This window comes from Nansenia antarctica, assembly GCF_963989245.1.
Source record: "Nansenia antarctica genome assembly, contig: SCAFFOLD_277, whole genome shotgun sequence".
Classification (NCBI taxonomy): Eukaryota; Metazoa; Chordata; class Actinopteri; order Argentiniformes; family Microstomatidae; genus Nansenia; species Nansenia antarctica.
This window is the reverse complement of record NW_027663221.1, coordinates 16-72,104: the sequence shown is the minus strand read 5'-3', so window position 1 is coordinate 72,104 and position 72,089 is coordinate 16. Positions and strand designations below refer to the sequence as shown.

Here is a 72,089-nt window from a genome sequence, read left to right as displayed (position 1 = left end):
CCACTTTGATTTAAGCTCCTCCCACTTTGATTTAAGCTCCGCCCACTTTGATTTAAGCTCCTCCCACTTTGATTTAAGCTCCTCCCACTTTGATTTAAGCTCCGCCCACTTTGATTTAAGCTCCGCCCACTTTGATTTAAGCTCCTCCCACTTTGATTTAAGCTCCGCCCACTTTGATTTAAGCTCCGCCCACTTTGATTTAAGCTCCTCCCACTTTGAATTAAGCTCCGCCCACTTTGATTTAAGCTCCTCCCACTTTGATTTAAGCTCCGTCCACTTTGATTTAAGCTCCTCCCACTTTGAATTAAGCTCCTCCCACTTTGATTTAAGCTCCGCCCACTTTGATTTAAGCTCCGCCCACTTTGATTTAAGCTCCTCCCACTTTGATTTAAGCTCCGCCCACTTTGATTTAAGCTCCGCCCACTTTGATTTAAGCTCCTCCCACTTTGAATTAAGCTCCGCCCACTTTGATTTAAGCTCCTCCCACTTTGATTTAAGCTCCTCTCACTTTGATTTAAGCTCCTCCCACTTTGATTTAAGCTCCTCCCACTTTGATTTAAGCTCCTCCCACTTTGATTTAAGCTCCGCCCACTTTGATTTAAGCTCCGCCCACTTTGATTTAAGCTCCGCCCACTTTGATTTAAGCTCCTCCCACTTTGATTTAAGCTCCGCCCACTTTGATTTAAGCTCCGCCCACTTTGATTTAAGCTCCTCCCACTTTGAATTAAGCTCCGCCCACTTTGATTTAAGCTCCTCCCACTTTGATTTAAGCTCCGCCCACTTTGATTTAAGCTCCTCCCACTTTGATTTAAGCTCCGCCCACTTTGATTTAAGCTCCTCCCACTTTGATTTAAGCTCCTCCCACTTTGATTTAAGCTCCGCCCACTTTGATTTAAGCTCCGCCCACTTTGATTTAAGCTCCTCCCACTTTGATTTAAGCTCCGCCCACTTTGATTTAAGCTCCGCCCACTTTGATTTAAGCTCCTCCCACTTTGAATTAAGCTCCGCCCACTTTGATTTAAGCTCCGCCCACTTTGATTTAAGCTCCTCCCACTTTGATTTAAGCTCCTCCCACTTTGATTTAAGCTCCGCCCACTTTGATTTAAGCTCCGCCCACTTTGATTTAAGCTCCTCCCACTTTGATTTAAGCTCCGCCCACTTTGATTTTAGCTCCTCCCACTTTGATTTAAGCTCCTCCCACTTTGATTTAAGCTCCTCCCACTTTGATTTAAGCTCCGCCCACTTTGACTTAAGCTCCGCCCACTTTGATTTAAGCTCCTCCCACTTTGATTTAAGCTCCGCCCACTTTGACTTAAGCTCCGCCCACTTTGATTTAAGCTCCTCCCACTTTGATTTAAGCTCCGCCCACTTTGATTTTAGCTCCTCCCACTTTGATTTAAGCTCCTCCCACTTTGAATTAAGCTCCGCCCACTTTGATTTAAGCTCCTCCCACTTTGATTTAAGCTCCGCCCACTTTGATTTAAGCTCCTCCCACTTTGATTTAAGCTCCGCCCACTTTGATTTAAGCTCCTCCCACTTTGATTTAAGCTCCGCCCACTTTGATTTAAGCTCCGCCCACTTTGATTTAAGCTCCTCCCACTTTGATTTAAGCTCCGCCCACTTTGATTTTAGCTCCTCCCACTTTGATTTAAGCTCCTCCCACTTTGATTTAAGCTCCTCCCACTTTGATTTAAGCTCCGCCCACTTTGACTTAAGCTCCGCCCACTTTGATTTAAGCTCCTCCCACTTTGATTTAAGCTCCGCCCACTTTGACTTAAGCTCCGCCCACTTTGATTTAAGCTCCTCCCACTTTGATTTAAGCTCCGCCCACTTTGATTTAAGCTCCTCCCACTTTGATTTAAGCTCCGCCCACTTTGATTTAAGCTCCTCCCACTTTGATTTAAGCTCCGCCCACTTTGATTTAAGCTCCGCCCACTTTGAATTAAGCTCCGCCCACTTTGATTTAAGCTCCTCCCACTTTGATTTAAGCTCCTCCCACTTTGATTTAAGCTCCGCCCACTTTGATTTAAGCTCCGCCCACTTTGATTTAAGCTCCGCCCACTTTGATTTAAGCTCCGCCCACTTTGATTTAAGCTCCTCCCACTTTGATTTAAGCTCCTCCCACTTTGATTTAAGCTCCGCCCACTTTGATTTAAGCTCCGCCCACTTTGATTTAAGCTCCGCCCACTTTGATTTAAGCTCCGCCCACTTTTACACAGCTCATTAACATACAGCTCATTAGCATGAATCTCATTAGCATGAAGCTCATTAACATACAGCTCATTAACATACACACACAGCTTATTAACATACAGCTCATTAACATACAGCTCATTAGCATGAATCTCATTAGCATGAATCTCATTAGCATGAAGCTCATTAACATACACACACAGCTCATTAACATACAGCTCATTAACATGACCATTCACATTCACATATGCCCAGGAAGTCAGATGTCACTGCTGGTTATTCCACACCACTATCTTCACCCAGGTCATAGAGAGAGATGTTAAATGCGTGCATCCACTATCTTCACCCTAACTTTTTTTTGTTTTTTTGACACATCTGTCGTCTTTAACTTCAGTTTAACATGACTTCCCGGGGTCGTAGAGACCCGGGGTTAGGCTTAAAATGACCGTGTAGACCTAATGAACTTAAATATGAAAACCGCGTGTTTCTAACACATTCATAGCCAGAGTTATACGCCCCGTAGTGTGACACTATTTCATATATATATTTTGGACTTTCTTCTTCTTCTTCTTCTTCTTCTTCTTCTTCTTCTTCTTCTTCTTCTTCTTCCAGGGCATAGAGATGTTTTTTTGGCCATTAACGAAAATGCTCATCAGTACCATTTCTCTCCGCGCGCACTCGGGGGGCCATCCGCCAGACCTGGGATTCGAACCCTGTACCTATGAATGAGTCGCGCGCGAACGAACGAGCTGCGCCACGGAGGAACTGATAAATTCGACTGTTTAAAACTTCTACTGGCCAGTGTGGAATCGCGGACATTGGCTGTCAGAGAATAGAATCCTATTATCCCATTTCTCTCTTCCTCTAGAATGACCTGTCGTTGTCTGTGTGTGTCTGTGTGTGTCTGTCTTTATTGAAATTGACAAGAAATGATGGACAATGACTCCACGCGGGGCTCGATCCTGGGTGGCTGCACGTCTCTCTCTCTGTCTGTCTTCTGAGACACAGGAGGGACTTCCGCATTAGCGGTGTTAGCTTAGCAATCTCGTTGTGTTTTAACTTCAGTTTAACATGACTTCCCGGGGTCGTAGAGGGCTGGGGTTAGGCTTTAAATGACCGTGTAGACCTAATGAACTTAAATATGTTCACCTTGTGTTTATACCCCATTCATAGCCAGCGTTATACGCGTAGGTATTTCGCTATGCGTTAGCTATGCGCTACGCTATGAATGGCCTTCACCTGTGAACTTCCTATTGGATTTGTACCAAGTCATCATCATCATCATCATCATCATCATCATCATCCTCACTCTGACACCAGCCCAGTGATGTCCTTGAGTAAGAGTCACTGAACATCCAATGAGCACAGAGACAGTCATATATTTGTATCTTTGACCACAATGATAGTAGAATATATTTTGTGGAGATGAGCATTTAATCAAAGGGTTAAATGCTGAGGGTATAGTATGTTGTATTGTGCTTGTACCAAAAGCCTGCTGGAGCATTACCACAAATTGAGTTTGGGATTGCATGTACAGGAGAAGGTAATAAGTGCATGTGTGTTTCAATATACACTTATGTGAATATGGTGTGAGATTAAAAAAAGAAACAATCCTATCTGCTCTATTGTGTTTGCTAATTCAGGCCTCCCCTGATATACAGATGCTGTAACTTCACACCAGCTGACAGGGCACATTCCACCCTGTGGGTGTAACATTAAGATAGATGGTATGTAAGCTGACTGAACTTTGAGAGCTTGCCAGCAGACAGTCCATAGACCGTTATGTCTCCAAGCTTAAATGCAACTATTAAACTCCTTGTCCTTGAAAGATGCTGTATGACCCTTAGCTCTCTACCTTTTGCCCTTGCCATGTCCGTAACCACACATGCCAGCCAGGTGTGACCAACTCTGACTGAATCAAGCGTGCTAGTCCTGGGCTCAATCAAAAGCTTACTCTCCAGGAAAGGAGTTGACCATCCCTGATATAAAGCTATTTTTCTAATCACATATTCTCCACTTCAGAGAGAGAGAGAAAGAGAGAGAGCGAGAGAGTGCACATAGATACATACACACTGACCCCTGTCCTGTGTCTGTGTGTGTGTGTCTGTGTGTGTGTGTGTGTGTGTGTGTGTGTGTGTGTGTGTGTGTGTGTGTGTGTGTGTGTGTGTGTGTGTGCGTGCGTGTGTGTGTGTGGGTGCACAAAGAATGCTACCAAAGCATAGATTCTACATTATCGTCAGGCTCCCACTTTGATTTAAGCTCCGCCCACTTTGCCTTAAGCTCCTCCCACTTTGATTTAAGCTCCTCCCACTTTGATTTAAGCTCCTCCCACTTTGATTTAAGCTCCTCCCGCTTTGATTTAAGCTCCTCCCACTTTGATTTAAGCTCCTCCCACTTTGATTTAAGCTCCGCCCACTTTGCCTTAAACTCCTCCCACTTTGATTTAAGCTCCTCCCACTTTGATTTAAGCTCCGCCCACTTTGACTTAAACTCCTCCCACTTTGATTTAAGCTCCGCCCACTTTGACTTAAGCTCCTCCCACTTTGACTTAAGCTCCGCCCACTTTGACTTAAGCTCATTTACTTATAACTCCCCTCCTGAGTGAGCTAGAGGTCTGGTTTTCACATATGTGGAACATCTCGGTGAGACAAGTGTTCGCCCAGAGTTTCGGCTTGATCGGCCATTCGTAAGTGCAGAGAATTCATAACTCCCCTCCTAGCTGTGAGCTAGAGGTCTGGTTTTCACATATGTGGAACATCTCGGTGAGACGAGTGTTTACCCAGAGTTTCGGCTTGATCGGCCATTCGTGGCCCAAACGGGGAGCTTTGACGTGAGTGCGAAATGCGTAACTAAAGGGGGCGCCACGGAGCGACCGTTTGAGCTAGCGCCTCGAAACTCGGGGCACGCGACTGGACCCCTGTGACGCTTCACGGTGCCGATTTTTGGGTGACTGGGACTTTCTGGCACCGAGTTCTGGTTTTCATCCTAAGGCTTCAACCTAGGGTACAACTGCGTACACCCTAGGTAGGTCGTTTGTTGGCAAATGAAAGAAAATTGGAATTAATCAATTAAGCCACTCCCACTTTGACACAAGCTCCGCCCACTAAATGTCTAAGCCACTCCCACTCCCACTTAAGCTCCGCCCACTTTGACACAAGCTCCGCCCACTTTTGACACAAGCTCCGCCCACAATTTAAATTAATCAATTAAGCCACTCCCACTTAGACACAAGCTCCGCCCACTTTGATTTAAGCTCCTCCCACTTTGCTTTAAGCTCCTCCCACTTTGATTTAAGCTCCGCCCACTTTGACTTAAGCTCCGCCCACTTTGATTTAAGCTCCTCCCACTTTGATTTAAGCTCCTCCCACTTTGATTTAAGCTCCTCCCACTTTGATTTAAGCTCCGCCCACTTTGATTTAAGCTCCGCCCACTTTGATTTAAGCTCCTCCCACTTTGATTTAAGCTCCGCCCACTTTGATTTAAGCTCCTCCCACTTTGATTTAAGCTCCGCCCACTTTGATTTAAGCTCCGCCCACTTTGATTTAAGCTCCTCCCACTTTGATTTAAGCTCCGCCCACTTTGAATTAAGCTCCGCCCACTTTGATTTAAGCTCCTCCCACTTTGATTTAAGCTCCGCCCACTTTGATTTAAGCTCCTCCCACTTTGATTTAAGCTCCGCCCACTTTGATTTAAGCTCCTCCCACTTTGATTTAAGCTCCTCCCACTTTGATTTAAGCTCCGCCCACTTTGATTTAAGCTCCGCCCACTTTGATTTAAGCTCCTCCCACTTTGATTTAAGCTCCGCCCACTTTGATTTAAGCTCCGCCCACTTTGATTTAAGCTCCTCCCACTTTGAATTAAGCTCCGCCCACTTTGATTTAAGCTCCTCCCACTTTGATTTAAGCTCCGTCCACTTTGATTTAAGCTCCTCCCACTTTGAATTAAGCTCCTCCCACTTTGATTTAAGCTCCGCCCACTTTGATTTAAGCTCCGCCCACTTTGATTTAAGCTCCTCCCACTTTGATTTAAGCTCCGCCCACTTTGATTTAAGCTCCGCCCACTTTGATTTAAGCTCCTCCCACTTTGAATTAAGCTCCGCCCACTTTGATTTAAGCTCCTCCCACTTTGATTTAAGCTCCTCTCACTTTGATTTAAGCTCCTCCCACTTTGATTTAAGCTCCTCCCACTTTGATTTAAGCTCCTCCCACTTTGATTTAAGCTCCGCCCACTTTGATTTAAGCTCCGCCCACTTTGATTTAAGCTCCGCCCACTTTGATTTAAGCTCCTCCCACTTTGATTTAAGCTCCGCCCACTTTGATTTAAGCTCCGCCCACTTTGATTTAAGCTCCTCCCACTTTGAATTAAGCTCCGCCCACTTTGATTTAAGCTCCTCCCACTTTGATTTAAGCTCCGCCCACTTTGATTTAAGCTCCTCCCACTTTGATTTAAGCTCCGCCCACTTTGATTTAAGCTCCTCCCACTTTGATTTAAGCTCCTCCCACTTTGATTTAAGCTCCGCCCACTTTGATTTAAGCTCCGCCCACTTTGATTTAAGCTCCTCCCACTTTGATTTAAGCTCCGCCCACTTTGATTTAAGCTCCGCCCACTTTGATTTAAGCTCCTCCCACTTTGAATTAAGCTCCGCCCACTTTGATTTAAGCTCCTCCCACTTTGATTTAAGCTCCTCCCACTTTGATTTAAGCTCCGCCCACTTTGATTTAAGCTCCGCCCACTTTGATTTAAGCTCCTCCCACTTTGATTTAAGCTCCGCCCACTTTGATTTTAGCTCCTCCCACTTTGATTTAAGCTCCTCCCACTTTGATTTAAGCTCCTCCCACTTTGATTTAAGCTCCGCCCACTTTGACTTAAGCTCCGCCCACTTTGATTTAAGCTCCTCCCACTTTGATTTAAGCTCCGCCCACTTTGACTTAAGCTCCGCCCACTTTGATTTAAGCTCCTCCCACTTTGATTTAAGCTCCGCCCACTTTGATTTTAGCTCCTCCCACTTTGATTTAAGCTCCTCCCACTTTGAATTAAGCTCCGCCCACTTTGATTTAAGCTCCTCCCACTTTGATTTAAGCTCCGCCCACTTTGATTTAAGCTCCTCCCACTTTGATTTAAGCTCCGCCCACTTTGATTTAAGCTCCTCCCACTTTGATTTAAGCTCCGCCCACTTTGATTTAAGCTCCGCCCACTTTGATTTAAGCTCCTCCCACTTTGATTTAAGCTCCGCCCACTTTGATTTTAGCTCCTCCCACTTTGATTTAAGCTCCTCCCACTTTGATTTAAGCTCCTCCCACTTTGATTTAAGCTCCGCCCACTTTGACTTAAGCTCCGCCCACTTTGATTTAAGCTCCTCCCACTTTGATTTAAGCTCCGCCCACTTTGACTTAAGCTCCGCCCACTTTGATTTAAGCTCCTCCCACTTTGATTTAAGCTCCGCCCACTTTGATTTAAGCTCCTCCCACTTTGATTTAAGCTCCGCCCACTTTGATTTAAGCTCCTCCCACTTTGATTTAAGCTCCGCCCACTTTGATTTAAGCTCCGCCCACTTTGAATTAAGCTCCGCCCACTTTGATTTAAGCTCCTCCCACTTTGATTTAAGCTCCTCCCACTTTGATTTAAGCTCCGCCCACTTTGATTTAAGCTCCGCCCACTTTGATTTAAGCTCCGCCCACTTTGATTTAAGCTCCGCCCACTTTGATTTAAGCTCCTCCCACTTTGATTTAAGCTCCTCCCACTTTGATTTAAGCTCCGCCCACTTTGATTTAAGCTCCGCCCACTTTGATTTAAGCTCCGCCCACTTTGATTTAAGCTCCGCCCACTTTTACACAGCTCATTAACATACAGCTCATTAGCATGAATCTCATTAGCATGAAGCTCATTAACATACAGCTCATTAACATACACACACAGCTTATTAACATACAGCTCATTAACATACAGCTCATTAGCATGAATCTCATTAGCATGAATCTCATTAGCATGAAGCTCATTAACATACACACACAGCTCATTAACATACAGCTCATTAACATGACCATTCACATTCACATATGCCCAGGAAGTCAGATGTCACTGCTGGTTATTCCACACCACTATCTTCACCCAGGTCATAGAGAGAGATGTTAAATGCGTGCATCCACTATCTTCACCCTAACTTTTTTTTGTTTTTTTGACACATCTGTCGTCTTTAACTTCAGTTTAACATGACTTCCCGGGGTCGTAGAGACCCGGGGTTAGGCTTAAAATGACCGTGTAGACCTAATGAACTTAAATATGAAAACCGCGTGTTTCTAACACATTCATAGCCAGAGTTATACGCCCCGTAGTGTGACACTATTTCATATATATATTTTGGACTTTCTTCTTCTTCTTCTTCTTCTTCTTCTTCTTCTTCTTCTTCTTCTTCTTCTTCCAGGGCATAGAGATGTTTTTTTGGCCATTAACGAAAATGCTCATCAGTACCATTTCTCTCCGCGCGCACTCGGGGGGCCATCCGCCAGACCTGGGATTCGAACCCTGTACCTATGAATGAGTCGCGCGCGAACGAACGAGCTGCGCCACGGAGGAACTGATAAATTCGACTGTTTAAAACTTCTACTGGCCAGTGTGGAATCGCGGACATTGGCTGTCAGAGAATAGAATCCTATTATCCCATTTCTCTCTTCCTCTAGAATGACCTGTCGTTGTCTGTGTGTGTCTGTGTGTGTCTGTCTTTATTGAAATTGACAAGAAATGATGGACAATGACTCCACGCGGGGCTCGATCCTGGGTGGCTGCACGTCTCTCTCTCTGTCTGTCTTCTGAGACACAGGAGGGACTTCCGCATTAGCGGTGTTAGCTTAGCAATCTCGTTGTGTTTTAACTTCAGTTTAACATGACTTCCCGGGGTCGTAGAGGGCTGGGGTTAGGCTTTAAATGACCGTGTAGACCTAATGAACTTAAATATGTTCACCTTGTGTTTATACCCCATTCATAGCCAGCGTTATACGCGTAGGTATTTCGCTATGCGTTAGCTATGCGCTACGCTATGAATGGCCTTCACCTGTGAACTTCCTATTGGATTTGTACCAAGTCATCATCATCATCATCATCATCATCATCATCATCCTCACTCTGACACCAGCCCAGTGATGTCCTTGAGTAAGAGTCACTGAACATCCAATGAGCACAGAGACAGTCATATATTTGTATCTTTGACCACAATGATAGTAGAATATATTTTGTGGAGATGAGCATTTAATCAAAGGGTTAAATGCTGAGGGTATAGTATGTTGTATTGTGCTTGTACCAAAAGCCTGCTGGAGCATTACCACAAATTGAGTTTGGGATTGCATGTACAGGAGAAGGTAATAAGTGCATGTGTGTTTCAATATACACTTATGTGAATATGGTGTGAGATTAAAAAAAGAAACAATCCTATCTGCTCTATTGTGTTTGCTAATTCAGGCCTCCCCTGATATACAGATGCTGTAACTTCACACCAGCTGACAGGGCACATTCCACCCTGTGGGTGTAACATTAAGATAGATGGTATGTAAGCTGACTGAACTTTGAGAGCTTGCCAGCAGACAGTCCATAGACCGTTATGTCTCCAAGCTTAAATGCAACTATTAAACTCCTTGTCCTTGAAAGATGCTGTATGACCCTTAGCTCTCTACCTTTTGCCCTTGCCATGTCCGTAACCACACATGCCAGCCAGGTGTGACCAACTCTGACTGAATCAAGCGTGCTAGTCCTGGGCTCAATCAAAAGCTTACTCTCCAGGAAAGGAGTTGACCATCCCTGATATAAAGCTATTTTTCTAATCACATATTCTCCACTTCAGAGAGAGAGAGAAAGAGAGAGAGAGAGAGAGTGCACATAGATACATACACACTGACCCCTGTCCTGTGTCTGTGTGTGTGTGTGTGTCTGTGTGTGTGTGTGTGTGTGTGTGTGTGTGTGTGTGTGTGTGTGTGTGTGTGTGTGTGTGTGTGTGTGCGTGCGTGTGTGTGTGTGGGTGCACAAAGAATGCTACCAAAGCATAGATTCTACATTATCGTCAGGCTCCCACTTTGATTTAAGCTCCGCCCACTTTGCCTTAAGCTCCTCCCACTTTGATTTAAGCTCCTCCCACTTTGATTTAAGCTCCTCCCACTTTGATTTAAGCTCCTCCCGCTTTGATTTAAGCTCCTCCCACTTTGATTTAAGCTCCTCCCACTTTGATTTAAGCTCCGCCCACTTTGCCTTAAACTCCTCCCACTTTGATTTAAGCTCCTCCCACTTTGATTTAAGCTCCGCCCACTTTGACTTAAACTCCTCCCACTTTGATTTAAGCTCCGCCCACTTTGACTTAAGCTCCTCCCACTTTGACTTAAGCTCCGCCCACTTTGACTTAAGCTCATTTACTTATAACTCCCCTCCTGAGTGAGCTAGAGGTCTGGTTTTCACATATGTGGAACATCTCGGTGAGACAAGTGTTCGCCCAGAGTTTCGGCTTGATCGGCCATTCGTAAGTGCAGAGAATTCATAACTCCCCTCCTAGCTGTGAGCTAGAGGTCTGGTTTTCACATATGTGGAACATCTCGGTGAGACGAGTGTTTACCCAGAGTTTCGGCTTGATCGGCCATTCGTGGCCCAAACGGGGAGCTTTGACGTGAGTGCGAAATGCGTAACTAAAGGGGGCGCCACGGAGCGACCGTTTGAGCTAGCGCCTCGAAACTCGGGGCACGCGACTGGACCCCTGTGACGCTTCACGGTGCCGATTTTTGGGTGACTGGGACTTTCTGGCACCGAGTTCTGGTTTTCATCCTAAGGCTTCAACCTAGGGTACAACTGCGTACACCCTAGGTAGGTCGTTTGTTGGCAAATGAAAGAAAATTGGAATTAATCAATTAAGCCACTCCCACTTTGACACAAGCTCCGCCCACTAAATGTCTAAGCCACTCCCACTCCCACTTAAGCTCCGCCCACTTTGACACAAGCTCCGCCCACTTTTGACACAAGCTCCGCCCACAATTTAAATTAATCAATTAAGCCACTCCCACTTAGACACAAGCTCCGCCCACTTTGATTTAAGCTCCTCCCACTTTGCTTTAAGCTCCTCCCACTTTGATTTAAGCTCCGCCCACTTTGACTTAAGCTCCGCCCACTTTGATTTAAGCTCCTCCCACTTTGATTTAAGCTCCTCCCACTTTGATTTAAGCTCCTCCCACTTTGATTTAAGCTCCGCCCACTTTGATTTAAGCTCCGCCCACTTTGATTTAAGCTCCTCCCACTTTGATTTAAGCTCCGCCCACTTTGATTTAAGCTCCTCCCACTTTGATTTAAGCTCCGCCCACTTTGATTTAAGCTCCGCCCACTTTGATTTAAGCTCCTCCCACTTTGATTTAAGCTCCGCCCACTTTGAATTAAGCTCCGCCCACTTTGATTTAAGCTCCTCCCACTTTGATTTAAGCTCCGCCCACTTTGATTTAAGCTCCTCCCACTTTGATTTAAGCTCCGCCCACTTTGATTTAAGCTCCTCCCACTTTGATTTAAGCTCCTCCCACTTTGATTTAAGCTCCGCCCACTTTGATTTAAGCTCCGCCCACTTTGATTTAAGCTCCTCCCACTTTGATTTAAGCTCCGCCCACTTTGATTTAAGCTCCGCCCACTTTGATTTAAGCTCCTCCCACTTTGAATTAAGCTCCGCCCACTTTGATTTAAGCTCCTCCCACTTTGATTTAAGCTCCGTCCACTTTGATTTAAGCTCCTCCCACTTTGAATTAAGCTCCTCCCACTTTGATTTAAGCTCCGCCCACTTTGATTTAAGCTCCGCCCACTTTGATTTAAGCTCCTCCCACTTTGATTTAAGCTCCGCCCACTTTGATTTAAGCTCCGCCCACTTTGATTTAAGCTCCTCCCACTTTGAATTAAGCTCCGCCCACTTTGATTTAAGCTCCTCCCACTTTGATTTAAGCTCCTCCCACTTTGATTTAAGCTCCTCCCACTTTGATTTAAGCTCCTCCCACTTTGATTTAAGCTCCTCCCACTTTGATTTAAGCTCCGCCCACTTTGATTTAAGCTCCGCCCACTTTGATTTAAGCTCCGCCCACTTTGATTTAAGCTCCTCCCACTTTGATTTAAGCTCCGCCCACTTTGATTTAAGCTCCGCCCACTTTGATTTAAGCTCCTCCCACTTTGAATTAAGCTCCGCCCACTTTGATTTAAGCTCCTCCCACTTTGATTTAAGCTCCGCCCACTTTGATTTAAGCTCCTCCCACTTTGATTTAAGCTCCGCCCACTTTGATTTAAGCTCCTCCCACTTTGATTTAAGCTCCTCCCACTTTGATTTAAGCTCCGCCCACTTTGATTTAAGCTCCGCCCACTTTGATTTAAGCTCCTCCCACTTTGATTTAAGCTCCGCCCACTTTGATTTAAGCTCCGCCCACTTTGATTTAAGCTCCTCCCACTTTGAATTAAGCTCCGCCCACTTTGATTTAAGCTCCTCCCACTTTGATTTAAGCTCCTCCCACTTTGATTTAAGCTCCGCCCACTTTGATTTAAGCTCCGCCCACTTTGATTTAAGCTCCTCCCACTTTGATTTAAGCTCCGCCCACTTTGATTTTAGCTCCTCCCACTTTGATTTAAGCTCCTCCCACTTTGATTTAAGCTCCTCCCACTTTGATTTAAGCTCCGCCCACTTTGACTTAAGCTCCGCCCACTTTGATTTAAGCTCCTCCCACTTTGATTTAAGCTCCGCCCACTTTGACTTAAGCTCCGCCCACTTTGATTTAAGCTCCTCCCACTTTGATTTAAGCTCCGCCCACTTTGATTTTAGCTCCTCCCACTTTGATTTAAGCTCCTCCCACTTTGAATTAAGCTCCGCCCACTTTGATTTAAGCTCCTCCCACTTTGATTTAAGCTCCGCCCACTTTGATTTAAGCTCCTCCCACTTTGATTTAAGCTCCGCCCACTTTGATTTAAGCTCCTCCCACTTTGATTTAAGCTCCGCCCACTTTGATTTAAGCTCCGCCCACTTTGATTTAAGCTCCTCCCACTTTGATTTAAGCTCCGCCCACTTTGATTTTAGCTCCTCCCACTTTGATTTAAGCTCCTCCCACTTTGATTTAAGCTCCTCCCACTTTGATTTAAGCTCCGCCCACTTTGACTTAAGCTCCGCCCACTTTGATTTAAGCTCCTCCCACTTTGATTTAAGCTCCGCCCACTTTGACTTAAGCTCCGCCCACTTTGATTTAAGCTCCTCCCACTTTGATTTAAGCTCCGCCCACTTTGATTTAAGCTCCTCCCACTTTGATTTAAGCTCCGCCCACTTTGATTTAAGCTCCTCCCACTTTGATTTAAGCTCCGCCCACTTTGATTTAAGCTCCGCCCACTTTGAATTAAGCTCCGCCCACTTTGATTTAAGCTCCTCCCACTTTGATTTAAGCTCCTCCCACTTTGATTTAAGCTCCGCCCACTTTGATTTAAGCTCCGCCCACTTTGATTTAAGCTCCGCCCACTTTGATTTAAGCTCCGCCCACTTTGATTTAAGCTCCTCCCACTTTGATTTAAGCTCCTCCCACTTTGATTTAAGCTCCGCCCACTTTGATTTAAGCTCCGCCCACTTTGATTTAAGCTCCGCCCACTTTGATTTAAGCTCCGCCCACTTTTACACAGCTCATTAACATACAGCTCATTAGCATGAATCTCATTAGCATGAAGCTCATTAACATACAGCTCATTAACATACACACACAGCTTATTAACATACAGCTCATTAACATACAGCTCATTAGCATGAATCTCATTAGCATGAATCTCATTAGCATGAAGCTCATTAACATACACACACAGCTCATTAACATACAGCTCATTAACATGACCATTCACATTCACATATGCCCAGGAAGTCAGATGTCACTGCTGGTTATTCCACACCACTATCTTCACCCAGGTCATAGAGAGAGATGTTAAATGCGTGCATCCACTATCTTCACCCTAACTTTTTTTTGTTTTTTTGACACATCTGTCGTCTTTAACTTCAGTTTAACATGACTTCCCGGGGTCGTAGAGACCCGGGGTTAGGCTTAAAATGACCGTGTAGACCTAATGAACTTAAATATGAAAACCGCGTGTTTCTAACACATTCATAGCCAGAGTTATACGCCCCGTAGTGTGACACTATTTCATATATATATTTTGGACTTTCTTCTTCTTCTTCTTCTTCTTCTTCTTCTTCTTCTTCTTCTTCTTCTTCTTCCAGGGCATAGAGATGTTTTTTTGGCCATTAACGAAAATGCTCATCAGTACCATTTCTCTCCGCGCGCACTCGGGGGGCCATCCGCCAGACCTGGGATTCGAACCCTGTACCTATGAATGAGTCGCGCGCGAACGAACGAGCTGCGCCACGGAGGAACTGATAAATTCGACTGTTTAAAACTTCTACTGGCCAGTGTGGAATCGCGGACATTGGCTGTCAGAGAATAGAATCCTATTATCCCATTTCTCTCTTCCTCTAGAATGACCTGTCGTTGTCTGTGTGTGTCTGTGTGTGTCTGTCTTTATTGAAATTGACAAGAAATGATGGACAATGACTCCACGCGGGGCTCGATCCTGGGTGGCTGCACGTCTCTCTCTCTGTCTGTCTTCTGAGACACAGGAGGGACTTCCGCATTAGCGGTGTTAGCTTAGCAATCTCGTTGTGTTTTAACTTCAGTTTAACATGACTTCCCGGGGTCGTAGAGGGCTGGGGTTAGGCTTTAAATGACCGTGTAGACCTAATGAACTTAAATATGTTCACCTTGTGTTTATACCCCATTCATAGCCAGCGTTATACGCGTAGGTATTTCGCTATGCGTTAGCTATGCGCTACGCTATGAATGGCCTTCACCTGTGAACTTCCTATTGGATTTGTACCAAGTCATCATCATCATCATCATCATCATCATCATCATCCTCACTCTGACACCAGCCCAGTGATGTCCTTGAGTAAGAGTCACTGAACATCCAATGAGCACAGAGACAGTCATATATTTGTATCTTTGACCACAATGATAGTAGAATATATTTTGTGGAGATGAGCATTTAATCAAAGGGTTAAATGCTGAGGGTATAGTATGTTGTATTGTGCTTGTACCAAAAGCCTGCTGGAGCATTACCACAAATTGAGTTTGGGATTGCATGTACAGGAGAAGGTAATAAGTGCATGTGTGTTTCAATATACACTTATGTGAATATGGTGTGAGATTAAAAAAAGAAACAATCCTATCTGCTCTATTGTGTTTGCTAATTCAGGCCTCCCCTGATATACAGATGCTGTAACTTCACACCAGCTGACAGGGCACATTCCACCCTGTGGGTGTAACATTAAGATAGATGGTATGTAAGCTGACTGAACTTTGAGAGCTTGCCAGCAGACAGTCCATAGACCGTTATGTCTCCAAGCTTAAATGCAACTATTAAACTCCTTGTCCTTGAAAGATGCTGTATGACCCTTAGCTCTCTACCTTTTGCCCTTGCCATGTCCGTAACCACACATGCCAGCCAGGTGTGACCAACTCTGACTGAATCAAGCGTGCTAGTCCTGGGCTCAATCAAAAGCTTACTCTCCAGGAAAGGAGTTGACCATCCCTGATATAAAGCTATTTTTCTAATCACATATTCTCCACTTCAGAGAGAGAGAGAAAGAGAGAGAGAGAGAGAGTGCACATAGATACATACACACTGACCCCTGTCCTGTGTCTGTGTGTGTGTGTGTGTCTGTGTGTGTGTGTGTGTGTGTGTGTGTGTGTGTGTGTGTGTGTGTGTGTGTGTGTGTGTGTGTGTGTGCGTGCGTGTGTGTGTGTGGGTGCACAAAGAATGCTACCAAAGCATAGATTCTACATTATCGTCAGGCTCCCACTTTGATTTAAGCTCCGCCCACTTTGCCTTAAGCTCCTCCCACTTTGATTTAAGCTCCTCCCACTTTGATTTAAGCTCCTCCCACTTTGATTTAAGCTCCTCCCGCTTTGATTTAAGCTCCTCCCACTTTGATTTAAGCTCCTCCCACTTTGATTTAAGCTCCGCCCACTTTGCCTTAAACTCCTCCCACTTTGATTTAAGCTCCTCCCACTTTGATTTAAGCTCCGCCCACTTTGACTTAAACTCCTCCCACTTTGATTTAAGCTCCGCCCACTTTGACTTAAGCTCCTCCCACTTTGACTTAAGCTCCGCCCACTTTGACTTAAGCTCATTTACTTATAACTCCCCTCCTGAGTGAGCTAGAGGTCTGGTTTTCACATATGTGGAACATCTCGGTGAGACAAGTGTTCGCCCAGAGTTTCGGCTTGATCGGCCATTCGTAAGTGCAGAGAATTCATAACTCCCCTCCTAGCTGTGAGCTAGAGGTCTGGTTTTCACATATGTGGAACATCTCGGTGAGACGAGTGTTTACCCAGAGTTTCGGCTTGATCGGCCATTCGTGGCCCAAACGGGGAGCTTTGACGTGAGTGCGAAATGCGTAACTAAAGGGGGCGCCACGGAGCGACCGTTTGAGCTAGCGCCTCGAAACTCGGGGCACGCGACTGGACCCCTGTGACGCTTCACGGTGCCGATTTTTGGGTGACTGGGACTTTCTGGCACCGAGTTCTGGTTTTCATCCTAAGGCTTCAACCTAGGGTACAACTGCGTACACCCTAGGTAGGTCGTTTGTTGGCAAATGAAAGAAAATTGGAATTAATCAATTAAGCCACTCCCACTTTGACACAAGCTCCGCCCACTAAATGTCTAAGCCACTCCCACTCCCACTTAAGCTCCGCCCACTTTGACACAAGCTCCGCCCACTTTTGACACAAGCTCCGCCCACAATTTAAATTAATCAATTAAGCCACTCCCACTTAGACACAAGCTCCGCCCACTTTGATTTAAGCTCCTCCCACTTTGCTTTAAGCTCCTCCCACTTTGATTTAAGCTCCGCCCACTTTGACTTAAGCTCCGCCCACTTTGATTTAAGCTCCTCCCACTTTGATTTAAGCTCCTCCCACTTTGATTTAAGCTCCGCCCACTTTGATTTAAGCTCCGCCCACTTTGATTTAAGCTCCTCCCACTTTGATTTAAGCTCCGCCCACTTTGATTTAAGCTCCTCCCACTTTGATTTAAGCTCCGCCCACTTTGATTTAAGCTCCGCCCACTTTGATTTAAGCTCCTCCCACTTTGATTTAAGCTCCTCCCACTTTGATTTAAGCTCCGCCCACTTTGAATTAAGCTCCGCCCACTTTGATTTAAGCTCCTCCCACTTTGATTTAAGCTCCGCCCACTTTGATTTAAGCTCCTCCCACTTTGATTTAAGCTCCGCCCACTTTGATTTAAGCTCCTCCCACTTTGATTTAAGCTCCTCCCACTTTGATTTAAGCTCCGCCCACTTTGATTTAAGCTCCGCCCACTTTGATTTAAGCTCCTCCCACTTTGATTTAAGCTCCGCCCACTTTGATTTAAGCTCCGCCCACTTTGATTTAAGCTCCTCCCACTTTGAATTAAGCTCCGCCCACTTTGATTTAAGCTCCTCCCACTTTGATTTAAGCTCCGTCCACTTTGATTTAAGCTCCTCCCACTTTGAATTAAGCTCCTCCCACTTTGATTTAAGCTCCGCCCACTTTGATTTAAGCTCCGCCCACTTTGATTTAAGCTCCTCCCACTTTGATTTAAGCTCCGCCCACTTTGATTTAAGCTCCGCCCACTTTGATTTAAGCTCCTCCCACTTTGAATTAAGCTCCGCCCACTTTGATTTAAGCTCCTCCCACTTTGATTTAAGCTCCTCCCACTTTGATTTAAGCTCCTCCCACTTTGATTTAAGCTCCTCCCACTTTGATTTAAGCTCCTCCCACTTTGATTTAAGCTCCGCCCACTTTGATTTAAGCTCCGCCCACTTTGATTTAAGCTCCGCCCACTTTGATTTAAGCTCCTCCCACTTTGATTTAAGCTCCGCCCACTTTGATTTAAGCTCCGCCCACTTTGATTTAAGCTCCTCCCACTTTGAATTAAGCTCCGCCCACTTTGATTTAAGCTCCTCCCACTTTGATTTAAGCTCCGCCCACTTTGATTTAAGCTCCTCCCACTTTGATTTAAGCTCCGCCCACTTTGATTTAAGCTCCTCCCACTTTGATTTAAGCTCCTCCCACTTTGATTTAAGCTCCGCCCACTTTGATTTAAGCTCCGCCCACTTTGATTTAAGCTCCTCCCACTTTGATTTAAGCTCCGCCCACTTTGATTTAAGCTCCGCCCACTTTGATTTAAGCTCCTCCCACTTTGAATTAAGCTCCGCCCACTTTGATTTAAGCTCCTCCCACTTTGATTTAAGCTCCTCCCACTTTGATTTAAGCTCCGCCCACTTTGATTTAAGCTCCGCCCACTTTGATTTAAGCTCCTCCCACTTTGATTTAAGCTCCGCCCACTTTGATTTTAGCTCCTCCCACTTTGATTTAAGCTCCTCCCACTTTGATTTAAGCTCCTCCCACTTTGATTTAAGCTCCGCCCACTTTGACTTAAGCTCCGCCCACTTTGATTTAAGCTCCTCCCACTTTGATTTAAGCTCCGCCCACTTTGACTTAAGCTCCGCCCACTTTGATTTAAGCTCCTCCCACTTTGATTTAAGCTCCGCCCACTTTGATTTTAGCTCCTCCCACTTTGATTTAAGCTCCTCCCACTTTGAATTAAGCTCCGCCCACTTTGATTTAAGCTCCTCCCACTTTGATTTAAGCTCCGCCCACTTTGATTTAAGCTCCTCCCACTTTGATTTAAGCTCCGCCCACTTTGATTTAAGCTCCTCCCACTTTGATTTAAGCTCCGCCCACTTTGATTTAAGCTCCGCCCACTTTGATTTAAGCTCCTCCCACTTTGATTTAAGCTCCGCCCACTTTGATTTAAGCTCCTCCCACTTTGATTTAAGCTCCGCCCACTTTGATTTAAGCTCCTCCCACTTTGATTTAAGCTCCGCCCACTTTGATTTAAGCTCCGCCCACTTTGATTTAAGCTCCTCCCACTTTGATTTAAGCTCCGCCCACTTTGATTTTAGCTCCTCCCACTTTGATTTAAGCTCCTCCCACTTTGATTTAAGCTCCTCCCACTTTGATTTAAGCTCCGCCCACTTTGACTTAAGCTCCGCCCACTTTGATTTAAGCTCCTCCCACTTTGATTTAAGCTCCGCCCACTTTGACTTAAGCTCCGCCCACTTTGATTTAAGCTCCTCCCACTTTGATTTAAGCTCCGCCCACTTTGATTTTAGCTCCTCCCACTTTGATTTAAGCTCCTCCCACTTTGAATTAAGCTCCGCCCACTTTGATTTAAGCTCCTCCCACTTTGATTTAAGCTCCGCCCACTTTGATTAAAGCTCCTCCCACTTTGATTTAAGCTCCGCCCACTTTGATTTAAGCTCCTCCCACTTTGATTTAAGCTCCGCCCACTTTGATTTAAGCTCCGCCCACTTTGATTTAAGCTCCGCCCACTTTGAATTAAGCTCCGCCCACTTTGATTTAAGCTCCTCCCACTTTGATTTAAGCTCCTCCCACTTTGATTTAAGCTCCGCCCACTTTGATTTAAGCTCCGCCCACTTTGATTTAAGCTCCTCCCACTTTGATTTAAGCTCCGCCCACTTTTACACAGCTCATTAACATACAGCTCATTAGCATGAATCTCATTAGCATGAAGCTCATTAACATACAGCTCATTAACATACACACACAGCTTATTAACATACAGCTCATTAACATACAGCTCATTAGCATGAATCTCATTAGCATGAATCTCATTAGCATGAAGCTCATTAACATACACACACAGCTCATTAACATACAGCTCATTAACATGACCATTCACATTCACATATGCCCAGGAAGTCAGATGTCACTGCTGGTTATTCCACACCACTATCTTCACCCAGGTCATAGAGAGAGATGTTAAATGCGTGCATCCACTATCTTCACCCTAACTTTTTTTTGTTTTTTTGACACATCTGTCGTCTTTAACTTCAGTTTAACATGACTTCCCGGGGTCGTAGAGACCCGGGGTTAGGCTTAAAATGACCGTGTAGACCTAATGAACTTAAATATGAAAACCGCGTGTTTCTAACACATTCATAGCCAGAGTTATACGCCCCGTAGTGTGACACTATTTCATATATATATTTTGGACTTCTTCTTCTTCTTCTTCTTCTTCTTCTTCTTCTTCTTCTTCTTCTTCTTCTTCTTCTTCTTCTTCTTCTTCTTCTTGTCCCAGGGCATAGAGATGTTTTTTTGGCCATTAACGAAAATGCTCATCAGTACCATTTCTCTCCGCGCGCACTCGGGGGGCCATCCGCCAGACCTGGGATTCGAACCCTGTACCTATGAATGAGTCGCGCGCGAACGAACGAGCTGCGCCACGGAGGAACTGATAAATTCGACTGTTTAAAACTTCTACTGGCCAGTGTGGAATCGCGGACATTGGCTGTCAGAGAATAGAATCCTATTATCCCATTTCTCTCTTCCTCTAGAATGACCTGTCGTTGTCTGTGTGTGTCTGTGTGTGTCTGTCTTTATTGAAATTGACAAGAAATGATGGACAATGACTCCACGTAGCGGGGCTCGATCCTGGGTGGCTGCACGTCTCTCTCTCTGTCTGTCTTCTGAGACACAGGAGGGACTTCCGCATTAGCGGTGTTAGCTTAGCAATCTCGTTGTGTTTTAACTTCAGTTTAACATGACTTCCCGGGGTCGTAGAGGGCTGGGGTTAGGCTTTAAATGACCGTGTAGACCTAATGAACTTAAATATGTTCACCTTGTGTTTATACCCCATTCATAGCCAGCGTTATACGCGTAGGTATTTCGCTATGCGTTAGCTATGCGCTACGCTATGAATGGCCTTCACCTGTGAACTTCCTATTGGATTTGTACCAAGTCATCATCATCATCATCATCATCATCATCATCATCATCCTCACTCTGACACCAGCCCAGTGATGTCCTTGAGTAAGAGTCACTGAACATCCAATGAGCACAGAGACAGTCATATATTTGTATCTTTGACCACAATGATAGTAGAATATATTTAGTGGAGATGAGCATTTAATCAAAGGGTTAAATGCTGAGGGTATAGTATGTTGTATTGTGCTTGTACCAAAAGCCTGCTGGAGCATTACCACAAATTGAGTTTGGGATTGCATGTACAGGAGAAGGTAATAAGTGCATGTGTGTTTCAATATACACTTATGTGAATATGGTGTGAGATTAAAAAAAGAAACAATCCTATCTGCTCTATTGTGTTTGCTAATTCAGGCCTCCCCTGATATACAGATGCTGTAACTTCACACCAGCTGACAGGGCACATTCCACCCTGTGGGTGTAACATTAAGATAGATGGTATGTAAGCTGACTGAACTTTGAGAGCTTGCCAGCAGACAGTCCATAGACCGTTATGTCTCCAAGCTTAAATGCAACTATTAAACTCCTTGTCCTTGAAAGATGCTGTATGACCCTTAGCTCTCTACCTTTTGCCCTTGCCATGTCCGTAACCACACATGCCAGCCAGGTGTGACCAACTCTGACTGAATCAAGCGTGCTAGTCCTGGGCTCAATCAAAAGCTTACTCTCCAGGAAAGGAGTTGACCATCCCTGATATAAAGCTATTTTTCTAATCACATATTCTCCACTTCAGAGAGAGAGAGAAAGAGAGAGAGAGAGAGTGCACATAGATACATACACACTGACCCCTGTCCTGTGTCTGTGTGTGTGTGTGTGTGTGTGTGTGTGTGTATGTGTGTGTGTGTGTGTATGTGTGTGTGTGTGTGTGTATGTGTGTGTGTGTGTGTGTGTGTGTGTGTGTGTGTGTGTGTGTATGTGTGTGTGTGTGTGTGTGTGTGTGTGTGCGTGCGTGTGTGTGTGTGGGTGCACAAAGAATGCTACCAAAGCATAGATTCTACATTATCGTCAGGCTCCCACTTTGATTTAAGCTCCGCCCACTTTGCCTTAAGCTCCTCCCACTTTGATTTAAGCTCCTCCCACTTTGATTTAAGCTCCTCCCACTTTGATTTAAGCTCCGCCCACTTTGCCTTAAGCTCCTCCCACTTTGATTTAAGCTCCTCCCACTTTGATTTAAGCTCCTCCCACTTTGCCTTAAGCTCCTCCCACTTTGATTTAAGCTCCGCCCACTTTGCCTTAAGCTCCTCCCACTTTGATTTAAGCTCCGCCCACTTTGATTTAAGCTCCTCCCACTTTGCCTTAAGCTCCTCCCACTTTGATTTAAGCTCCGCCCACTTTGCCTTAAGCTCCTCCCACTTTGATTTAAGCTCCGCCCACTTTTACACAAGCTCCGCCCACTTTGACTTAAGCTCCTCCCACTTTGATTTAAGCTCCGCCCACTTTGACTTAAGCTCCTCCCACTTATACACAAGCTCCGCCCACTTTGACTTAAGCTCCGCCCACTTTGACACAAGCTCCCTCCGGGCTAGGTTAAAGGACTTTAGCTCAGCAACCGTAAGTGCCACAGACACGGTTCAGATATTTTCCGAATCGGCTCGGGCCCGCCGAACACATATTCGAGTCCCGACTCGGTTGCGGCGCCCCCTGTGGCCAGAATTCATAACTCCCCTCCTAGCTGTGAGCTAGAGGTCTGGTTTTCACATATGTCGAACATCTTGGTGAGACAAGTGTTTACCCAGAGTTTCGGCTTGATCGGCCATTCGTGGCCCAAACGGGGAGCTTTGACGTAAGTGCGAAATCCGTAATTAAAGGGGGCGCCACGGAGCGACCGTTTGAGCTAGCGCCTCGAAACTCGGGGCACGCGACCGGACCCCTGTGACGCTTCATCGTGCCGATTTTTGGGTGACTGGGACTTTCTGGCACCGATTTCTGTTTTTCATCCTAGGGCTTCAACCTAGGGTACAACTGCGTACAGTCTAGGTAGGTCGTTTGTTGGCAAATGAAAGAAAATGGGAATTAATCAATTAAGCCACTCCCACTTTGACACAAGCTCCGCCCACTAAATGTCTAAGCCACTCCCACTCCCACTTAAGCTCCGCCCACTTTGACACAAGCTCCGCCCACTTTTGACACAAGCTCCGCCCACAATTTGAATTAATCAATTAAGCCACTCCCACTTAGACACAAGCTCCGCCCACTTTGACTTAAGCTCCTCCCACTTTGATTTAAGCTCCTCCCACTTTGATTTAAGCTCCTCCCACTTTGATTTAAGCTCCTCCCACTTTGACGTAAGCTCCTCCCACTTTGATTTAAGCTCCTCCCACTTTGATTTAAGCTCCTCCCACTTTGATTTAAGCTCCTCCCACTTTGATTTAAGCTCCGCCCACTTTGATTTAAGCTCCTCCCACTTTGACTTAAGCTCCGCCCACTTTGATTTAAGCTCCGCCCACTTTGATTTAAGCTCCTCCCACTTTTACACAAGCTCCTCCCACTTTGATTTAAGCTCCGCCCACTTTGACTTAAGCTCCTCCCACTTTGACTTAAGCTCCTCCCACTTTGATTTAAGCTCCGCCCACTTTGACTTAAGCTCCTCCCACTTTGACTTAAGCTCCGCCCACTTTGATTTAAGCTCCTCCCACTTTGATTTAAGCTCCGCCCACTTTGACTTAAGCTCCTCCCACTTTGACTTAAGCTCCTCCCACTTTGACTTAAGCTCCTCCCACTTTGATTTAAGCTCCTCCCACTTTGACGTAAGCTCCTCCCACTTTGATTTAAGCTCCTCCCACTTTGATTTAAGCTCCGCCCACTTTGATTTAAGCTCCTCCCACTTTGATTTAAGCTCCGCCCACTTTGATTTAAGCTCCTCCCACTTTGATTTAAGCTCCGCCCACTTTGATTTAAGCTCCGCCCACTTTGATTTAAGCCCCTCCCACTTTGATTTAAGCTCCGCCCACTTTGATTTAAGATCCTCCCACTTTGATTTAAGCTCCGCCCACTTTTACACAGCTCATTAACATACAGCTCATTAGCATGAATCTCATTAGCATGAAGCTCATTAACATACAGCTCATTAACATACACACACAGCTTATTAACATACAGCTCATTAACATACAGCTCATTAGCATGAATCTCATTAGCATGAATCTAATTAGCATGAAGCTCATTAACATACACACACAGCTCATTAACATACAGCTCATTAACATGACCATTCACATTCACATATGCCCAGGAGGTCAGATGTCACTGCTGGTTATTCCACACCACTATCTTCACCCAGGTCATAGAGAGAGATGTTAAATGCGTGCATCCACTATCTTCACCCTAACTTTTTTTTTGTTTTTTTGACACATCTGTCGTCTTTAACTTCAGTTTAACATGACTTCCCGGGGTCGCAGAGGGCTGGGGTTAGGCTTAAAATGACCGTGTAGACCTAATGAACTTAAATATGAAAACCGCGTGTTTCTAACACATTCATAGCCAGAGTTATACGCCCCGTAGTGTGACACTATTTCAAATATCTATTTTGGACTTTCTTCTTCTTCTTCTTCTTCTTCTTCTTCTTCTTCTTCTTCTTCTTCTTCTTCTTCTTCTTCTTCTTCTTCTTCTTCTTCTTCTTCTTCTTCTTCTTCTTCTTCTTCTTCTTCTTCTTCTTCTTCTTCTTCTTCTTCTTCTTCTTCTTCTTCTTCTTCTTCTTCTTCTTCTTCTTCTTCTTCTTCTTCTTCTTCTTCTTCTTCTTCTTCTTCTTCTTCTTCTTCTTCTTCTTCTTCTTCTTCTTCTTCTTCTTCTTCTTCTTCTTCTTCTTCTTCTTCTTCTTCTTCTTCTTCTTCTTCTTCTTCTTCTTCTTCTTCTTCTTCTTCTTCTTCTTCTTCTTCTTCTTCTTCTTCTTCTTCTTCTTCTTCTTCTTCTTCTTCTTCTTCTTCTTCTTCTTCTTCTTCTTCTTCTTCTTCTTCTTCTTCTTCTTCTTCTTCTTCTTCTTCTTCTTCTTCTTCTTCTTCTTCTTCTTCTTCTTCTTCTTCTTCTTCTTCTTCTTCTTCTTCTTCTTCTTCTTCTTTCTTCTTCTTCTTCTTCTTCTTCTTCTTCTTCTTCTTCTTCTTCTTCTTCTTCTTCTTCTTCTTCTTCTTCTTCTTCTTCTTCTTCTTCTTCTTCTTCTTCTTCTTCTTCTTCTTCTTCTTCAAGTCCCAGGGCATACATAGAGATGTTTTTTTGGCCATTAACGAAAAATGCTCATCAGTTTCCGCCAGACCCGGGATTCGAACCCTGTACCTATGAATGAGTCGCGCATGAACGAACGAACGAGCTGCGCCACGGAGGAACTGATCAATTCGACTGTTTCAAACTTCTACTGGCCAGTGTGGAATCGCGGACATTGGCTGTCAGAGAATAGAATCCTATTATCCCATTTCTCTCTTCCTCTAGAATGACCTGTCGTTGTCTGTGTGTGTCTGTGTGTGTCTGTCTTTATTGAAATTGACAAGAAATGATGGACAATGACTCCACGCGGGGCTCGATCCTGGGTGGCTGCACGTCTCTCTCTCTGTCTGTCTTCTGAGACACAGGAGGGACTTCCGCATTAGCGGTGTTAGCTTAGCAATCTCGTTGTGTTTTAACTTCAGTTTAACATGACTTCCCGGGGTCGTAGAGGGCTGGGGTTAGGCTTTAAATGACCGTGTAGACCTAATGAACTTAAATATGTTCACCTTGTGTTTATACCCCATTCATAGCCAGCGTTATACGCGTAGGTATTTCGCTATGCGTTAGCTATGCGCTACGCTATGAATGGCCTTCACCTGTGAACTTCCTATTGGATTTGTACCAAGTCATCATCATCATCATCATAATCATCATCATCATCATCATCATCATCATCATCCTCACTCTGACACCAGCCCAGTGATGTCCTTGAGTAAGAGTCACTGAACATCCAATGAGCACAGAGACAGTCATATATTTGTATCTTTGACCACAATGATAGTAGAATATATTTTGTGGAGATGAGCATTTAATCAAAGGGTTAAATGCTGAGGGTATAGTATGTTGTATTGTGCTTGTACCAAAAGCCTGCTGGAGCATTACCACAAATTGAGTTTGGGATTGCATGTACAGGAGAAGGTAATAAGTGCATGTGTGTTTCAATATACACTTATGTGAATATGGTGTGAGATTAAAAAAAGAAACAATCCTATCTGCTCTATTGTGTTTGCTAATTCAGGCCTCCCCTGATATACAGATGCTGTAACTTCACACCAGCTGACAGGGCACATTCCACCCTGTGGGTGTAACATTAAGATAGATGGTATGTAAGCTGACTGAACTTTGAGAGCTTGCCAGCAGACAGTCCATAGACCGTTATGTCTCCAAGCTTAAATGCAACTATTAAACTCCTTGTCCTTGAAAGATGCTGTATGACCCTTAGCTCTCTACCTTTTGCCCTTGCCATGTCCGTAACCACACATGCCAGCCAGGTGTGACCAACTCTGACTGAATCAAGCGTGCTAGTCCTGGGCTCAATCAAAAGCTTACTCTCCAGGAAAGGAGTTGACCATCCCTGATATAAAGCTATTTTTCTAATCACATATTCTCCACTTCAGAGAGAGAGAGAAAGAGAGAGAGAGAGAGAGTGCACATAGATACATACACACTGACCCCTGTCCTGTGTCTGTGTGTGTGTGTGTGTGTGTGTGTGTGTGTGTGTGTGTGTGTGTGTGTGTGTGTGTGTGTGTGTGTGTGCGTGCGTGTGTGTGTGTGGGTGCACAAAGAATGCTACCAAAGCATAGATTCTACATTATCGTCAGGCTCCCACTTTGATTTAAGCTCCGCCCACTTTGCCTTAAGCTCCTCCCACTTTGCCTTAAGCTCCTCCCACTTTGATTTAAGCTCCTCCCACTTTGATTTAAGCTCCTCCCACTTTGATTTAAGCTCCGCCCACTTTGCCTTAAACTCCTCCCACTTTGATTTAAGCTCCTCCCACTTTGATTTAAGCTCCGCCCACTTTGATTTAAGCTCCGCCCACTTTGCCTTAAACTCCTCCCACTTTGATTTAAGCTCCTCCCACTTTGATTTAAGCTCCGCCCACTTTGACTTAAACTCCTCCCACTTTGATTTAAGCTCCGCCCACTTTGACTTAAGCTCCTCCCACTTTGACTTAAGCTCCGCCCACTTTGACTTAAACTCCTCCCACTTTGATTTAAGCTCCGCCCACTTTGACTTAAGCTCCTCCCACTTTGACTTAAGCTCCGCCCACTTTGACTTAAGCTCATTTACTTATAACTCCCCTCCTGAGTGAGCTAGAGGTCTGGTTTTCACATATGTGGAACATCTCGGTGAGACAAGTGTTCGCCCAGAGTTTCGGCTTGATCGGCCATTCGTAAGTGCAGAGAATTCATAACTCCCCTCCTAGCTGTGAGCTAGAGGTCTGGTTTTCACATATGTGGAACATCTCGGTGAGACGAGTGTTTACCCAGAGTTTCGGCTTGATCGGCCATTCGTGGCCCAAACGGGGAGCTTTGACGTGAGTGCGAAATGCGTAACTAAAGGGGGCGCCACGGAGCGACCGTTTGAGCTAGCGCCTCGAAACTCGGGGCACGCGACTGGACCCCTGTGACGCTTCACGGTGCCGATTTTTGGGTGACTGGGACTTTCTGGCACCGAGTTCTGGTTTTCATCCTAAGGCTTCAACCTAGGGTACAACTGCGTACACCCTAGGTAGGTCGTTTGTTGGCAAATGAAAGAAAATTGGAATTAATCAATTAAGCCACTCCCACTTTGACACAAGCTCCGCCCACTAAATGTCTAAGCCACTCCCACTCCCACTTAAGCTCCGCCCACTTTGACACAAGCTCCGCCCACTTTTGACACAAGCTCCGCCCACAATTTAAATTAATCAATTAAGCCACTCCCACTTAGACACAAGCTCCGCCCACTTTGATTTAAGCTCCTCCCACTTTGCTTTAAGCTCCTCCCACTTTGATTTAAGCTCCGCCCACTTTGACTTAAGCTCCGCCCACTTTGATTTAAGCTCCTCCCACTTTGATTTAAGCTCCGCCCACTTTGATTTAAGCTCCTCCCACTTTGATTTAAGCTCCGCCCACTTTGATTTAAGCTCCGCCCACTTTGATTTAAGCTCCGCCCACTTTGATTTAAGCTCCGCCCACTTTGATTTAAGCTCCGCCCACTTTGATTTAAGCTCCTCCCACTTTGATTTAAGCTCCGCCCACTTTGAATTAAGCTCCGCCCACTTTGATTTAAGCTCCTCCCACTTTGATTTAAGCTCCGCCCACTTTGATTTAAGCTCCTCCCACTTTGATTTAAGCTCCGCCCACTTTGATTTAAGCTCCTCCCACTTTGATTTAAGCTCCTCCCACTTTGATTTAAGCTCCGCCCACTTTGATTTAAGCTCCGCCCACTTTGATTTAAGCTCCTCCCACTTTGATTTAAGCTCCGCCCACTTTGATTTAAGCTCCGCCCACTTTGATTTAAGCTCCTCCCACTTTGAATTAAGCTCCGCCCACTTTGATTTAAGCTCCTCCCACTTTGATTTAAGCTCCGCCCACTTTGATTTAAGCTCCTCCCACTTTGATTTAAGCTCCGCCCACTTTGATTTAAGCTCCTCCCACTTTGATTTAAGCTCCTCCCACTTTGATTTAAGCTCCGCCCACTTTGATTTAAGCTCCGCCCACTTTGATTTAAGCTCCTCCCACTTTGATTTAAGCTCCGCCCACTTTGATTTAAGCTCCGCCCACTTTGATTTAAGCTCCTCCCACTTTGAATTAAGCTCCGCCCACTTTGATTTAAGCTCCTCCCACTTTGATTTAAGCTCCCCCCACTTTGATTTAAGCTCCTCCCACTTTGATTTAAGCTCCTCCCACTTTGATTTAAGCTCCTCCCACTTTGATTTAAGCTCCGCCCACTTTGATTTAAGCTCCGCCCACTTTGATTTAAGCTCCGCCCACTTTGATTTAAGCTCCTCCCACTTTGATTTAAGCTCCGCCCACTTTGATTTAAGCTCCTCCCACTTTGATTTAAGCTCCTCCCACTTTGATTTAAGCTCCGCCCACTTTGATTTAAGCTCCGCCCACTTTGATTTAAGCTCCTCCCACTTTGATTTAAGCTCCGCCCACTTTGATTTAAGCTCCGCCCACTTTGATTTAAGCTCCTCCCACTTTGAATTAAGCTCCGCCCACTTTGATTTAAGCTCCTCCCACTTTGATTTAAGCTCCGCCCACTTTGATTTACGCTCCGCCCACTTTGATTTAAGCTCCTCCCACTTTGATTTAAGCTCCGCCCACTTTGATTTTAGCTCCTCCCACTTTGATTTAAGCTCCTCCCACTTTGATTTAAGCTCCTCCCACTTTGATTTAAGCTCCGCCCACTTTGACTTAAGCTCCGCCCACTTTGATTTAAGCTCCTCCCACTTTGATTTAAGCTCCGCCCACTTTGATTTTAGCTCCTCCCACTTTGATTTAAGCTCCTCCCACTTTGAATTAAGCTCCGCCCACTTTGATTTAAGCTCCTCCCACTTTGATTTAAGCTCCGCCCACTTTGATTTAAGCTCCTCCCACTTTGATTTAAGCTCCGCCCACTTTGATTTAAGCTCCTCCCACTTTGATTTAAGCTCCGCCCACTTTGATTTAAGCTCCGCCCACTTTGAATTAAGCTCCGCCCACTTTGATTTAAGCTCCTCCCACTTTGATTTAAGCTCCTCCCACTTTGATTTAAGCTCCGCCCACTTTGATTTAAGCTCCGCCCACTTTGATTTAAGCTCCGCCCACTTTGATTTAAGCTCCGCCCACTTTGATTTAAGCTCCTCCCACTTTGATTTAAGCTCCTCCCACTTTGATTTAAGCTCCGCCCACTTTGATTTAAGCTCCGCCCACTTTGATTTAAGCTCCGCCCACTTTGATTTAAGCTCCGCCCACTTTTACACAGCTCATTAACATACAGCTCATTAGCATGAATCTCATTAGCATGAAGCTCATTAACATACAGCTCATTAACATACACACACAGCTTATTAACATACAGCTCATTAACATACAGCTCATTAGCATGAATCTCATTAGCATGAATCTCATTAGCATGAAGCTCATTAACATACACACACAGCTCATTAACATACAGCTCATTAACATGACCATTCACATTCACATATGCCCAGGAAGTCAGATGTCACTGCTGGTTATTCCACACCACTATCTTCACCCAGGTCATAGAGAGAGATGTTAAATGCGTGCATCCACTATCTTCACCCTATCTTCTTCTTCTTCTTCTTCTTCTTCTTCTTCTTCTTCTTCTTCTTCTTCTTCTTCTTCTTCTTCTTCGGCATAGAGATGTTTTGTCCCAGGGCATAGAGATGTTTTTTTGGCCATTAACGAAAATGCTCATCAGTACCATTTCTCTCCGCGCACATCCGCCAGACCTGGGATTCGAACCCTGTACCTATGAATGAGTCGCGCGCGAACGAACGACCTGCGCCACGGAGGAACTGATAAATTCCACTGTTTAAAACTTCTACTGGCCAGTGTGGAATCGCGGACATTGGCTGTCAGAGAATAGAATCCTATTATCCCATTTCTCTCTTCCTCTAGAATGACCTGTCGTTGTCTGTGTGTGTCTGTGTGTGTCTGTCTTTATTGAAATTGACAAGAAATGATGGACAATGACTCCACGCGGGGCTCGATCCTGGGTGGCTGCACGTCTCTCTCTCTGTCTGTCTTCTGAGACACAGGAGGGACTTCCGCATTAGCGGTGTTAGCTTAGCAATCTCGTTGTGTTTTAACTTCAGTTTAACATGACTTCCCTTCTTTCAAGCTTGACAGGCGGCTAAGACTGATTGGCAGTTGTTATTTTAGCATGGTGGTGCAGAGTCACGAAGGAGAATATCAATGGCCTTCACCTGTGAACTTCCTATTGGATTTGTACCAAGTCATCATCATCATCATCATCATCATCATCCTCACTCTGACACCAGCCCAGTGATGTCCTTGAGTAAGAGTCACTGAACATCCAATGAGCACAGAGACAGTCATATATTTGTATCTTTGACCACAATGATAGTAGAATATATTTAGTGGAGATGAGCATTTAATCAAAGGGTTAAATGCTGAGGGTATAGTATGTTGTATTGTGCTTGTACCAAAAGCCTGCTGGAGCATTACCACAAATTGAGTTTGGGATTGCATGTACAGGAGAAGGTAATAAGTGCATGTGTGTTTCAATATACACTTATGTGAATATGGTGTGAGATTAAAAAAAGAAACAATCCTATCTGCTCTATTGTGTTTGCTAATTCAGGCCTCCCCTGATATACAGATGCTGTAACTTCACACCAGCTGACAGGGCACATTCCACCCTGTGGGTGTAACATTAAGATAGATGGTATGTAAGCTGACTGAACTTTGAGAGCTTGCCAGCAGACAGTCCATAGACCGTTATGTCTCCAAGCTTAAATGCAACTATTAAACTCCTTGTCCTTGAAAGATGCTGTATGACCCTTAGCTCTCTACCTTTTGCCCTTGCCATGTCCGTAACCACACATGCCAGCCAGGTGTGACCAACTCTGACTGAATCAAGCGTGCTAGTCCTGGGCTCAATCAAAAGCTTACTCTCCAGGAAAGGAGTTGACCATCCCTGATATAAAGCTATTTTTCTAATCACATATTCTCCACTTCAGAGAGAGAGAGAAAGAGAGAGAGAGAGAGAGTGCACATAGATACATACACACTGACCCCTGTCCTGTGTCTGTGTGTGTGTGTGTGTGTGTGTGTGTGTGTGTGTGTGTGTGTGTGTGTGTGTGTGTGTGTGTGTGTGTGTGTGCGTGCGTGTGTGTGTGTGTGGGTGCACAAAGAATGCTACCAAAGCATAGATTCTACATTATCGTCAGGCTCCCACTTTGATTTAAGCTCCGCCCACTTTGCCTTAAGCTCCTCCCACTTTGATTTAAGCTCCTCCCACTTTGATTTAAGCTCCTCCCACTTTGATTTAAGCTCCGCCCACTTTGCCTTAAACTCCTCCCACTTTGATTTAAGCTCCTCCCACTTTGATTTAAGCTCCGCCCACTTTGCCTTAAACTCCTCCCACTTTGATTTAAGCTCCTCCCACTTTGATTTAAGCTCCGCCCACTTTGACTTAAACTCCTCCCACTTTGATTTAAGCTCCGCCCACTTTGACTTAAGCTCCTCCCACTTTGACTTAAGCTCCGCCCACTTTGACTTAAGCTCATTTACTTATAACTCCCCTCCTGAGTGAGCTAGAGGTCTGGTTTTCACATATGTGGAACATCTCGGTGAGACAAGTGTTCGCCCAGAGTTTCGGCTTGATCGGCCATTCGTAAGTGCAGAGAATTCATAACTCCCCTCCTAGCTGTGAGCTAGAGGTCTGGTTTTCACATATGTGGAACATCTCGGTGAGACGAGTGTTTACCCAGAGTTTCGGCTTGATCGGCCATTCGTGGCCCAAACGGGGAGCTTTGACGTGAGTGCGAAATGCGTAACTAAAGGGGGCGCCACGGAGCGACCGTTTGAGCTAGCGCCTCGAAACTCGGGGCACGCGACTGGACCCCTGTGACGCTTCACGGTGCCGATTTTTGGGTGACTGGGACTTTCTGGCACCGAGTTCTGGTTTTCATCCTAAGGCTTCAACCTAGGGTACAACTGCGTACACCCTAGGTAGGTCGTTTGTTGGCAAATGAAAGAAAATTGGAATTAATCAATTAAGCCACTCCCACTTAGACACAAGCTCCGCCCACTTTGATTTAAGCTCCGCCCACTTTGAATTAAGCTCCGCCCACTTTGATTTAAGCTCCTCCCACTTTGATTTAAGCTCCGCCCACTTTGATTTAAGCTCCTCCCACTTTGATTTAAGCTCCGCCCACTTTGATTTAAGCTCCTCCCACTTTGATTTAAGCTCCTCCCACTTTGATTTAAGCTCCGCCCACTTTGATTTAAGCTCCGCCCACTTTGATTTAAGCTCCTCCCACTTTGATTTAAGCTCCGCCCACTTTGATTTAAGCTCCGCCCACTTTGATTTAAGCTCCTCCCACTTTGATTTAAGCTCCGCCCACTTTGATTTAAGCTCCGCCCACTTTGATTTAAGCTCCTCCCACTTTGAATTAAGCTCCGCCCACTTTGATTTAAGCTCCTCCCACTTTGATTTAAGCTCCTCCCACTTTGATTTAAGCTCCTCCCACTTTGATTTAAGCTCCTCCCACTTTGATTTAAGCTCCGCCCACTTTGAATTAAGCTCCGCCCACTTTGATTTAAGCTCCTCCCACTTTGATTTAAGCTCCGCCCACTTTGATTTAAGCTCCTCCCACTTTGATTTAAGCTCCGCCCACTTTGAATTAAGCTCCGCCCACTTTGATTTAAGCTCCTCCCACTTTGATTTAAGCTCCTCCCACTTTGATTTAAGCTCCGCCCACTTTGATTTAAGCTCCGCCCACTTTGATTTAAGCTCCTCCCACTTTGATTTAAGCTCCGCCCACTTTGATTTAAGCTCCGCCCACTTTGATTTAAGCTCCGCCCACTTTGAATTAAGCTCCGCCCACTTTGATTTAAGCTCCGCCCACTTTGATTTAAGCTCCGCCCACTTTGATTTAAGCTCCGCCCACTTTGAATTAAGCTCCGCCCACTTTGATTTAAGCTCCTCCCACTTTGATTTAAGCTCCTCCCACTTTGATTTAAGCTCCGCCCACTTTGATTTAAGCTCCGCCCACTTTGATTTAAGCTCCTCCCACTTTGATTTAAGCTCCGCCCACTTTTACACAGCTCATTAACATACAGCTCATTAGCATGAATCTCATTAGCATGAAGCTCATTAACATACAGCTCATTAACATACACACACAGCTTATTAACATACAGCTCATTAACATACAGCTCATTAGCATGAATCTCATTAGCATGAATCTCATTAGCATGAAGCTCATTAACATACACACACAGCTCATTAACATACAGCTCATTAACATGACCATTCACATTCACATATGCCCAGGAAGTCAGATGTCACTGCTGGTTATTCCACACCACTATCTTCACCCAGGTCATAGAGAGAGATGTTAAATGCGTGCATCCACTATCTTCACCCTAACTTTTTTTTGTTTTTTTGACACATCTGTCGTCTTTAACTTCAGTTTAACATGACTTCCCGGGGTCGTAGAGACCCGGGGTTAGGCCTAAAATGACCGTGTAGACCTAATGAACTTAAATATGAAAACCGCGTGTTTCTAACACATTCATAGCCAGAGTTATACGCCCCGTAGTGTGACACTATTTCATATATATATTTTGGACTTTCTTCGATGGTTTTTTGGCCATTAACGAAAATGCTCATCAGTACCATTTCTCTCCGCGCGCACTCGGGGGGCCATCCGCCAGACCTGGGATTCGAACCCTGTACCTATGAATGAGTCGCGCGCGAACGAACGAGCTGCGCCACGGAGGAACTGATAAATTCGACTGTTTAAAACTTCTACTGGCCAGTGTGGAATCGCGGACATTGGCTGTCAGAGAATAGAATCCTATTATCCCATTTCTCTCTTCCTCTAGAATGACCTGTCGTTGTCTGTGTGTGTCTGTGTGTGTCTGTCTTTATTGAAATTGACAAGAAATGATGGACAATGACTCCACGTAGCGGGGCTCGATCCTGGGTGGCTGCACGTCTCTCTCTCTGTCTGTCTTCTGAGACACAGGAGGGACTTCCGCATTAGCGGTGTTAGCTTAGCAATCTCGTTGTGTTTTAACTTCAGTTTAACATGACTTCCCGGGGTCGTAGAGGGCTGGGGTTAGGCTTTAAATGACCGTGTAGACCTAATGAACTTAAATATGTTCACCTTGTGTTTATACCCCATTCATAGCCAGCGTTATACGCGTAGGTATTTCGCTATGCGTTAGCTATGCGCTACGCTATGAATGGCCTTCACCTGTGAACTTCCTATTGGATTTGTACCAAGTCATCATCATCATCATCATCATCATCATCATCATCATCCTCACTCTGACACCAGCCCAGTGATGTCCTTGAGTAAGAGTCACTGAACATCCAATGAGCACAGAGACAGTCATATATTTGTATCTTTGACCACAATGATAGTAGAATATATTTTGTGGAGATGAGCATTTAATCAAAGGGTTAAATGCTGAGGGTATAGTATGTTGTATTGTGCTTGTACCAAAAGCCTGCTGGAGCATTACCACAAATTGAGTTTGGGATTGAATGTACAGGAGAAGGTAATAAGTGCATGTGTGTTTCAATATACACTTATGTGAATATGGTGTGAGATTAAAAAAAGAAACAATCCTATCTGCTCTATTTTGTTTGCTAATTCAGGCCTCCCCTGATATACAGATGCTGTAACTTCACACCAGCTGACAGGGCACATTCCACCCTGTGGGTGTAACATTAAGATAGATGGTATGTAAGCTGACTGAACTTTGAGAGCTTGCCAGCAGACAGTCCATAGACCGTTATGTCTCCAAGCTTAAATGCAACTATTAAACTCCTTGTCCTTGAAAGATGCTGTATGACCCTTAGCTCTCTACCTTTTTGCCCTTGCCATGTCCGTAACCACACATGCCAGCCAGGTGTGACCAACTCTGACTGAATCAAGCGTGCTAGTCCTGGGCTCAATCAAAAGCTTACTCTCCAGGAAAGGAGTTGACCATCCCTGATATAAAGCTATTTTTCTAATCACATATTCTCCACTTCAGAGAGAGAGAGAAAGAGAGAGAGAGAGAGTGCACATAGATACATACACACTGACCCCTGTCCTGTGTCTGTGTGTGTGTGTGTGTGTGTGTGTGTGTGTGTGTGTGTGTGTGTGTGTGTGTGTGTGTGCGTGCGTGTGTGTGTGTGGGTGTTCCTCAGAGCGGCCCATGGGATGATCTCCATGCTGAAAATGCTAAAACTGCCATCCCCCTTTCCATCTCTTAATGAACGTGGTATTACTGCTATTTAAACATTTAGTTTTGCGCATATTGAGTAAAATACTGTGGCCGAGGAGGGGGCACGCACACATGCAATGACATTTTTACCACATTTAAGTCACTGACACTGAAGTCACTGACGCTGTGGGGATGCTAAAATTGTCCCCATATGATAAAATCCACCATCCCCCCTGATTTTCTTTTACAACTTGAGTACTGCATACAAGGGTAGGTAGAAGGCTAGATGACCATAGGTAGACCATATTGTGGATATGGTACTATTTATTAGTAGTAATATGAATAATAATAAAATAGTTATCTTCTCTTTTTAGTAGTAGTAGTAGTAGTAGTAGTAGTAGTATTGATCAAGGACTTCCTGACCGACCGCCCCCAGAGGGTGCGGGTGGGCCCCCACACCTCCACAGCCCTCAGACTCAGCACTGGGTCCCCCCAGGGCTGCGTGCTAAGCCCCATCCTCTACAACCTCTACACCTACGACTTCACCCCCGTCCACCCCAGCAACTCCATCGTAAAGTTTGCAGACGACACCACCGTGGTGGGATGTATCTCGGGGGGGGACGAGGCGGCGTACAGGGATGAGGTAGAGCAAGCTGTGCAAGGTTAACAACCTGCTGCTGAACAAGTCAAAGACCCAGGAAATCATTGTAGACTTCAGGAGGAAAAAGTCCGAGATCCAGCCCCTGCTCATCGACGGAGAGAGCGTGGAGAGAGTCTCAACCATCCGATTCCTGGGGACGCACATGCGGGATGACCTGACCTGGAAGGACAACACAAAAGGCACCATCAACAGGGCACAACAGCGGCTATACACCCTGAGATGCCTCAGGAAGGAACACAGCAAGCAGGAGATACTGGTGACCTTTTACCGCGGCGCAGTGGAGAGCATCCTCACCTACGGCATCTGCAACTGGTTCTCCAGCTGCACAACAGCGGAGAGAAATGCGCTACAGAGAGTCATGAGAACAGCACAGAAGATCACCGGCGCCCCCCTCCCCTCTCTGGAAGAGCTGTACAACACACGCTGTCTCAGGAAGGCCTCCAAGATCTCCAGGGACCCGACCCACCCTGGGTACGTACACTTTACCAGGCTGCCCTCGAAAAGGCGGTTCAGGACCCTGGCCGCTAAGACTAACAGACTGAAGAACAGCTTCTACCACAGGGCCGTCCAGGCCCTAAACACAGCAAAGACCTAAGTTCTGGGCCCTGGACAGTCTGGACGGATTGTATGGCAGCTGCTGGACTGAAAAAATCAGGTGTAGTGCTGAGGCACAAACATGTACATTTCAAGCCTGCAAACTGTGACACTTTAAATAACGTGAAACAATACTATTGTGCAATATGACAACCCTAGTCGTCTATCTGTACAGTATAGTACAGTGGATTGTGTACATAGCCTTTATTTATGTAAACCAGCTCCTTCCCTTCTTGTGATTTTTTTTTTAAAGTTTTTTTTTTTTTTTTTTCCTAACACCAGGGGAGCCACCCCTCCTAAATTTCGTTGTTTGGTACCTGTACTGTAGCAATGACAATAAAGTCCATTCATTCATTCATCATTGTTATTATTATTATTATTATTATTATTATTACTAGTTCAAGGATTTAAGCAGAGGAGTATGTTTGAAGTTTGACAAAGAGTAGAGATCATGAGTGAGAGACAGAGACGATGATGAGATTGAACCAGTAACGGTAGCAACGGTACTGTTCAAGTACCGGATGTAGTTGTGCACCATGTCCGTATACTGGAAAATGTGGTGTGCTAATGACCAGCAGAGGTCAGTAGTGTCCAAGTTAAGACAGACTGTGGACATATCTTGACTTTGTTATGTGTCAGTAAGTGTATCAAGCACAAAGAATGCTACCAAAGCATAGATTCTACATTATCGTCAGGCTACATATACCACAGGTCTTTCCCAGAGATCTCCCTCACTGTCATCAATACCTCACTGATGTCTTCCAGGAACCAATGGCAGCAAGCTACCATGCAAGTGCGCCGGCACACTCATTGGGAGCAATTTGGGGTTCAGTGTCTTGCCCAAGGACACCTCAACAAGTGGGCAGCCGGGGATCAAACCGCCAAACTACCAACCTTACAATCATTAGATGCCATGTCTTAGGCTTTTGAATTGTATGTGCTGTACAGTAAGAGCTGATTATGTCTGTGTACCTGCATATTTGATTTTGTGTTTGTTTATACTGTATATATCGTGTTTTATAATGTGTTACATGCTATGTCTTTTATACAGCTGCAAAGAAAATTGACCAAGACTGGTAGAATAATGTTTTCTGAATCTGAATCTAGCATTTCCCCCGAGGAAGATACTTAATTTCCATGAAAACAAAAAACACTAGATACAGTCCTGCGATTTATCTCTATATTTAGATATTCACTCTATCGTACAGTAGCTACAGTATAGTATTCAATCATGACACCGGAAATATAGGCTAGTCATACTTTTGTGACAAAGGCACTATTTTTTTATTAACGAAAACATTAAGCTGAGAGAGAGAGAGAGACAAGCCTCTGAAGGTGAATAGCAGAGAGAAACTTTTGTCAGTCCCCCTGTATAGTAGTGAAAGGGTACATTGGGAGTGGGGTCTCCAGTACAGAGGGTAGGATGGGTTTTTCATTGAGCCAAACAAACACACACACACACACACACACACACACACACACAGGCACTGACACAAGCCTTGCTCCTGACTTAAGGGAGAGCAGTACTGTGAAGGAGTGGGATATCTACACAGCACCGGCTAATCAGGACCAGGTGTGGGCCTTCTTGGGGTGGGGGGGGTCATAGGGGGGTCATAGGCTACTATAGGATTGTGCTCTATCCTCCAGTACAGAGGCTAATCAGTCACTACTCGTGTGGCTGAATCAAGCCCTTGTTGCAGCTCGGCGCTGAGCTTAGTGTAGCTCTCCAGGACCTCCGACAGGGCCTTAATGAGGCCTAACAGGGCCTCCAGGACCTTCGACAGCTCCGCCAGCGTAGCCTTTCGTGTGGCTGAATCAAGCCCTTGTTGCAGCTCGGCGCTGAGCTTAGTGTAGCTCTCCTGGACCTCCGACAGGGCCTTGTTGTTGAGGCCTGACAGGGCCTCCAGGACCGACAGCTCCGCCAGCGTAGTCCCCATGGCGTGACTGTTGCCCTCGTAGGTGCTGTACATGTGGTACATCTGCTGGCAGATCTCATACACCTGAGAGACAGGAGAGCACAGCACATGATGAAACATGATATTTTTTTCAACTAAGTTTGAACATTTATTTACATCTTTCGGGAATAAAAGTCTGAACATTTTGATTGGTTGCACTGACTTGTTCCCACTTTCACCAGCTACTGTCACATTATACACTTTTAAGGATGAAGTGAGATCCCCAGGGACAGGATAGCACACATAAGACATACACACCTTTTCTTTTTTTTCTGAGTGGGGCAGTCCCGCCCATATTTTTAATTTCATTGGATAGAGACAGTGAAGATAGACAGGAAAGTAAGGGGAAGAGGGCATGTCAGCAGGGCATGGGCCAGATTCTAACCCATACCGACATGGGCATATGTGTGCACTGTAGACCGTGGTGCTAGACCACTGGACCACCCCAGGCCACTAATATAGACTTTTAAGGATTTCACTCATCTGAGGGATAGGATAGCACACATAAAACATAATGTACACTTTTAAAGATCACACTCACCTGAGAGACAGGATACAGCACATAATATAATAAGACATGACACTTACACTTTTAAGGACAGTTTTCCCCCCCTGAGAATGTAACCTAACCAGAAACACCTCCTGTTCCTATATGGGTATAGCTTGTATAGTTAGTACACTATACACAGTTATAAAATATATGTTTATCAAGTTTCTTGAAGCACATTTTGAAAGTTAACTGTTAAATATGTGGTCATGTTAAGGAGTGATGTTGGCAAAGAAAGCAGTGGTCATTCCATACTGGATTAAATGTCTGGATACCTTATTTATCATCTTGTCTTGAAAGTTCATCACGTCCATCATTTTCTGGTCCGTCATGGGGCTGTCGTATATTTTTCCAACCATGTCTTCGACCTTTCTGCCAATGTCATTTATCCTTGATCTAGAGCAAACACACAGTCCTACTCCGTCAGTCTGCGACATTAGCGGACACTCTTTATGTAAGCCTATGACTTTCAACCTATGGTGAACAATTATAGAGTTGAGATAAGTGTCTTCAGTTTTTAGACTGACGTCCATGTAGCCGCACAGCGCACACCCATATCCTAAACGTTATAGAAGGGAAGAGTAGGCAAACACATGTATTTTCTGTTTTCTACCTACTCTACCTTATCTGTTGGTCTGGAGTCTCATCCATGCTCATTAATGAGGATGTCTCACTCATTGATGAGTCAGTGCCTAGCCCCTCACCTGGATCCACCTGGGAACAGAGGATAGAGGATAGAAACCACACATGCAGTGAAGCACTCAGGTCAGGTCCAACAGAAAAGATGATGTTCACTACACACATGAATATGCTGGAAAATGTGATGAATGTTTAGAGGGGTGTACAGGCTACCAGTAGCCTACCTGAGGAGGTTCGAGTCTGGGTTCAGGAGTTGACTGTGAGGTGGAGGGAAGTTTGTCAAATGAAAAATCATCCATTTGAAGATGGGACAGGTCGCTCTCTGTACCTATTAGAAAAATAAATGGTCATGTAGGTTCCCCCTATGCATTAGCCATGCATTGAACTCATAGTTCAGGTCTGGTGATCGTCAGGGCGGCGGTGTTTCATTACTTTCGGTAGTGAGAGGGGGAAATGTGTCTGGCTAGCTACTAGCTACTAAGCTAAAGTCGACTTTCACAAAGCAAAAAAGACGAAGCACAGCCTGTCCTCATACATCAGACAAGCTTACACATGAACATTTATTCATTCATATGTTCGTTTGGTACTGACAGCTCGATAGCTCTACCTCTAGCTAGCCTTCGACAGAGATTGCGAGCCACAGTTCATTTGAAAGAAACAATACCTCGTCGCTCGTCAATGGTATGAGGTTTATAGAAAAACTTCTGAGTATAATGTCATTAAAACATACTTACGCTTCTGCGAAATAAACTGACGGTTTATATAACCTTTTATACAACTTCTAGCGACTCTTGTTTTTTGATGGGACCGAAGGCTTTCCACAACGAAGGCTACGTTCGTAAATTCGCTCTGAGAGCGCCGGAGCGCACACTGGGTTCAACGTCACAAAGGGACCAAGTAATTTGATTGGACAAGAAGCTCTCCATGAATGCTGATCAGATTTCCAGAGCGTATTTACGAACGCACCCGAATGCTTTTTAATTTCCCCGGGAAATCTCTCACGCGGTGCCTAATCATTCATATCGATCATTCATAGATTATTGCTTTAGCCCCAGCCTGGTATAGACTAGACTGAGTGTATTGTCATGTCATATCATGCTAGTAAATAAAATAAAATAAATTGTGGACGGGAGTAATTAATTAGTTAGCTCCAGTCTCCAGAGTGTATTTATTTGGATTGAATGACTGATTCAACTGAATGTCAAGCACCATTTTGTCTTGACTGTCTCAGTCAATTTAAATCATAGTGTATTTACCAGTGGCGGCTGGCCGATAGAGGGCGCTGGAGCGCCGCCCCCACCTTCACTTCCTAGTTGCGATTTGTAAAAGTTTTTTTTTTAAATAAACATTGTTTATTCACAAAATGCGGCTGATATTCTGTCGGCGCCTATCAGCATTCATTAAAAATCCTCCAATACAATAAACATTTTATCTGTGTGTGTGTAAAATTCACTGTTAAAATACATAGGGGGAGGAGTCGGGGCGCCTGCCGAATGCAAGTCTCAGGCAGGCCAAATACTTTTCGCTTACACGTGAGCTGTAGCAGTGCTCCAATTGGCTGTCTCCTATGTCTCGGCCGGGGCGCAAAAATTGCGCCCTGAATATCCGGTTGTATAGCAGAAAATGCATATGCTGAGGACTTCCGACTTCCGGGGCAGCATGGGTTGAACGCACGCACGACTGCTCTCCTAACAAATTAAGTTTTTTTACAATGTAAGGAGGATTTATTTCTGTAAACAAATTGAACAAATGGATTAGAAGGAGGCATCTTTTGTTCCTAACTTGAGGATATTGCAACTGGACCTATTACCGAAGTCAAACTTATCTCGTTTGTGGTCGCCATCTCCGCACCGGCTGTTTGTTGATTGTTTGATATAGGTTACTCAAGTTGTATGGCCAATGCTGCTGGCAGCAGAGAGTTAAGAAATCTAAGAAGCGATCTAAAACAAAAAGTTACGGTGATGGACCGCGGAGAACTTGCATCAATTATGAGAGAAGTCATACGTGAAGAGCTTGACTCCGCATTTGATCTGAAACTCAAACCAATTAAAGAATGTCTGGATTCACTCCGCAAGGATATGATTTCCAATACGACCAAGGTAAAGGACCTGGAAACAGCCGCTAACGAGACGGAACGCCGTCTAACTGATATCGAACAAAAACGTTCTCAATCACAGTCGGATAATATGTCACTGAAAGAGAAAATTGAACAGATTGAAGCACGTAGCCGCAGTTTTAATATTCGAGTGTTGGGACTGCCTGAAGACAGTGAGAAAGGCAATCCCACTGCTTTTATGAATTCCCTGTTATGCGACGTGTTTGGTGCCGACAAGCTGGGACCTCAACCCCGCGGGAGGCTAACGTGAGGTATGGGCTGTTATTTCCACGCAAGCTGATTGTCGCATTTGCTAACAACACTGCCTCCTTCACGGACCACAGAGAGGCCATGGCACACTACATCCAGGTAATTAAACCAACTCTATAATCCTGACTACATCAATGGCTAACATCAATACCTGAACAACAGCCCACTATATGGGCAATGTGACAGTAGACAATGTAATGAATCCTGGATTGATGGAGATGCCTATAGGCTACGTGACATTTAATTGGAGTCCCTGACTATGACGAATATATGATATGTATGTATATATGAATAACAATTGATATGGATCAATTTATACCTCTTATTAGATTATAAATACTCTGGTTGTTATGTTTGCCTTTTGGTTGACAGCAAAAGGGAGAGAGGAGGATAGGGAGGGAGAGAAGGAGAGAGAGCAGGAAGGTGTCGGCACACCAGAGAGAGAGAGAGCAAGAACCAGGTGAGAAAGTGGACAGGTAGTCAAGACCACATAAGTAAGTAGCCTTGAGAACCGATGGTTCTCGAGCCTAATGGCCCATAGGGAAGGAGCCTATCTCCTGTTTCCGTAGCGTGAGGCGGCTTAATGTACAAGTTAGTACACCCCCTGGACATGACGCTGGTATGTCGCAGGGTCTTGGGGGGGGGGGGTCCATGCCACGGTCCATGCCACCCCCCCAAGGCAGCAAACCTAGGGGAAACACTGTTATTCTCATGCTAAAATCGACTGTAAATCCAGATTTTAAAGTTGATATTCTTCCCCGTGGAGCATGCCCCCATAACCTGTGCCCCACCCAAAAAAATTTGCACCAGCCGCCACTGGTATTTACTGACATGGTGGGAACTGGGAAGTGGATTAGGACGGGAGGTAGACCATAATCAGAGACTATAGCCTAATCCTTCAAACCTGCCTCTGCTCTCCAGAGCTCTGCCAGTGGAGCCTACGTCAGTACCGTGGACAGCGGTCACTTGTGCGTGTGCTGCTGTCCACGAAGATCAAATCAATTTATGCGTAAAATGTTTCTCTAAGATTGTTTTTATGATCTGTGCTTGGTAACAAACAGTTCAACATATTATCTAAGCTTTATTCAAATATGTTTATGAAATGGCACCATCCAATCGAGGATTCTACCGCTGAACTCCCACCTTTCATCTGACATCTGAATAACTTGAACCGCAAGGTCAACTGCAGTCTTCTTTTAAAATTACTTTTTATTTTTTTTATTTGATTTAAAATCAAAATGTGTGTTCAGTTGCAACTGATAAATTACCATTTCTAGCCTACTTTAAGATAGACTGAATTGTGAATTGTCTGTCATCCTAAAACACTTACATATTGGAATGACTTATAGCCTATGCCAATTGGTTGACGTTAGAAATCAATTCATTAACCTTTTCATTAATCTCACTAACTCTGTGAATGTAGGTCTGCAACGCTGACTCATTTCAAATGCTGGATTAAGAGAGGCCAACTCTGGAATCAAACAGCGGGCATTGGCTACTGCAGAGTCATTTCCTCATGATATAACCTACAGCAGTTCCAAAGCAGTGGATGTCTATACAATGGGAACCATGGAGAAGTTTAACTACACAGATAAATCAGGAAAATTCTTCGAATATGTGGTCAAAGATAAGCTTCATGTGCAATACAAGCCACCCTCAAGGGACATTGTCCAACTACCCAAGACGATGATTTACCTGGGAATGGCTGTGGTGGTGGTGGTGGTTGCAGTTGCTTATGCGATTGTGGGCCACCTTATCAAGGACCTCGCCCTTGACATCGTAGGTAATTAACTTGTACAATAGCAGATGGTTTCAATTTCAAAAAGATACACAGGAAGGAGTCTCTCTCGCTCAGGAAAGAGTGCATTTGTTGGATAGAGGATTTCAATTGTTACTGTATATATGTTGATATATGTGTGGCCCATAACCTAATCGTTAGTTAGGTCATTTGTTCATTGATAAAAACAGAAATGCATTTTGATAAACTGATAGAACCCATGAGGGAGCCAGTGTGGACTACAGAAGCATAGACATTCATCTTTACACTCTTATCTCACCATCCACCTGTACCTCTCCACAGAGGCCTTGCTGGGCCCCGTCGAAGAGACCGTCCAGAAGGATGGTGACCTAAAGGGAGCCAGCCTGCTGGACACGCCCGCTGCCGTCCCCCACACCCACCCAAACGCCTTTCACGTCTGGGACCAGGACGATATCATGATACCCCTGAGCACTGACTACAGCCCCCAGGCCAGCCCTATGGCCGCTGTCATCCCTTACATCCCTCACTTCTTTCCTACTACCATCGCTGTCAACAGTCCGTCATACAATCAGCCCAGCCCCAGAGAGACCGAGGCTTGGGTCCATTTGGACACGTACGCACACACACATGGACACACGCACACACACACACAAACACAACACACATAAACACGACGCACACATACACAACACACATATTATGCACAGTTGGTGCTGTAGTTATTTAGTTATGTTCATGACTTGTTTTACCTAAACACATTCCATAGTAGCATTACTGAGGAGAAAAGCACAGCCTACTCTCTTTCTGAGATTCATCTTATAGAAAGCCCTGGGGAAATAATTGTGTATTCACCAGGTGAAACTAAAGTAAAACATGACAGACAACCCCTTTTTGACACTTTTTGTAATTCACACTAATAGAAAGGGTCACAGATATCGGTCAAGCCTGACAATCGTGGACTGTCTTTGGTTGGAGAAAGACATTTACCTTAGTGAATCTAGTAATCAGTAATCTACTCAATTTATCAATTTAGCCATCAAAACAATCACAAACATGGATTGACTAGATTGACATGGATTGAAAAAGGCGGACCATAAACAGGAAGTAGATTTACACTGCTCAGCTTGCCCATCAAAGAAACCACAAGCAATCAGAGAAGAAGAGATCAAGCAATTGACTGACCCAAGAGGATGTTCCTGAACAGGGAGTTGGCAGGGGGCTTATACGGCCATGTTTCATCCTTCTTTCAAGCTTGACAGGCGGCTAAGACTGATTGGCAGTTGTTATTTTAGCATGGTGGTGCAGAGTCACGAAGGAGAATATCAATGGCCTTCACCTGTGAACTTCCTATTGGATTTGTACCAAGTCATCATCATCATCATCATCATCCTCACTCTGACACCAGCCCAGTGATGTCCTTGAGTAATAGTCACTGAACATCCAATGAGATAGATAGATAGATAGATAGATAGACTTTATTTGTCATTGTTACAGTACAGGTACCAAACAACGAAATTTAGGAGGGGAGGCTCCCCTGGTGTTTAGGAAAGGAAAAAGAAACACATTTTGGAAAAAGCATAGATGCATAAAATCACAAGAAGGTAAGGAGCTGGTTTACATCAATAGAGGCTATGTACACAATCCACTGTACTATACTGCACAGATAGTCAACTAGGGTTGTCATATTTCACAAGAAAGTATTTTTTCACATTATTTTAAAGTGTCACAGTTTGCAGGCTTGAAAATGTACATGTTTGTGCCTCAGCACTAGCTGCCATACAATCCGTCCGGACTGTCCTGGGCCCAGAACTTAGGCCTTTTCTGTGTTCAGGGCCTTGACGGCCCTGTGGTAGAAGCTGTCCTTCAGTCTGTTTGTCTTAGCGGCCGGGGTCCTGTACCTCCTGTTCGAGGGCAGCTTGACAAAGTGTTCGTGCCCAGGGTGGGTCGGGTCCTTGGAGATCTTGGAGGCCCTCCTGAGACAGCGTGTTTTGTACAGCTCCTCCAGAGAGGGGAGGGTGGCGCCGGTGATCTTCTGTGCTGTTCTCACGACTCTCTGTAGATCGCTTCTCTCCGCTGCCGTGCAGCTGTGGAACCAGTTGGAGATGCCGAAGGTGAGGATACTCTCCACTGCGCCGTGGTAGAAGGCCACCAGCATCTCCTGACAGTAATAGAGAGCACAGAGACAGTAATATATTTGTATCTTTGACCACAATGATAGTAGAATATATTTTGTGGAGATGAGCATTTAATCAAAGGGTTAAATGCTGAGGGTATAGTATGTTGTATTGTGCTTGTACCAAAAGCCTGCTGGAGCATTACCACAAATTGAGTTTGGGATTGCATGTACAGGAGAAGGTAATAAGTGCATGTGTGTTTCAATATACACTTATGTGAATATGGTGTGAGATTAAAAAAAGAAACAATCCTATCTGCTCTATTGTGTTTGCTAATTCAGGCCTCCCCTGATATACAGATGCTGTAACTTCACACCAGCTGACAGGGCACATTCCACCCTGTGGGTGTAACATTAAGATAGATGGTATGTAAGCTGACTGAACTTTGAGAGCTTGCCAGCAGACAGTCCATAGACCGTTATGTCTCCAAGCTTAAATGCAACTATTAAACTCCTTGTCCTTGAAAGATGCTGTATGACCCTTAGCTCTCTACCTTTTTGCCCTTGCCATGTCCGTAACCACACATGCCAGCCAGGTGTGACCAACTCTGACTGAATCAAGCGTGCTAGTCCTGGGCTCAATCAAAAGCTTACTCTCCAGGAAAGGAGTTGACCATCCCTGATATAAAGCTATTTTTCTAATCACATATTCTCCACTTCAGAGAGAGAGAGAAAGAGAGAGAGAGAGAGTGCACATAGATACATACACACTGACCCCTGTCCTGTGTCTGTGTGTGTGTGTGTGTGTGTGTGTGTGTGTGTGTGTGTGTGTGTGTGCGTGCGTGCGTGTGTGTGTGGGTGTTCCTCAGAGCGGCCCATGGGATGATCTCCATGCTGAAAATGCTAAAACTGCCATCCCCCTTTCCATCTCTTAATGAACGTGGTATTACTGCTATTTAAACATTTAGTTTTGCGCATATTGAGTAAAATACTGTGGGCGAGGGGGCACGCACACATGCAATGACATTTTTACCACATTTAAGTCACTGACACTGAAGTCACTGACGCTGTGGGGATGCTAAAGTTGTCCCCATATGATAAAATCCACCATCCCCCCTGATTTTCTTTTACAACTTGAGTACTGCATACAAGGGTAGGTAGAAGGCTAGATGACCATAGGTAGACCATATTGTGGATATGGTACTATTTATTAGTAGTAATATGAATAATAATAAAATAGTTATCTTCTCTTTTTAGTAGTAGTATTGTTATTGTTATTATTATTATTATTATTATTACTAGTTCAAGGATTTAAGCAGAGGAGTATGTTTGAAGTTTGACAAAGAGTAGAGATCATGAGTGAGAGACAGAGACGGTGATGAGATTGAACCAGTAACGGTAGCAACGGTACTGTTCAAGTGTGTAGTTGTGCACCATGTCCGTATACTGGAAAATGTGGTATGCTAATGAGCAGCAGAGGTCAGTAGTGTCCAAGTACAAAAGGCACCATCAAGAGGGCACAACAGCGGCTATACACCCTGAGATGCCTCAGGAAAGAACACAACAAGCAGGAGATACTGGTGGCCTTCTACCACGGCGCAGTGGAGAGCATCCTCACCTACGGCATCTGCAACTGGTTCTACAGCTGCACAACAGCGGAGAGAAATGCGCTACAGAGTCGTGAGAACAGCACAGAAGATCACCGGCGCCCCCCTCCCCTCTCTGGAAGAGCTGTACAACACACGCTGTCTCAGGAAGGCCTCCAAGATCTCCAGGGACCCGACCCACCCTGGGCACGTACACTTTATCAGGCTGCCCTCGAAAAGGAGGTACAGGACCCCGGCCGCTAAGACAAACAGACTGAAGAACTGCTTCTACCACAGGGCCGTCAAGGCCCTGAACACAGCAAAGACCTAAGTTCTGGGCCCAGGACAGTCTGGACGGATTGTATGGCAGCTAGTGCTGAGGCACAAACATGTACATTTCAAGCCTGCAAACTGTGACACTTTAAATAACGTGAAAAAATACTATTGTGCAATATGACAACCCTAGTTGACTATCTGTGCAGTATAGTACAGTGGATTGTGTACATAGCCTTTATTTATGTAAACCAGCTCCTTACCTTCTTGTGATTTTATTCTTTTTCTAAAAGTTTTTTTTTTTTTTCCTTTCCTAACACAAGGGGAGCCACCCCTCCTAAATTTCGTTGTTTGGTACCTGTACTGTAGCAATGACAATAAAGTCCATTCATTCATTCATTCATTCAAGTAAAGACAGACTGTGGACATATCTTGACTTTGTTATGTGTCAGTAAGTGTATCAAGCACAAAGAATGCTACCAAAGCATAGATTCTACATTATCGTCAGGCTACATATACCACAGGTCTTTCCCAGAGATCTCCCCCACTGTCATCAATACCTCACTGATGTCTTCCAGGAACCAATGGCAGCAAGCTACCATGCAAGTGCGCCGGCACACTCATTGGGAGCAATTTGGGGTTCAGTGTCTTGCCCAAGGACACCTCAACAAGTGGGCAGCCGGGGATCAAACCGCCAAACTACCAACCTTACAATCATTAGATGCCATGTCTTAGGCTTTTGAATTGTATGTGCTGTACAGTAAGAGCTGATTATGTCTGTGTACCTGCATATTTGATTTTGTGTTTGTTTATACTGTATATATCGTGTTTTATAATGTGTTACATGCTATGTCTTTTATACAGCTGCAAAGAAAATTGACCAAGACTGGTAGAATAATGTTTTCTGAATCTGAATCTAGCATTTCCCCCGAGGAAGATACTTAATTTCCATGAAAACAAAAAACACTAGATACAGTCCTGCGATTTATCTCTATATTTAGATATTCACTCTATCGTACAGTAGCTACAGTATAGTATTCAATCATGACACCGGAAATATAGGCTAGTCATACTTTTGTGACAAAGGCACTCTTTTTTTATTAACGAAAACATTAAGCTGAGAGAGAGAGAGAGACAAGCCTCTGAAGGTGAATAGCAGAGATAAACTTTCGTCAGTCCCCCTGTGCCTGTATAGTAGTGAAAGGGTACATTGGGAGTGGGGTCTCCAGTACAGAGGGTAGGATGGGTTTTTCATTGAGCCAAACAAACACACACACACACACACACACACACACACACACACACAGGCACTGACACAAGCCTTGCTCCTGACTTAAGGGAGAGCAGTACTGTGAAGGAGTGGGATATCTACACAGCACCGGCTAATCAGGACCAGGTGTGGGCCTTCTTGGGGTGGGGGGGGGGGGTCATAGGGGGGTCATAGGCTACTATAGGATTGTGCTCTATCCTCCAGTACAGAGGCTAATCAGTCACTACTCATGTGGCTGAATCAAGCACTTGTTGCAGCTTGGCGCTGAGCTTAGTGTAGCTCTCCAGGACCTCCGACAGGGTCTTAATGAGGCCTGACAGGGCCTCCAGGACCTTCGACAGCCCCGCCAGCGTAGCCTTTCGTGTGGCTGAATCAAGCCCTTGTTGCAGCTCGGCTCTGAGCTTAGTGTAGCTCTCCTGGACCTCCGGCAGGGCCTTGTTGAGGACTGACAGGGCCTCCAGGACCTCCGCCTTTCGTGTGGCTAAATCAAGCCCTTGTTGCAGCACGGCGCTGAGCTTAGTCAAGCTCTCCAGGACCTTCAACAGCTCCGCCAGCGTAGCCCCCATGGCGTGACTGTTGCCCTCGTAGGTGCTGTACATGTGGTCCTTCATCTGCTGGAGAATCTCACACACCTCCTGAGAGACAGGAGAGCACAGCACATGATGAAACATGATATTTTTTTCAACTAAGTTTGAACATTTATTTACATCTTTCGGGAATAAAAGTCTGAACATTTTGATTGGTTGCACTGACTTGTTCCCACTTTCACCAGCTACTGTCACATTATACACTTTTAAGGATGAAGTGAGATCCCCAGGGACAGGATAGCACACATAAGACATACACACCTTTTCTTTTTTTTCTGAGTGGGGCAGTCCCACCCATATTTTTAATTTCATTGGATAGAGACAGTGAAGTAAGGGGAAGAGGGCATGTCAGCAGGGCATGGGCCAGATTCTAACCCATACCGACATGGGCATATGTGTGCACTGTAGACCGTGGTGCTAGACCACTGGACCACCCCAGGCCACTAATATAGACTTTTAAGGATTTCACTCATCTGAGGGATAGGATAGCACACATAAAACATAATGTTGTAGGAGTGACGGCAATAACTGGACGATGTAGTCGGTTTGCCGGTAGAAAAACAATCATGTGCTTTATTCTCACTCTCTGCATGCGTACTGACAACAACCACATTCATCCATCTTTGTCCCACTTATATCCCGTCATATCACCCGCTAAGCAACCTGGGTGATTGAGTAAACACAAACATATCAACAGTGCTTTGTACAGGCTGGAACGCCGTGAATTACGAATACTCTGCTCACTAACGAGCGGTCACTACACACGTCCCCCCAGAATTCACAAGAACCGGCCCCAAAAAACGGTCAGGGACTCTGATAACTCGCCCAAAGCGACTCTGGCGCCCTTGAGCAGGCACAGGAGACCGAGGCAGGGGAAAAACAACAGGCGGACGTTTGGCCGGCCTCGGACGGCAGGGCAGGGGGTCTGCAGGAGCTAGGGTCGGGACTGTTTTAACAGGGGGGCGACCGCGGCGGGGCGGGTGGGCCACCTCGATGGGACGGTCCAAGTCCAGATGAGCTGGCTTAAGGCGATCCACCGAGATGCGTTCCTTACTACCCCCCATGTCGATAATAAAGGATTTGTCGCCTGTCTCCACGACCCGGTAGGGACCATCATAGGGCGGTTGCAGAGGGGCTCGATGGGCGTCTTGGCGGATAAAGACATACCCCGCTGCCTTCAGATCAGGCGGGACACGTACCTTAGGAACGCCATGGCATGAGGTAGGGATCGGCCGGAAGGACTTGGCCTTGTCCAGCAGCGCACTTCGCTGTTCTGGTGCTGACCAGGGGACCGTAGCACAGGGGAGGAAATCCCCCGGAACCCGGAGGGGTTGGCCGTACACCAGCTCAGCAGAGGACGAAAGGAGGTCCTCCTTAGGTGCAGTACGGAGTCCCAGCATCACCCAAGGAAGCCTGTCGACCCAGCCGTCGCCCCGGAGATCGGCTTTAAGGGCAGCCTTCATGGACCGGTGAAAACGTTCACACAGGCCATTGGCCTGTGGGTGGTAAGCCGTAGTGCGGTGGAGGGAGACACCCAGCTGCTGAGTAATGGAAGTCCATAAGCCAGAAGTGAACTGGGCCCCCCGATCAGAGGAAAGGTCTGAGGGGACCCCAAACCGGGAGACCCAGGTGCCGATGAATGCGCGGGCCACCTCAGCTGTGGTAGTCTCCGTCAGTGGGACGGCCTCTGGCCAACGGGTGGTCCTGTCCACCATCGTCAGAAGGTGAGTGTACCCCCTGGAGGCGGGAAGGGGACCCACCAGATCAATGTTGACATGGTCGAAGCGTCTTTCTGGGACCGTGAACCGCTCCAGCGGGGCCTTAACATGACGATGGACCTTCGCACGTTGGCATGGCACGCAGGTCTTGACCCACCCACCAATGTCAACCTTCATCCTGGGCCAGACGAATTTCGCCGCAATGAGGCGCTGCGAAGGTTTCCTGCCTGGGTGTGAGAGGCCATGTATGGCCTCGAAAACTTGCCGTCTCCATGCATGTGGAACCACGGGGCGCGGCTGCTCCATGGACACGTCACAAAGCAGCGTTGTGCCGTCGTCACTGAAGGGGATGTCCGCCAACTGGAGGCCAGAAACTTTAGTCCTGCATGCCTGGATGTCTGGGTCCGAAACCTGATCCGCAGCCATATGGGCGTAGTCGATGCCGAGGTGGACAGCCCCGATAGTGGCACGAGAGAGGCAGTCAGCTACAGGGTTGTCCTTCCCCGCCACATGCCGAATGTCTGTAGTGAACTCGGAGATATAAGCCAGATGACGCTGCTGCCTGGCAGACCACGGCTCCGACACCTTAGCCATGGCAAAAATCAAGGGTTTGTGGTCCACAAAAACTGTGAATGGACGAGCCTCCAGCAGGAAACGGAAGTGCCTGACTGCCAAGTACAGAGCGAGGAGCTCTCGGTCAAAGGTGCTGTATTTTTGCTCACTGGAGCGGAGTTGTCGGCTGAAAAATGCCAGGGGTTGCCAAACCCCCTTGACCAGCTGTTCATAAACGCCTCCAACGGCATAATCTGAGGCATCAGTTGTCAAGGCCACGGAAGCTTCAGGCACGGGGTGAGTCAGCATGGTCGCGCTCGCGAGGGCTTCCTTGGTGTCTGAGAATGCCTTTGACATTTCGTCGGACCATGCGATGATGTGCTTAGGGGTCTTGTCCTTGAGAGCCCCATACAGGGGTCGCATTAGGTGGGCAGCCTGGGGGATGAATCGATGGTAGAAATTCACCATCCCCAGGAACTCCTGTAAAGCTCTAATGCTGGTAGGGCGTGGGAGCTGCAGCACAGCGTCCACCTTTGATGGCAGCGGGACCGCCCCAGCAGTAGTGATGTGGTGGCCGAGGAAATCCATGGCAGGCAGTCCAAACTGGCACTTTGCTGGGTTGATGATTAATCCATGTTCCCGGAGGCGACTGAAGAGGAGACGGAGGTGGGATAGGTGCTCTGCCTTGGACGTGCTAGCTACCAGGATATCGTCTAGGTAGACAAACACAAAAGGGAGGTTGCCCAGCATGGCGTCCATCAACCTCTGAAAGGTCTGGGCAGCATTCTTGAGGCCAAACGGCATCCTCAAAAACTCAAAAAGTCCGAATGGTGTTATAACCGCTGTCTTGGGGACGTCCTGAGGGCTAACTGGCACCTGGTGGTATCCCCGTACCAAATCCACTTTAGAAAAAATAGACGCGCCCGCTAGATGGGCTGAAAAGTCTTGAATGTGTGGAACGGGGTAACGGTCAGGTGTGGTGACATCATTTAGACGCCGGTAGTCGCCGCACGGACGCCAGCCTCCGTTGGACTTGGGAACGAGATGGAGAGGCGAGGCCCAAGGACTGTCAGAACGGCGAATGATGCCAAGTGCCTCCATGGCTGCAAACTCCTCTTTCGCGATGGTGAGCTTGTGTGGGTCGAGGCGACGGGCCCTGGCATGCACTGGTGGGCCTTCCGTGGAGATGTAATGCATGACGCCGTGTTTGGTGGTAGCAGCCGAGAAGGTAGGTGTTGTGATGTCTGAGAACTCCAATAGAAGAGGAGAGAAATCGTCAGCCGGCGAGACAGCACTGGACAGCTTCATTGTGGCTGCGTCACTGCGCTCACATGACAAAGAGCCGAATGTCTCAGCGTTGACGAGTCGGCGGTTCCCCACGTCCACCAGGAGGCTGTTAGCGCAGAGAAAGTCAGCGCCTAAGAGGGGAGTAGACACTTTGGCCAACACAAAACTCCAGGTAAAACGCTGGTCAGCAAAACACAAACCCACAGTGCGCCTGCCGAAGGTAGCGATAGCACTGCCATTGGCAGCCTCAAGGGAGGGTCCTTGTTTCCCTGTTTTAATGTCTATTGCCGATACGGGCAGCACGCTCACCTGGGCACCTGTGTCACACAGAAAACGGCGGCCGGAGAGGGAGTCAGTGACGTACAGCAAGCCTGCAGAATGGCCGGCACCCACAGCTGCTAATGAGTGGCGGCCTGTGCGTTTCCCGACACACTGAAGTTGCATGGTGGTAGGCACTTCTTAGCTTTGTCCCCGAATTTCATATGGTAAAAGCACAACCCCGACGGCCTCACCCGTCGGGCCACAGCAGTAGCGGAGATGGAGAGTGGTTGGAACCCAAACTCATCCATGGTGGCTGTAAAACACTTCTTCCCAGCTGAGAAAAATATATCCGCTTCCTTGGCTAGCTGACGAAAGTCTGTTTTGATGGAATTAGCCATTGAAAAACGAACCTGGTCTGGTAACTGTTGCAGAAAAAGCTCTTTAAAAAGAAAACACGGCTGATGGTCGCCCAGCAAAGCTAGCATGTGGTCCATCAGTTCAGAGGGTTTTGTGTCACCGAGCCCAGGGAGAGAGAGGAGCTGGCGTGCACGTTCAGATTCAGACAAACAAAACGTATCTATGAGGTGCGCCTTCAAGGTAACATATTTGTGCTGTGCCGGTGGGTTTTCAATAAGACTCACCACTCTCGCTGCCGTTGAATTGGTTAAAGCTGCTACCACGTAGTAGTATTTGGTATGATCCACGGTAATATCCCTGAGTGCGAATTGAGCTTCAGCTTGTGCAAACCATGCGTTGGCATTTTGTTCCCAAAAAACGGGCAGCTTGAGTGAAACTGCGTTTGTTGTCATGTTCAAATGATCTCCGAAAACGTTCGAGAGAATGTCAGGGTCACCAATGTAGGAGTGACGGCAATAACTGGACGATGTAGTCGGTTTGCCGGTAGAAAAACAATCATGTGCTTTATTCTCACTCTCTGCATGCGTACTGACAACAACCACATTCATCCATCTTTGTCCCACTTATATCCCGTCATATCACCCGCTAAGCAACCTGGGTGATTGAGTAAACACAAACATATCAACAGTGCTTTGTACAGGCTGGAACGCCGTGAATTACGAATACTCTGCTCACTAACGAGCGGTCACTACAATGTACACTTTTAAAGATCACACTCACCTGAGAGACAGGATACAGCACATAATATAATAAGACATGACACTTACACTTTTAAGGACAGTTCCCCCCCCCCCCCCCCCTGAGAATGTAACCTAACCAGAAACACCTCCTGTTCCTATATGGGTATAGCTTGTATAGTTAGTACACTATACACAGTACTAAAATATATGTTTATCAAGTTTCTTGAAGCACATTTTGAAAGTTAACTGTTAAATATGTGGTCATGTTAAGGAGTGATGTTGGCAAAGAAAGCAGTGGTCATTCCATACTGGATTAAATGTCTGGATACCTTCTTTGACATTTTCTGGTACGTCATGGGGCTGTCGTATGGTTTTCCAACCAGGTCTTCGACCTTTCTGCCAATGTCCTTTATCCTTGATCTAGAGCAAACACACAGTCCTACTCCGTCAGTCTGCGACATTAGCGGACACTCTTTATGTAAGCCTATGACTTTCAACCTATGGTGAACAATTATAGAGTTGAGATAAGTGTCTTCAGTTTTTAGACTGACGTCCATGTAGCCGCACAGCGCACACCCATATCCTAAACGTTATATAGAAGGGAAGAGTAGGCAAACACATGTATTTTCTGTTTTCTACCTACTCTACCTTATCTGTTGGTCTGGAGTCTCATCCATGCTCATTAATGAGGATGTCTCACTCATTGATGAGTCAGTGCCTAGCCCCTCACCTGGATCCACCTGGGAACAGAGGATAGAGGATAGAAACCACACATGCAGTGAAGCACTCAGGTCAGGTCCAACAGAAAAGATGATGTTCACTACACACATGAATATGCTGGAAAATGTGATGAATGTTTAGAGGGGTGTACAGGCTACCAGTAGCCTACCTGAGGAGGTTCGAGTCTGGGTTTAGGAGTTGACTGTGAGGTGGAGGGAAGTTTGTCAAATGAAAAATCATCCATTTGAAGATGGGACAGGTCGCTCTCTGTACCTATTAGAAAAATAAATGGTCATGTAGGTTCCCCCTATGCATTAGCCATGCATTGAACTCACAGTTCAGGTCTGGTGATCGTCAGGGCGGCGGTGTTTCATTACTTTCGGTAGTGAGAGGGGGAAATGTGTCTGGCTAGCTACTAGCTACTAAGCTAAAGTCGACTTTCACAACGCAAAAAAGACGAAGCACAGCCTGTCCTCATACATCAGACAAGCTTACACATGAACATTTATTCGTTCATATGTTCGTTTGGTACTGACAGCTCGATAGCTCTACCTCTAGCTAGCCTTCGACAGAGATTGCGAGCCACCGTTCATTTGGGGTCATCCCTATGTTCCCCGGGTCCTATGTTCCCCGGGTCCTATGTTCCCCGGTTTCTTAGCAAAAAAAAAAAAAAGGGTTCTATGTTCCCCTCTTCCGAAAACTTCCGAAAAAGGGTTCTATGTTCCCCGCTTCCGAAAAAGGGTTCTATGTTCCCCGCTTCCGTATATTCCCCGCCTGCCGTTGTGTCAAGCGACCCCAGGTGTCGTTATGTAGTACTGCATGAGTTTTTTTTTTTTTTTTTTTTTTTTTTTTTTAAACAACATACACAAATACATAATTATACTGTTAGTTTTTTTTTTATTGTTTTTTTTTTAAACAACATACACAAATACATAATCATACTGTGGATTACTATGTGTACAACATTATTATATGAACAAAATGATTATATGTACAAAACCTTTTGTAGGTAGGACACTATTGGACCTCGGCCCAAATCTAGTACTGAACCCCCCATGCTAAACCATTTGGAAGTACAGTATACTAGGACTCCAATTCAGACACACTGGGGGGCTGTCACAAATCTACTAACTCTAATCAGCCTGGTCTCACACGGCAGACGTCAGAATTCGACGTTGATGGACAAACATTAATCTGCTCTATTCATACATTAATCTGCTCTATTCAGACATTAATCTGCTCTATTCATACATTAATCTGCTCTATTCAGACATTAATCTGCTCTATTCATACATTAATCTGCTCTATTCAGACATTAATCTGCTCTATTCAGACATTAATCTGCTCTATTCAGACATTAATCTGCTCTATTCATACATTAATCTGCTCTATTCAGACATTAATCTGCTCTATTCAGACATTAATCTGCTCTATTCACACATTAATCTGCTCTATTCACACATTAATCTGCTCTATTCATACATTAATCTACTCTATTCAGACATTAATCTGCTCTATTCAGACATTAATCTGCTCTATTCATACATTAATCTGCTCTATTCGTGGTTCCCAAACACATTTATGATGTAGGAACAGGAGGGTGTCAGTGATTGATTGATTGATTGATTGAAAACTTTATTAGAAGATTTGCAGAAGTAGGTACATGAAAGTACATATTACATACAAGGTCAACTAACAGGATAAAAACCCAAGAAAGCCACTGGCTTATTTCAATTGGGGTCCTTGATGGCTGAGGGTGCAAGAGAAGCTTTGCTCCCTCCTTGTACTCTTCACAGCCTGTCAGGGGATCTTCTCTGTGGAGTGGCAGGAACACGGTCCCTTCAAACAGGAGCTGTGGATTCTCTGAAAATAAAAGACATCAAGTATTAAGGTAGGCTATAGATTCCCATCAATATTTTTTATACAAGGTCTTTCAGTAAGACTATTTTACCTGACATGGTAGCCCATATGCCTGTGATTTTCACCGGTTGCCTGTGGTTCCTGTCTTCACCAAGTAGGGTTGGGTTGAGTTGAGTTGGGTTGGGGTTGTCTTCACAAATGACCCAACTCTGATAGTCTTTATATCAAATCTGAGAATGAAATTCAGTATGCTAATTATAAAAGGGGTATGCTATTGATAATATGAATGAATGAATGAATGAATGGTCTTTATTGTCATTGATATAGTACTGGTTTACATAAATAATGGCTATGTACACTATCCACTATACTATACTGTACAAATAAAACACTGTGCTGTACTCTATGCTATGCTATACCTATTCTAACATTTCCTATTCTCGGCAACCTTATGTACCCTAGGGTTGTCATATTGCACATAGTGTTATTGCACATTCATTTAAAGTGTCGCAGTTTGCAGGCTTGAAATGTACATATCATTGTAGCATGATATGCTAAATGTAGCATATCATTTAGATTGTTTTTAATGTATTGTTTTAGATAATTCATTATTTTAAAATATTATTTTCTTTAGATAAACAACTAAAATAAAAAATCTAAATTAGATGCTATTGATACTGCATAGAAACACATTGATATAATATACTTGTATGTGTCAGGGGACAATGTTGCACTCTGATATTTAGTGTGTCTCTGTTGCGCCCTTCTACTCCGAGTCACCAGAGGGCGTAACACCCCCTATCAATTGTTTTAAGGTCAATCGTAATTGAGCTTGAGTTACAAGACTTCCTCACATACCGGTATGTTCGTAACACATGCGTAGTGACAATGGCTCAAATAATTACTGGAGACCGAGGTGGGAAAATATTAGTTCTGGATAACTTTAGGTACCAGAAACACCGCACAAATTTACAGAATATTCGGTGGCGGTGTTGGAGAGAAGACTGCCGGACAGTTCTTGTTACAAACATCTTTGATGTAGAGGGGGTCAATCCCAACATAGAAGTTCGGGAGGTCCGCGAACATGTGCATGCCCCCGATACACAAATGGTGAACAATGCGCAATTTCGCCAAGTGATTACTGGAGAGGTGGTGAGAGAACCCACAGTACCAATCAAACGCATTTACGATGCTGAGTGCGTAGGTCTACAGCGGGGCCGTCCCATCCAGCGTGGAGGTCGCGGGCGACCTCCTCAAAGATTCTCCTCAGTTAGGTCTGTTATGGCCAGAGCCAGAGCTGCAGTAATCCCTCCCGTCCCAGCTACCGTTGATGATGTAAGGATCGACGGTCAATGGGCTGAGACATGGGGCAGAGACCATTTCCTCCTGCACCAAGACAGTGAGTGGGGCATAGCAGTGTTTTCCACAGAGGACAACCTGAGACAGCTGCGACACTGCAGGACATTATACATGGATGCTACATTCAAGTCGTGCCCACGCCCATACAACCAAGTATTTACTATACTCGGGGACATTCATGGCTTCGTTGTCCCCCTTGTACATGTCCTCATGGAGCAACGTACAATTGGACACTACCGACAAGTGTTCCAGTGTGTCAAAACGTCACTCAGGAGAATCACCCACCACCTTTGGCGTCCGCGTAAAGTCATCTGTGACTTTGAGCAAGCGCTGAAAACTGCTCTTGAAACGGAGTTGCCACAAGCCAGAATCGGAGGATGCTACTTCCATTTCAACCAAGCCTTGTGGAAGAGGGTACAGGCACTTGGATTGGCTGGTCCATTCCGTCATGACCATCCACTGGCAGCAGTCATCCGCAAGGTTTGTTGTGTTCTGTCTGCACTGCTGTCTGTCCTGTGTTGTTTTGTTTGCATTGCATTTAGAAATGCTCTTACTGTAACGCCAAATCAAATTCCTATATGTGTATGCTTAATGTGTATGCATAAATGGCAATAAACGTTATCTCATCTCTCATCTCATCTCATCTCATCTCATCTCAAGGTGATGGCCTTAGGACACCTGCCTCTGCCTCTGGTCCAGATCAATTTTGATCTTCTCCTCAACCACAGAAACACCAGGCGTGCCCTGATGAACCACCCTGAGTTACAAGACTTCCTTGCGTATGTTCGTAACACATATGTCCATCCTGGAGCGGCCTTCCCACCAGCGATGTGGAATGTGTTCGAAAGAAACATGGAGCAAAGGACCAATAATCATGTTGAATGTAAGTGTAACAATGACAGATCTGAACAAAAAATATATAATTTCATCTAATAACTAAATCTGAAGTATTAAGTTAATTATTTTATATTGTTAATATAATATTGTCTGCTAATTATGGGTTAATTCATTCTTATCCTATCACCTCTGGGCCTGTGCGTATATCGAGGTTTAACTATGAGCCGAAACAAAAATTAACGAAACATCAAACACAGCAGAGGACAGGAGGGCTCTTTAAACAGGTGGACGAGTTGCCACGTACAGGCGCGCTAATGATGATGGACATAACATCAGTCCAATCATGGGCGGGCACCGTGATTGAGAAAGGATTAAGAAAGGATTTAAAATTGTGAAAGGAGGAGACACAGAGGGGAAAATGTTCAATGTCAAAATGTTCATGCCAAACTAATAACATTTAGGGCCTGATTTACTAAGATCCCAAATAACGAATACTAATTGAAGTTCACACACAGGGGAAGTTGAGATATACTTCAAATAAGGCCCGCTATCTTCTACATTGGAAAGATCAACAATCCTCACTGCACACCGTTAGTAGATCAGCCTGCAGATGTAGAACCAGTTTGCACATTAATAGGCCATTAATAGGCTAATAAGTTATAATTCTGTATTTTTGTTCTAGCTTATCATCGTACTCTGAACGATGCTGTCCAAGTGCGCCATCCTTCACTTTGGAAATTCCTTCGGCACCTGAAGGATCAGCAAACGCTTGCAGAGGGTAAACTGGGGATGGCAGACAGAGGCCACGCTCCCCCAACAAGGAGACGGAAGTGGAGGGAGTTGGAGGCCCGTCTACTGAGGCTGAAAGGACAGTACATGCAGGGCCACAGAGATCTGGCTTCGTACTGGAGGGCTGTCAGCCGTAGCGTCCGTATGGGCTAGATTTCCACATTTATTTTGATAGCACTTTGGCCTATGTTGTTGTTATTATTATTGTTATTGGCCTAATTGTGTTATTGTTATTATTATTATTATTGTTATTATTAGTTAGAATAAGCTGTACGCCATTGTTTACGCCATCATGTATGCCATTGTTTACATGTTATTTAGCTCTTTCATTTGTTTTTGCCAAGTTATTGCTGTACCATAGTTTTGTTATTGAAAGATGTCTGTACCTTTCCAGTTTATATGGACCTGTTTACTTAGTAAGCCATATAGTTATTATTACAATATATGTGATGCCAGAGTTAGGACTGATAATTGCACTAGAGCTCATGTGTCAGGATTACCAGGTTTCAGCAGTGAAACAGTAGGCCTCTCCTTATTAGTGCCTGACTACTAAAACACTAGAGTGAAAGAGACTACATCTCTGTATGCCAGGATCCCCCGAGGATTTGATGTGTGCAAGAGGATGTGTCACACTCTATGTGCTACGGATACTGGCTAGTTACTTAGGGATTATATTATGGGATATGTGACACTGTAACCTAGAGACACACTGCGCTGTTACGTGACGTCCTGCCAATGGGATGTACAGTATTGTCTCAGGTTGGCATTTTGATGCTTGGTCTTGGAAACAAACACCATGTTTGCACAAACATTGTTTTTTTTGTTGTTGTTGTTGGTTGCAATAAAAGCCTATATTTTGGATTGATATCTCTACTGTATTTATTTGATTCCGTTTGACCAAAATATAGAAAAAATATTTCTTTAATCCATGCATACAATTGCAAATGTTGGGCCGCTACCCACACGTTTAGCTGTGTTGCTCATTCCACAAATGCATGATCCTTACAAGTCATACCTCGTTGTAAAAGTGACTAATCAGCGGGTCATTCCACTAAAGGTGGATCAGTATAGCGGCGCTCAGGGAACTCGAGATTGGAAATCAAGCCTCAGGTGATTCCTCGAACGAGGATCAGCCTTGTGTCATCAGTGTTCACAGAAGACAGGCTTACAAATCTTCGATATGGGCGCGTGCACGCAGACATAAAAAGCCCTGAAGTGTCGATCTGTCGAAATGAAGATACTCCACTCTGCAGGGGTACTACATTTGCGCAGCATTCCGAATTATTGATTTTTATGAAGACGGAAAATTAAGATGTAAAATAGTGCAATACAGCCGCAATTAACAAGGCGAGGGAAATGGTTTGGCAAGAAATTGCTGACCGATTAAATGCGTAGGTCATACTAGCCCCAGTTATTGTTATATGTTCATATTTTAACAAATGAATATTACTACTGTGGTGATATCCGCAGCAGGCTACAAACCGTCATATCGCCACAATGGCCTAGTGGTATTGACTGCTGCCATAGGATTTAATCGTCATTTTATATCAGTGGTTCGAATCCCTCTTCAGGCGCACTTTTTACTGCATTTCGTTGTCTGAATCTAATCTAAAATCTCATCTAAAAAAGTATTGTAGGCTATAAAATTATGGTGCAGGCTAATTTACAAGAACTGACACGATTACAATGGTGTTTGAAACCTTTGCATGAAATCTTCGGTTAAATGTAAAAAAAAAAAAAAATGAATGACTTAGTCAAGTCTCGAACTCGCAACCTTTGGAACTCCAGTCCGCAGCCTTAACCACTACGCTAGCATGACAGCAATGCAAGTTGTTTCTTTTTACACTCTTTTCTTTATTGATATATCGATTTATCTATCACACTTTCAAAATATCAAGTTATCTATCACACAATCAAACTATCTATCGATCGATCACACTTTCAAAATATCAAATTATCTATCTATCACACAGTCAAACTATCTAATCTATCTATCTCGTGTGAAGTGGGAACTAATATTTCCTAGGGAGGAACTATCGTTCGGGATGTAGTTTCCGCCTGTGAGCCTTTTTTGACGCGCGTCTCACTATAGCCTGTGTTTTCGATTTCGAAGACGTCACTCACTGTGCTACGAAAACTGGCTAGTTACTTAGGGATTATATTATGGGATATGTGACACTGTAACCTAGAGACACACTGCGCTGTTACGTGACGTCCTGCCAATGGGATGTACAGTATTGTCCCATAGGTTGGCATTTTGATGCTTGGTCTTGGAAACAAACACCATGTTTGCACAAACATAGTTTTTTTTTTGTTGTTGTTGGTTGCAATAAAAGCCTATATTTTGGATTGATATCTCTACTGTATTTATTTGATTTCGTTTGACAAAAATATAGAAAAAATATTTAATAATGTGTATATATATATATCACTGGTGTTCTTTTAGGAATATAAGATTTTCAATTCCATCTCGAAAATGATCTATCTAGGGAGTTATATAAAATGCTGAGACAATACTATGACATTCATTGTGTTCTTCATTATTTCCAAGTCATCTTAAGACCCCCCCCCAAAAAAAAAAAAAAAAAAAAAAAAAATCAAACTCTCATGCAGTACCACATAACGACACATGAGGTCGCTTGACACAACGGCAGGCGGGGAACATAGGACCCTTTTTCGGAAGCGGGGAACATAGAACCCTTTTTCGGAAGCGGGGAACATAGAACCCTTTTTCGGAAGTGCGGAACAGGGGAACATAGGACCCGGGGAACATAGGACCCGGGGAACATAGGCATGCTCCCGTTCATTTGAAAGAAACAATACCTAGTCGCTCGTCAATGCTATGAGGTTTATAGAAAAACTTCTGAGTATAATGTCATTAAAACATACTTACGCTTCTGCGAAATAAACTGACGGTTTATATAACCTTTTATACAACTTCTAGCTCCGGTACTCTTGTTTTTTTCATGGGACGAAGGCTTTCCACAACGAAGGCTGCGTTCGTAAATTCGCTCTGAGAGCGCCGGAGCGCACACTGGGTTCAACGTCACAAAGGGACCAAGTAATTTGATTGGACAAGAAGCTCTCCATGAATGCTGATCAGATTTCCAGAGCGTTTTTACGAACGCACCCGAATGCTTTTTCATTTCCCCGGGAAATCTCTCACGCGGTGCCTAATCATTCATATCGATCATTCATAGATTATTGCTTTAGCCCCAGCCTGGTATAGACTAGACTGAGTGTATTGTCATGTCATATCATGCTAGTAAATATTATTTATTTTTATTTTTTTGTGGACGGGAGCAATTAATTAGTTAGATCCAGAGTGTATTTATTTGGATTGAATGACTGATTCAAGGATAACATCAATCTGGAATGTTTAGGAAATCTGTTCCATCATATTAGATAATCGATCTACTAATAACAATCAGGGCAGAGAATCACAGATCACACACCTCGCGCGCGTGTGTGTGTGTGTGTGTGTGTGTGTGTGTGTGTGTGTGTGTGTGTGTGTGTGTGTGTGTGCGTGTGTGGCGTCATGTCGTGTTACGTCGTTTTCTTTCGGCAATTTCCGCCGATTCTCCTTCCTGTGACTAGATCGAAAGCATAAAGAGAACTGGGGACGCCATTTCTAAACACTTTGAATACATTTCGGTTGAAATGAGAATCCGATAGTTCGATTCGATGTGTTTTCGATTTTAGTGCAAGATCAGTTTGAGCTCTACACCCACCAGAAGGGTGCAATATTTCCGACGATTCCTCGGTCAAGTTCGGCCTAAATCGTTCGATCGTGGGAAAAAATGGACGAGACGGACTCGGCAACGAAGGCGCTGGGGTTGGATGATGAGACGTCCATAAGCGCTCATGTCTGCCCGGTGGAGGAGGAGGTGGAGGAGGAGGAGGAGGAGGGGGTGTATTCGGTGGGTTCGGATACAGAATCGGAGGCCGAAGTCACCACGATGACAGTAATGGGAGAAGCGGGGAACATCGACATGGGAGCCGAGCCCTCGCCGAATCCTGACGATGCCGAGACAGCGTTCGCAGGCAGGTTTTGGGCTCTGCAGACCGGCAGCAGTGTGGTTAGCAACAGCAACAGCAATAGTTATGGAAGCATAGCTGACTTAATTCAAATGCTAATGCAATATGAGATTGCAATTGCATGTTCCACTTTTGCATGCATTCTTTCAGACAATATTCAAATTCAAATGCAATTCTAATGATTAGCATTTTCATTTTCATGTACCCGATGTGCACATTCGGTAAATAGTAGATCCTCTTCTTCTTTTTAATCTCGAGTAAATGTCATGTTTGCATGATAGCTGCTAGCTAAGCAGTGCTGAGACAAACTAGGTTACTTCTACCATCCCTGGCCATTCACGTTCACAACCATACACTGCTCATCATCGAGCTGGAAATAAACAGACTTAATCATACCAATCATACCAAGGTGCAACTATGTGACATTCAAAACAGGAGATATTATTATATATACGGAGAAATCTGTGGTTAGCTAAAATGGGCTATAGGCGAAATTAGTCTAATTTCTAGTCGATGCAATATCGTGACGTTAGAATTATAAGGTTCTATCTCCATTTTTGTCAAAATTGAGTTTTTTTTTTTTTTTTTTTTTTACATAATCTGATCCATTAGGTGTTTATTAATGCCTGTGTGGTGTTATTTTTTAAAATGTTGACATTTTTGAGTTAGTAATTCATAAAATACAAAGGTTCCATCTCACAAAACATAATGGAATGTAAAAACGTTTACGCTCAATATCTCTGAACTACCCTAAACGGAGATAGAACCTTATCATTCTGAGCTCACGATATATTCGTTTAGCAAGATCGGGGTGTTTGATCACCTTCGCCAAACTGAACAATACATAAGAGAGGTCACTAGATAGTTGAAGTTATATTGGAGTTACAACGACTTGTAAAATGTCTCCCAGAAGTCACGACAGTCACTGTGGCTGAGGTCCAGGCCGTAGAGGACCATGTCTTCACCACCACCGTGGCCACCTCAGCCTCCATCCCAGAACACGTCCTTGTAAGTTTGGGATGCTCTCTCACCTGGCCATTTCTCTGTTTTGTTGACAGTAGTTGTACTGTAGTGCCTATTCCAGTCTATTTGTCGCCTTGTTACCATTTACCCATTCAATAGTCATAATGATCTTCTATCATTAACATGGAATGAAAATACAGACATATAGTAGGCTATTAGTTACCCATTAAGATGATTCTCACCCAATAATACTGCACTGTCTCTATATTTCTCCTCTCATCCATCACATTGCAGACGGGCAGGACCACCTTGCAGATCGGTGACAGTCTCAATACCCAGAAAGCCACTCTGATAGTGGTTCACACTGACGGGAGCATAGTGGACGCTACAGGGCTGAAGAATGCTGCCATGTCGTCAGGTATGTCAAAGGCAGTGACAGGTTGTGTATTTTACACCTATGCCTTCAGTGATTGCTCTCACAATTAAACCGCTTTCGAATAACCTCACCATGACACTCGGGGCTACAGGCTATTGTCATTGGACATAACCACCCCATATTTGACAGTATGAAAGTTAACGCTGGGGTCATCAAACCGAACAGAAATGTCACCCATGGTTTCGGTACTTAATTCCCCAAAAGACTTACAACATAAACAGAAATGATTTCTAACAATTTAACAACACTGTACAAACATGCATAACACTTGCTAGGACATTTAACAGTTAATAACTTAACTCTCTCATAACTCTGACACAATGCAGGGCTCGACATTAAGGCTTGTCCGCTTGTCCGGGACAAGTACATTTTATGTTCGGACAAGTGGACTTCCTCCTGCACTTGTCCGACGGACAAGTCAAAACAAAGAGAAAAATGAATAAATCAATATGTATTAATATCTGCAAAAAAATAATTCCTCCCTCAGTTGTCCGATCGGAAAAGTAATAAATGTTTAACAAGCTATGCCGCACCTCATTCTCGCTGCCTATGAGGCGGCGTAGCTTGTATCAGAAACTAATGCTATTGCGTGCGCGTGACCGTGACCGTTATTAACTTCACTGCCCACAAAAGTGCCAACCTTCTTGACAGCGAAGTTGGCTTGTGGAAATGTTAACTCCGTAGTGAAAGAAACTGACACGTTACTCAAGCCAGCAAGCACGATGTCCCTTCAAGCACCTAAAACTGTCCAGGTCCCAGGAAAAGCGGGGAAACACTCAATGTCATCGGACGAAACACCAGCACTATTGCCGGTGTTCTGCCAATGTATGCTGCCGTGCCAATGTAGCTGCCTTGTCAATGTAGCTGCCTTGTCAATGTATGCTGCCTTGTCAATGTATGCTGCCTTGTCAATGTATGCTGCCTTGTCAATGTATGCTGCCTTGTCAATGTATGCTGCCTTGTCAATGTATGCTGCCTTGCCAATGTAGCTGCCTTGTCAATGTATGCTGCCATGTCAATGTATGCTGCCTTGTCAATGTATGCTGCCTTGTCAATGTATGCTGCCTTGTCAATGTATGCTGCCTTGTCAATGTATGCTGCCTTGTCAATGTATGCTGCCTTGTCAATGTATGCTGCCTTGTCAATGTAGCTGCCTTGTCAATGTATGCTGCCTTGTCAATGTAGCTGCCATGTCAATGTCTGCTGCCTTGCCAATGTATGCTGCCTTGTCAATGTATGCTGCCTTGTCAATGTAGTTGCCTTGTCAATGTAGCTGCCTTGTCAATGTATGCTGCCTTGTCAATGTATGCTGCCTTGTCAATGTAGCTGCCATGTCAATGTAGCTGCCTTGTCAATGTAGCTGCCTTCAAGGCAGTGCCTTGCCAATGTATGCTGCCTTGTCAATGTAGCTGCCATGTCAATGTAGCTGCCTTGTCAATGTAGCTGCCTTGTCAATGTATGCTGCCATGTCAATGTAGCTGCCTTGTCAATGTAGCTGCCTTGTCAATGTAGCTGCCATGTCAATGTAGCTGCCTTGTCAATGTATGCTGCCTTGTCAATGTAGCTGCCTTGTCGATGTATGCTGCCTTGTCAATGTATGCTGCCATGTCAATGTAGCTGCCTTGTCAATGTATGCTGCCTTGTCAATGTAGCTGCCTTGTCAATGTAGCTGCCTTGTTAATGTACGCTGCCATGTCAATGTATGCTGCCTTGTCAATGTAGCTGCCTTGCCAACATTGTACTAACTGTACACATCTGTACAGTATGTTTGCAATTACACTACTTTTCATACACTGTCTGAAAGCTTAGAAACATACGGTACATTATTATTACTCTGATATTGTGACAGACAGGTATTTTGGGAGATTCAAGCTGAATGTCTCTATCTGCTTTACTTTTTAATCCATTGTGATACTTGGCAAAGACTGATAAAGAATGTGATTAAGAAAGAATGTTTTAAGCTACACAGCCTTTTAAATACAGTTTACAGTAACCTTACAGTGACCTTTCTCAGTCATCTGTCTCATTGAACATTTACATTTACATTTTTGGCATTTAGCAGACGCCTTATTCCAAAGCGACTTACAATAAATACATTTGACTAAACAAGTGAATCATCAATCCACCAGTCGTAGCAGGAAGAGTAATCCAGCTCAGGCCCGGGGCCATTGGCAGTCTCTGTGACAGAAGGAAAGACCTTCTTCTAAACCTAGTTTTAAAAATAAATAAATAAAAATAAATAATAATATATATTTATACAGACACTGGAGAAACAGAAACAGTACAAGGGGGCAATAGAAGTTTTAGGGGACACAGTAAAGGGGAAAAAGCGGGTGTCTTCAGGAGACGCAGTGCTGGGAGGCAGTTAAGGTGTAACCTTAATGTGATTATGTCTTCCTCTCAGGCCCCCAGACCCCCTCCACCCCAATGTCCCCTGGAGAGGACAAAGAGGGCTCCAAGTACAACTGGGACCCGTCGGTGTACCACAACGAGCTGCCAGTACGCTGCAGGAACACCAGTGGCATTCTGTACAAGAACAGACTGGGCTCAGGTAGGCAGGCCAGCCACTAGGGGGAGCCCTTGCTTTGAAGATCAGGAGGGCTTTTCCTCCGCTACCATCCGCTGACCTGGATCTACGGTGCTGCTGGTCAGCCTTTATTACAGAATCAGCAGTAGCAGGATAACTGTTTAAATCGAATCTATGGCTAACAGAAAATAAGCCTTATTTCCCAGATGATATATTGGTGTATTGTTTTTGTCAACGTGAATATACTTAGTATATACCGGTAGTCTGAATACTCTTACTACTCTTACTTTTAAAGAAACATATAGTCTTTTGCACAAAAATCAGCACTTTAATGATCGCTGCTGTATTCTCTGACGCCTCTCTGTCCACCAACAGGGGGCAAGGGCCGCTGCATCAAGCACAACAGGCAGTGGTACACGCCCACTGAGTTTGAGGGCATGTCGGGCAGGGCGAGCAGCAAGGACTGGAAGAGAAGCATCCGCTATGCAGGGCGGCCCTTACAGTGCCTCATACAGGTGAGGGAGTGGATCTCTGTCAGCTGGGACAGCGGCATCATACCCTGTACAGAAAGTCTCTGTGTGAAGTTAATGGGGAACAACTGCAACTTTGGGAAATTTGTCTGTGCCTTAACACTAGAGCAGCCGTGCCTACTATAAGAGCCGCCTCGGGGGTCAAATGACCATATTCTTTACAATGGGAAGCTGCTACTTACACACAACGACCACTACTTGGCCGCCTTGTAAATTAGCCTGCTTCCTACACTAGCTTTATACTAGCTTATCCTGATGTGATTTAGAAAATGTAAGGATACTGGGTGGTAGAACACACATGTCTAGGAAAAGTCATGAAAGGAGGGTCCTGAAATTTGATCGAGTGCAAAGATATATCACTTTCTTTTACTCACAGGGGGCAAATTACCCCTCATGGCTGATTAAGTGTTAACCTCTCTGACCCAGGGAGAATGGAGCTAGGGTGGAAACGGAAGCGACCTCACAAGGTCACACTGCCCCTCTCTCACTGCAGAGCTACATAGAACTATATAGAGTACAGGACATGTGACTATGTTCAGGAATCCCAATTCATCCTGAGATATAGAATATGCATTTTATGACATCATATTGGGTCGTGGGGTCGTGGGGTTCACAATTTTACATTCTCTGAGCTCTCTGCCAAGCAAAGTAGCCTGTTGGCTTACTAGGTGTGTATGCAGTCATGCCATGCTTGTCACAGCAGCACACGCACAAGGGAACTCCTCATACATCATTCAGAACATACTGAACACACGCAGCTAGCGCTTTATTTTAGGATGATGTTGTAGTGACGGCTAGCAACTGTGACGCCAGCAGTTTTCCAAATACATCTGACTTCCGCAGAACCAACAAAAACAGAATCAGAATGTCTTTTATTACATCTTACTGTAGAAAAGGGGTGTCAAATTCAAACTTACTGTGAGGGCCAGGCTGCGGTTTGTGAATAAAATCAAGGGTCAGACATTTAGTACAATGATTATCATTTAGAAGAAGAAATATAAATAGGCTAGTGGTATTAATAACTGTATTAAATAAAAAGATATTGCATGGATGCAAAGATATTATCAAATAACCATCACATATTATCCTTTTTCCATGTTTGTGGGTCATTCCTACCTGATTAATAAAGCTAAATAGTCATTATCAAGTGCTGAACAATGTTTTTGTATAAAATGATATGGGTCTTTCTTACCAGCAAAACCGTTTAATAAAGCCAAATAGTATTTGTGCTGAACATAATGCTCATGCTTAGTTTTAAAATGCCTCCGAAGGTTATACTCTTTGAAAACTGCCAATAACTCTTGACATACGAGACACATTGGCTTTTGTTTGAATTCACAAAATAACAATAATTTTCCCAATTTTTCTTGAAATTGTCTATTCATTGTCCACTTTTCTTTTTTTGGCCATTGTTTATGCTACTTTTGGAAAGGTAGATAGCTTTTACGTTGGTTGTATGATAGCCTAGGTAGGTAGTCTATTTGGCCTTTATTAATTATTGGATAAAAGCGTGAGAGTAGTGTACGGTAGCACCTCCTGCGTTTAAATTTTGTATCGTTACGGACGTAAATTTAAACACCAGCGCACGGGCCACATTAAATTGATTGTCAGAATTTCTTGGCGGCCTGGATTAAAAGTCTCTGACCCTCGGACCCTGATATTGCTGTACAAGTACAGAACAGTACAATTATTTGTCTTTAGATCCTCAACATTGACATTACAGAATTCAGATACAATTACTACTTTACGTTACAACAATAATAAGTAACGTAAAGTAGTAAGTAAAATAATTAACCCTACATTGATCAAGTAATAAAGTGATGGTTTTACATCACATACATTTGACAAAACATACCGTTACCTAGCTAAGCTGGGTGATTGATTACTTCAGCATGTCACTGTTTCTCCACTGACCGCAGCTGGCCAAGGACACAGCTGATGGCAGATAGGATGGCAGAATTCATTCTTTAGCCTTTGGGGTTGCTTGGATCCCCAAAAGTCCTGTAGATTTTTTTTTTGACAATACAACTGTTTTCAGGAGCGGATCCTGAACCCACACGCTGCCTCCTGCACATGTGCTGCCTGCTGTGACGACCTGGCCCTGGTGAGTTGACTCCACACAGTGGGGAGCGTCATGTCGTGACGTTAGAATTATACGGTTCTATCTCAATTTTTGGTCAAAATTGAGTTTTTTACATAATCTGATCCATTAGGTGTTTATTAATGCCTGTGTGCTGTTATTTTTTTAAATGTTGACATTTTTGAGTTAGTAATTAATAAAATACAAAGGTTCCATCTCACAAAACATAATGGAATGTAAAAACTTTGACGCTCAATATCTCTGAACTACCCTAAACGGAGATAGAACCTTATAATTCTAAGCTCACGATGTGTCATGTACAGTGTGTGTGTCATGTACAGTGTGTGTCATGTACAGTGTGTGTGTCATGTACAGTGTGTCACGTACAGTGTGTGTCATGTACAGTGTGTGTGTCATGTACAGTGTGTGTCATGTACAGTTTGTGTCATGTACAGTGTGTGTGTCATGTACAGTGTGTGTGTCATGTACAGTGTGTGTGTGTCATGAACAGTGTGTCATGTACAGTGTGTGTGTCATGAACAGTGTGTCATGTACAGTGTGTGTCATGTACAGTGTGTGTGTCATGTACAGTGTGTGTGTGTCATGTACAGCGTCTGTGTCACAGACAAATTCTGAAACCTTGAGGGATGTGAATTGGTTACTGTGGATTGTGTGACTGGAGACCACTTTTAACATCCCAAGATATATAAAC

The 72,089-nt window shown here is 44.8% G+C and overlaps 1 protein-coding gene across 1 annotated transcript; it reads left to right on the top strand.

Annotated features, from left to right (window-relative positions):
- Positions 1 to 64,603: 64,603 nt before the first annotated feature.
- Positions 64,604 to 71,401, top strand: LOC308175209 (deformed epidermal autoregulatory factor 1 homolog; the record flags this gene model as incomplete). The annotated part of the gene is made up of 6 exons (XM_080550926.1): positions 64,604 to 64,847; positions 65,752 to 65,849; positions 66,099 to 66,246; positions 68,645 to 68,791; positions 69,143 to 69,282; positions 71,336 to 71,401. Coding segments are annotated over 6 exons (843 nt in total), but the record flags the coding sequence as incomplete, so codon positions are not given.
- Between the last annotated feature and the right edge of the window lie 688 nt (positions 71,402 to 72,089).